The following is a 58,721-nucleotide window of genomic DNA, read 5'->3' on the forward strand; positions in this document are numbered from 1 at the left end:
CGCCTGCTTCTTGCCTGTGCTCACCTGGCCCTTCCTCTGTGCTGCACGTGGAGAGAGAGGGAGGGGTCTCCACGGTCTTGTCTCGTAAGGTCACTGACCCCATCGTGGGGGCCCTACCCTCGTGACCCCATCAAACCCTGATCACCTCCCAAGGGTACCTCCTAATGCCATCCCGTCGGGGCTTAGGACTTCGGTGGGGGGGGCAGGGGGAACACAGTTCAGGCCTTGTTGTCGTTCAGTTGCTAAGTCTTGTCTGACTCTGCGACCCTGTGGACCGCAGCACATTAGGCTTCTCTGTCCTTCACGATCTCCTGGAGTTTGCTCAAAGTCGTGTCCATTGTGTCGATGATGCCATCCAATTCAGGCCTTAGCAGACAAAGTCCCCTGGAAGGACCGTGACCCTTCCCAGCCCCAGGTGTAAGCCCCACAGTCACTCACAGCTCTTCCTCTAGGGCTCCTGTGTCCCGCGTTCAGGTGCTGAGGAGGGTGAGGGAGGGTCTCTGGGACCCCGGCTCTCTGGGGCAGCCAGGGGCATATGTGCTGGCTTAGCCCAGCACTGGGAGGCCAACCTTGAAAGCAACACCACAATGTCTCCAATCCGCAGCGTGTGATTGGTTTAATGCAAAGTTCTTAGGGAAAGCACGCCTCGGTTGCAAAAGGCAGCCACGTGCAGAAGCGCTCAGGCGAGGTGGTGGGCTGTGTCTGAGGATGCTAACACCAGCTCCCACGGATGAGCCAGGCCCCACTTCCCTGCTTGAAGCTGGTGCCCCCACCCCACACCCTCCTCAATCTGCCCCTCCTCCCGGCGGGAGAGGTGCCTGCTCTTGGGACACTGAGACTCACCTGGGCAATTGTCTGTGCTGCCAGGTGGTTGGCACGTACCAGAGGCAACTCTCAGATTTGTGAGATGCACGCTGATTTCAAAGGGAGTAAAACGTCGGGAAGTTTTGCATCTTAGAGCTGATGAAATGAGGTATTGGTGTTCCTGTTTACGGGGCTTCTTCCCAGGGGGCGCTAGTGGTAAAGAACCCACCTGTCAATGCAGGGGACGTTTGATCCCTGAGTCAGGGAGATCCCATGAAGGAGGGCATGGCAACCCACTCCAGTATTCTTGCGTGGAGAATCCCACGGACAGAGGAGCCGGGCTGGCTACAGTCTATGGGGTCGCAGAGTCAGACACGACTGAAGTGACTTAGCACGCACATACATTCTTGTTTACAGAGAGGAAAACTGGGCCTCGGAGGCCCCAGAGCAGTGGTTAAGGACCCATGGAACGTATGTGGCAGAGGGACCCTCCAACCTGGGTGCCTCCAACACCTGTTCTGATGCCCCTAACCGGGACAAAGGCAGAACTCTCGTCCCCACCCGAGTCTCCCCCATGGTGGTCGTCCCGTCATGCCGGCTGGTGTCCAGCTGGGTGGCTGTGAGCCCTGGAGGTCAGGGCCGGCTGTCCCTTTTCTGAGCACCCCTCATAGGGCAGGTTCTGCACAAGGGTGGGGGACGAAGGGGCAGGCGAACTCCACCTTCAGCCCAACCCCGGAGTGGGTGCTGCCTCCACGCCCTTCAGCTGGCATCTGGTTTCAGGCTCAGCTGGTTGAGGACACCAGCCGTTCTCCAGAAAATTTGCGGGAGGATTATTCCTGAGTGCTTGCTACGTGCCGGGGACGGAGCCTGGCGGGGACAGGCCTCTGTGTCCTCACAATGATGCCGTGAAGAGGGCAGGGACTATAGCCATGGAGGCACAGGGGTGGGTGTCCCTGCCACACCCCCAGGGACAGATGGAGCTGGCCCCAGCATTGTTAAATGTCTACGTCACCACCTGAACAGACACGGCCAAGGGGAAGCCCCTTAATCTGCTGCGGGTGAGCAGCAGGACGGGGGGGGGGGCAGGGAGCCCCCGAGGGAAGCCGGGGTGCCAGGTGCCTGTATGCTTCTGCCCTGTCCCGCAGCCTGCAGTCAAGAGTTGCAAACACTTCTACTCCTCGCTGTGGTTGGCGGGTGTTAAGAGACGGGTTTGGGGGCAAGGGGGCCGCTGGGTGGGGCCCAAGGCAGAGGAGCAGTCTGGCAGTTGATGGCTGGGGTGGGTGGGCGGTTAGGACATGGGACGGGGAACAGACGTGGGACTTGCAGACCCTCTGGAGCCTCTTGCTGCAGGGGAGCCAGTGTTAAGATGCCGCTTGTCGAGCACTCACAGGACAGCTTTGTCCCTCAGCTGCAGGCGAACCTGACCCGGTGGCCGCAGCTCCCTCGGAGGGCCAGCCCGCTCACCTCCCATCCTGCGGGAGCCAGGCGCCCCTGTACCTGGGAGGAGGGCAGGGGGGGCACCTTCTAACAGGACCCTCGTGCTCCTGCGGGTGTGCGGGCTCCCCCAGCTGCTGCCGTGGCCTTCATCTGTATTTTATGGAGTGGCCGTTAGGGCTGTGCAGGGCCAGGCATCAGAAGGACTCAGAAAGCTCGTCTGGTGATTGGAATTTAAGGCGCTGGGGGTGAGGTCCTGGGTGTTTGACGCAGGAGGGAACGGCTGAGCGGGGAGGCTGATGGAGACAGATCACAGGAAAATTCCATGTGGGGTTTAACTGAGAAATAATCATTTTCTATGAAAGATAATGGCTTCTCTGGAGGCTGGTATCAAGATTTATTGGCCCAAGAGGTTACAGGGATTGGAGCCAAGGCGAGCACAGTGAGACCTTGGAGGGAGCAATCTTGAAATTGAAGTCTTGCTTCGGGTCAATATATCTGAATGCCACAGCCCTCAGCTCCACACACGTAACGTCGGCGGAGATTAAGCACATCTGACAGCTTCAGTGGACAGTCTTCCTCCTCCGGCCGGTCACTGGGTAACCCCAAGCTCCCTGGATCCAGCTCTCATGGGAAGGCGAAGGCCAGGGTCTTCATATGAGTCCTCCTGGACCAGACTCCCTTCAAGGGCAAGGGGCCACGGGGCCACAAAGTGACGCCAGGGACACACGAGCCTGCTGGGCACCCGGGAGGCCCTGAGTCCAGCTGCGGGCGTGGCCATGCCTGGTGCCCAGCTATCAGCCCCCGCCCGCAGCGGCCAGACCCAAGACTATCGAATCTGAGGCATATCTGCCGGGTTTCGATGTGGGAGATTTATGACTGAACGTGATGTGTGTAAAATACATAATTCCTCTCACACGGTCTCATAAATCCGAAAGGGTCAGCAATAAATAGAAAAAAAATTAAAAATTACAGACTAATTTGCTCAGAAAACTAGAGGGAAATCAATAAGAAAGCTGTAGCTCAAAATTTGTTCCGAAATTGTGTACACGGAGAATTCACACACGTTTTCCCCCAATGGGCCCAAACCTCTTCTGTGTTCTCAGGCGGGCTTGGGAAGATCGGGCGTCAAGTCGACATGGATTGTCGTGACTGCCGCTCCCTGGGACTGTGATCCTGTCCTGCATGAGCTGGGGTGTGATGCAGGCTGGGCCGGGGAGCTGGTCCCTCGGAGTGGCTGCCCCAGAGGCTGGAGCCTGGTGAGGACGGCAGGCGGCTCCTGCCTTGGCCTGCAGGGGTTCTGCGGGGTCTGAGAGGCAGCACCTGGGGGCTTTGCCAGGCCAGCTCTGCAGACGCCTCCCACTCTAAACGACAAGTGTTGGAAAGTCTGGGTCTCTTCCCCCGGGTCTACAAATGGTAAGTGAATGAGTCCCTCCCCTAAAGGGGAGTGAGGGCTGCAGGAGAGGGGTTCCTGTCATTCTGAATTGACGGCCGACTTCCCAGGACCTCACAGGGGTCATATCCTGGACCGGCACCAGGACATCGATGTCCCTTAGGCCAACATGCCAGTTGCTTGATTCTGGACTCCCTGTCAAGCAGATATTTTCCAATTTGAGAACTGGAAGTGGCTGGACGGATGCTATAGTTGATGTAGGTAGACGATTGATAAATGATATAAATGACAGATGGACAAGAGATAAATAGATGATAGGTAGATAAGTGACGTGTGCGTGGTTAGTCATGTCTGACTCTTTCTGACCCCATGGACTGTAGCTTGACAGGCTCCTCTGACCATGGGATCTCTCAGGCAGGAATGCTGGAGTGGGTTGCCATGCCCTCTTCCAGGGGATCTTCCAGGGATTGAACCTGGGTCTCCTGCATTTCCTGCAGTGGCAGGCAGATTCTTTATCACCAGAGCCACCTGGGAAGCCCGTACGGATAACTGATGGGCAGTTTAGATGACAGACGCGGAGCGAGACTGCTGCAGGACATGGAGAGTAACTTCTGAGATCAAGCACAGTGTAAGTGAGCCTTATCTCAAGAAATCCTAACCACGTCAGAAGTTTAGAAGCCGATCTGAAAGCTGCTTCCTTTTATTTATTTAATTTTCAGCCACACTGTGTGATATGTGGGATCTTAGTCCCCAGACCAGAGATTTAACCCACACAGCACCCCCGCCCCCCCCCCCGCCCCACTAGTAGTGGAAGCACGGAGCCCTAACCACTGGACCACCAGGGAAGTCCCTGCTTCCTTTTATGAAAGATCTGATTGTTGGGCTCATTGAAAAGCTACTTTTCCTCCAAGTGCACAGATGACAACAGTCCAGGAGAGAGAGATTGACAATATTGAAATGAGACAGCCCCATGAGAACAGGGACAGAGCAGGGGCATTGGGAAGACATTGCATTGGTTTCCAGTGAATTCCCTGGAGCACCAGCTCAGAGGTGCTCTCGCATTAGAACCAACACACACACACACACACACACACACGTGCGCGTGCACACACGCGCGCACGTGGTGCAGCTTTCTGCTCGTCCTGAAGGAGGTGGGGCGCGGGGCCTCACTGTGGCTGCAGACAACGCTCGAGGAACTGGCGACAGGATGCAGGGGGCGGGCTCAACCGGCCTGTGCCTAGGTGATAGCGCTTTCGCACGGCTGGAGGGGAGGAGGGGGCCGCAGGGACCCCTCAGAGCCCATCAGCAGCTTGTGGGGCGGCTGCTGCGGGGAGAGGTCAGTGCTGCAGTGGCCTGTCCTTCAACGCCTGAAGGTCAGCTGCCCTGGTCTCACCCTGAGGTGGCCCAAGGACTGCCCTGCCCAGTCTACCGAGACCTGTGTCCCTGCGGTCTCGCCCCATCCTCCCGTCTCAGCCTCTCCCCACTTCCTTCCCACGGGAACCCCTCTTCATGCTTGACTCAGCACCAACTTTCTGGACGCCCGCCTGAGTCTGGTGCTGAGTCTGGCCACCTGGGAGGCCATCCCTGCAGGAGCGCCTTGTGCAGGAGCTCACATGCCGCCGCCCCATCTTCTCAGAAGTCCAGTCTTCCCCACGACTGCCCGGTGGCCGCCGTGTGAGCCCGTGTGACACAGCTGGCCCCCGCAGGCCCCTCTGTCGCCAGGCTGACTGCTGGGGCTGCCTCCGAGAGCACAGCCAGGGTGTCCCTCAGGATCCTTCTGCTGAGCTGGGCGGACAGCAGGTCTGCCACCTCGGCTCTCTCCACGCCCGGGAGGGCAGCGTGTGGTCTGGTGCCCAGAGCCGGAGCAGAGTCCCCTTGCCCAGAGCCAGGCAGCCCTGGGTCCCCAGCCGCGAGACTCCCCACAGACACACAGGCCACTCTGGGCAGGGTTGGGGGCTGCGCTGACAGCACTGGGAGCCACCCCGGGGCATCCCCCGCTCCCTCACACAAGGGAGACCCCAAGCTGACCGGTTCAGACAACCAGCTGTCCATGGCCTGGTCCCTCCCAACAGAACCTGATTCACCCACTTCTCCCCCAAGGCTTCTGCCCTGTCCCGCCACCCTGAGGCAGAGCCCGGCCTCCTCCTGGGGCCCCGGGGACGGTAACTCAGACAGACCCTCCCCAGATAAGGAGGACCAGTCTCCCATAATGAGGGAGGTGTCTTCCCCTGGGCTGTCCAGCGAGCCCCCAGGACACACAGCATCTTCGGGCGGGGTAGGGAAGTCTTCTGAGTGGGGGCTGGCAGGGTCGGCCTCCCCGTCCGCTGGGAGGATGGGGGGCAGAGGAGGGAGGTGAGCGTCCCTCTGGGTGGAGGACAGGAGGTCAAAGCTGCTGTGGGACAGCGCCTCGTCCACCTGGGTCAGGGTTTCAGGTAAGACGCCGCCGGCCAGCAGAGTGCAGGCTTCCTCCAGGATGGGGGGTGCTCTGCTCCCCCCATGCCCAGCGGCCCAGCTCTCAGCTGTCTGGGCTGCCTGCCCACCCGGGTCCCCAGGAGGAGCCCCTGGCATCAAGAGGACCTCAGGCTCAGAGGAGGTCCGCAGAGGTTTCCCATCAGTGGATGGATTTGGATGAGCACCCCAGAGCCCCTCTGGGCAGCCACCTGAGGCCTGCGGAGGCCCTGTCTCTCCTCTTTTTCCAAACTCAGAGGCCGAGGTCCCGGAGAGGGAGGAAAGGGTCAAGTGTAAATCACCTGGGGAAGAGGTTTGGGATGGGAGCCTCGCTCCTGCAGCCTCCCGGGACCTCCGCTGGGCTTTGCCTGTGTCTGATCCACTGGTCGGGCTCCCACTGGTTCCAGAATCTTCCCGCCCCTCCCCTGGGCCCAAGAAGGGAGGCAGGGCAAGGGGCACCCCAGCCCATTCCAAGTGGGATGCCCTGCGTCCCACGGGCGAGCAGCGCCCTGGGGCTGGCCCGGCACCGGCGCCAGGGTCCCATGGGCTCTCCCCGTCCCAGACCTCGCTGGACAACTCGGACCACTCCGCCCCCGACCGCAGAGACTGGGCGATGGGGAGACCTCCTGCTGGAGCCAGGCCACCCGCGCCAGTGCCAGAGCCGCGCCTGGAAAGGGCCTCGGTGCCCTCCAGCCCCTCCCAGGTCTCCGGCCCTCCGCCCTGGTGGAGCCCCCCAGCCCAGCTGAAGTCTGTGTCCAGAGTGTCCCCGGCTTCCCCATCTGAGAGGGAGGTGGGGCTCTCAGAAAGCTGGACCAGGATGGCCGATGCTTTCTGAAACTCCTGGAGAGAAGGGCAGGACGGGAGGCTCCCCGAGGAGGCAGCAGTGGACCGTGGAGAAGACGCCCCTGAGCAGGTGCTGGGAGCGGACTCGGGGCCCAGGTCCCAACCGGCCGTGAGCCGGGCCGGGGGACTGCCCTCGTGCGGGGCTGGGGGTGCCGCGACCTCAGCTGCTGAAGCTGCTGCAGAGAAGGGAGAGTTTAGGGGCAATGTCACCACCTTTACGCTGAGGACGTTCCACCAACCCTGGCAAGGATACAGCCCACATCCCAGCCTCTAAGCCGGTGGATCAAAAGCAGAAGACCCCAGGCGGAGACACAGTGCCCAGGCGGTGGGGAGGGCAGGGGCTGTAGGAGTGGGCTGGCTCTGACTGGAGAGCTGGTCCATTACCTGGGGACTGGTCCTCACGCAAGAGGGGAGCCCTTGAAGGGGTGGGGGCATCACCTGGAGACATGGTCGGCGGGGCAGCTTCTGGGCAGGAGAAAGGGACGTGGGGGTTCTCCTGCCGACAGGTCTCTACCCTGCAAGCACAGCGTGAAGTCTTGGGGTGCCCCCAGAGGAGCCCCATCTTCCAGCCTCCCCCCTCGGGCCCAGAGTCTCCGCAGGGGGCCTTCAGCCATTGCAGATGCTTAAAACACCTGCCTGCCAGCTGTCTGTCCTGCAGGGGAAGTGACTGTCAGAGACCAGCGCTCCCCCAGGGCGGTCTGTCTTCAGGGGCTTCTGGCCTCAGTCCCCCCTGGTTCTGGCAGCTGGCAGTCACCATCAGAGAGATGGAGGCAGCGCTCCCTTGAAGGACCCTTACAGCTGCCCCCACCCAGTATCCTGGGCCGACATACCAGGGGGCGTCTTTGTTTCCTAAGAGGGGGTCAGACTCAAGAGGGCACGCGGGTAGACTGGGGTGCATAGCGGCCCCAGCCCAGCATGAAGGGCACCAAGAGGGGGTGAGTATCCCTGCCCAGAAAGAGAGCAGGATGCTCAGGCCAAACTGTCTCCAGGCCCCAGGCCCGCCCCCCACCCTAGCTGCCCTCCAGGCCCCCCACACCTCTCCTCCCCTGAGCAGCTCTGAGCAGCCTCCATGGCGGCAGCCCCCTCCACGGGGCTGCCAGCAAAGTCCAGCCCCGGTTCCGTCCCTGCTGGACTCCCGCCGCTTTCAGCCACCTGCTGGAAACACTTTGGAGAAACGCCACGGTCAGGGTGGGGCCGCCTCTGCTGGACAACAGGCCATGTCCCTTAGCTGTGGACAGAGCCCCTGTGTTCTTGTGACCCCAGTAAGGAACAAAGGCCGTCCCCCAGAGCGGGCCACGAAGACCCACCCATCAGATGTCTCTCCTCCCAGTGGGCTCTGAAGACCTGTCAACAGACAAGATTCCCCTGAGAAGGCTCAGAGGTCCCACCCGTCAACAACCTGCATCTGATGGACGAGGTGGCCCCACACCAAAGCCACACAAGAGGGCCCCCGCCCGGCCCGCAGAGAGCACAGGGCCAGGCCCAGACTCACACGGGCTTCCTGGGGGCCGTGGGGACGCCCTGCGCTCAGGGAGGGTCGACTCTGGCCTTGGAAGCTTGATGCTGGGCTTCCAGTCAGAGCCGGGGCCTTTTCCTCCACCGGCCGGGGGCTGGGGCTGGTCTGGGGGTCTCCTAGGGGGCACAGAGACAATCAGCACTGACGGGCACAGAAGGCAGAGCACGCAGGGGGCACAGGGTTCCGGAACGCTGAAGCCACGTGCACACAGCTTTAGCGTCCAAACAGCCAGCACACCTGCTTGTGTGTGGTTAGAGTGAGGACAGAAAAATACGTGGTTAGCTACTCCTAAAATTACCCTCTTGTTGGATAGCTAATGGATGTGAAGACTCAGGAAAAACTTTAGAGACAGCATTTACAATGTAGATTTAAAATCCCTCTTTATGTTGGTTTTTGGGAGGAGATTGCAGACTGTCTGCACAGCTGCTCTTTTCCTCGGGGTCCACTCTTCGGGGGCTGGGCCGGGGGGCTGGGCCGGGGGAGGGAGGGAGGGAGGAGGTGTGGGGACATGTCAAGGTCACCAACGTACAGCTGCAAGGTTGGCGAAGTGGGGGCGGGGGGCTGCAGTGGGGTCTCTGCCAAGAAGTCCCAGGGACTTACCATCTTCCTACACCTTCACTCTGCCCTGGGACCCGGCAGGGACAGCAAGGCCCGGGGGTGCATGTCGGTCCCAAGGCCACAGGCCCGAGGGGACCAGAGCTCTTTGGCTAAAGCTTCCGTTTGTGGAACCTCCACCAAGGGAGGAAGGACAAAGGGAACGCCTCGCTTTTGCTCCCACAGTGAAGGCCAAGCTTGTTGTTGCTGTTTAGTCACTCAGTAGTGTCTGACTCTTTGCGACCCCATGGACTGTAGCCCGCCAGGCTCCTTTGTCCATGGGATTTCCCAGGCAAGAACACTGGAGTGGGTTGCCATTTCCTACTCCAGGGGATCTTCCCGACCCAGAGATTAAACTTGCGTCTCCTGCTTGGCAGGTGGATTTTTTACCACTGAGCCGCTGGGCAGCTGCAAGGGCAAGGTGCTGTGGGTCAAGCCGAAGGACTATGACAGGGCGTCACCCAGGAAGCCTGGGCAGGCTCAGTGCCAGGTCAGACAGGGTCAGCGCCAGCCCTGGACCCCCGCCACGAGCTCTCCAGGCAGTCCGATGCCCCGGAGCGGTTCCAGCACCCTCCCATCCGCCCTGATCTGTCCTGAGGACGCTCTCCCAGGCCAGACCGCAGGGAGCCCCCAGGCACACACACTGGCTGGTCTGAACAACCTCTCTGCTGCTCCCGAGGGTGGCTGTTGAGAGGGGCTTCTGAGACCGAGGCGTGGACTCAGGCCTGAGAGGTGAGCTCCGAGGTGGCACCTGGGCATTGAGACAAGGCGGGGCCCCGGGACGCCCATCCTGGGCTGTCCAGCCTGCTGTCCCCAACATACCACTGGGGCTCCCCAGAGCTGTGAATGAGTCTGCTCCACCCTGGGAATCGGTGCATGCAAAAAGCTCTCTTTAGCTAAGAAGACCCTTTCGGCACGCCGGTCCCCATGTCACTAAAGGTCTGGACCAGATAAACCAGGTTGGGACTACAATAAACAGAGCGGGCTATGGTTTCCCCTTTCAGCAGAAAAGGGGCCACGTCACCCCAAGAGGCACAGAGAAGGCCAGGCTTCGGGTGGTCTCCCCCGGGCCTCCCTGTCCTTGTCTGGGGGCTGGCACCGCCTTGGGGGGGACACACTGAGTTGGGGGAGCTTCTGGAAGGCTCACGCGTGGGAGGACTTACCTGGGGGCGGCTCCTTCACCGGCAGGAGCCAGATCTGAGCAGCAGGAAGGCTCCCCTCCACGTCGTCGCCTGCCTGCGCCTACAAGGGGGGTGGGAGACAGCCGTCCTGCAGGAGGCACTCGCGGGGAGGGCACTGAGGACCACCCATCAGGACAGGAACTGAGCCTGGGGCCCCACCAAGATCAGGCGCAGGTTGGCAGAACAGGGGAGGGTCCCCCCAAGTGGGCAAACAGGTGAAAGGGCTTTCTGGGGGTGTGCGTACAGGAAAGGCTGGGCCTGGTGGCCATCCTGTGTCCAGGGAGGTCGCCCGCAGAAGGCCCGGCAGAGGGACACCAGGCTGCCCCCTTCGCTCTAAAAGACATACAAACCCGTACACTGTGGCTTCCACCAGCCTCAGGCAGAGCCCTCCAGAGCTGGGGGGCGCCCAAGAACTTGGGGAGAGCCCTCAGTACTCGAGGGAAGCCTCCAGAACCTGGGGAGAAACCTCAGTACTTGAGGAGAGCCCCAGAACCTGTGGAGAGCCCTCCAGAGCGTGGGGGAGCCCCCGGGCCTGCAGAGCAAGCAGAGCTGGTCCCCCAGGAAGGGTCTCACAGACGCTCCAGTCCTCCTGCCCCTCCGTCTTTAGGGACCAGTCCCACAGACACCCAGGCCCCACTGTGTCCCTGGGACCCCAGTGCCACACTCCTAACCCCTCCTCACCTTCCTTTCCTTTGCTTGCCCAGCGGGTCTGTTTGCACAGGCCCCTCAGCACTCCTTCCTGTGCTTCCCAGACTGTGTTCCAGGGCCACCCTGAGGTTTCCCCAGGGTGGCCCTGGGGGGCCGGAGGAGCTCAGTGAGCAGGGTCTCAGAGCCCCTCTGCAATTCGCCCCCTGCCACGCCCCCTCTTGTCTGCTTACAGAACCTCCTCTACATTAGTGTCGCTGCCTGGAGAGTGCTGAGGAACCCGCAAACCTGTGTCAGCAGGGATGCGGTTTTTGCTAAGAGCAGGGCTTTCAGTCACGGGGCTTTTGAGGGGACAGGGTGGAGGGCAGGCTGTCCCTCTAAGAGGCAGGTCCAAGTCTTAACCCTCAGCGCCTGCAAACCCTTATGTGAAACTAGGGTCTTTGCAGATGCAGACATGTCACAAGCCAAGGATGCCTGGAGGCCCCGGGAAGCTGGAAAAGATGGGGGAGCGCCTTCTGCCTACACCTGTATTTCAGGCTTGTGGCCTCCAGAACTGAGAGACAGGAAGTTTCTGTCCTTTTAAGCCACCAATGTTGCGTAATTTGTCAGGGCACAGGCCCCTCACTGAACAGAGGGGCGGGGGAGGAGCCAGATGGGGCACCCTGCCAGGTGGGGGGCCACACCAGCTGCCCTAGGGGCTCCCCGGGGTGTCTGGGGGCTGGGGGGGTACAGCGCAGGAGATGGGGACAGCCTGGGGGCACATCCAGCTCCCTGTCTGGAAAGGTCCCCTGCCTGGAGGCCTGAGTGACCCAAAGGGGCCTGCTCAGCCCTGAGCCCGGGGCAGGGCTGGCAGACCCCTCCTCCCACCCTTGGTGGAGGCAGCATCACGAACATCTGGACTCAGTCGGGCAGCATGTTCTGGGGTGTTCTCGGGCAGGTCTGAGGTTCTGGGGACCAGCCTGGCAACCGTCCGCAGCCCGGCCAGCTGCTCTGAGTAGTCACATCACCAGGAGGAAGAGCAGCCAGTCTGGGCGGCCTCTCCTACCCCGGCCAGCCCCCACCATCTGGAAAGGTTGGCCGAGGTGCATGCTCAGGTGGCTCTCCTGAGCACCTAGACACAGGGACAGGGAGGCCGGGTCGCCCCCAGCACACAGCTCCGGCCAGGCCCAGCAAGACGCAGGTCTGTCCAACCCTGAGGCAACCCCAAGTCCGAAGCGGGCATGAGTTGCCGGGGCCCCCGAGGGGGTGGCGTCTGTCCTCAGCTGCCACCACTGCCGCCCCACCTGCTCACCTTGGCCCGTGCGGCCGTGGCTCTCCGTGGGTTGGCCTCCGGCATCAGGTTGGCCGGCCGCTGCGGCTGTGACCTCGTCCCACGCCAGCCTCGGAGGCTGCGGGTGACCGTCCGCAGCCGGAGCTGCCGGAGAGGGTGTCCCATCCTGCGGCTCGCTGAGTAGGCTGCAAGGCAGTGCAGGGTGGTGTGACGGCTCACCCCGGCTGCCCCCCACTCCCAGGTGGCCAGCCCTGACCAGAACATTCCACCTCACATCCAGGGGACCGCTGCGTTCAGTGGCCAAGCAGTCAGCACTGGGTGAAGGAAGACGGGCCCTGGCCCTCCCTGCCCAGCAGCTTCTCGAGCAGGGCCTGCACCCCTAAATGGGGCCACTGCTGGGGGAGGCAGGGGACATGCGGGGAGGGACTCTGTCTGTGTCCCTGTTCCCTCAGGACCCCCCCAGCCCGAGGGCAACGCTCAACGTGCCAGCTGGTCCCACCTGCGCTCCAGGCACACAGATGGCAGGAAAAGCACCCCCATCGCAGCCCCAAGGTGAGGGGCTGGGAACAGGACTGCCAGGTTTCCTGGTTCCTTCTGGGTTTAAGGTCATTGTTCTAGAACATTCCCCCGCTCTCAGGTGCAGCAGGGCGTTCCTTCTGTTCCCTTCCTTCCCAGGCACTCGCTGCAACTGAGCACAGCCTGCTGCTCCCCCAGGGTGGCCCTGAGCGTCCCCCTCCCCGGGACTGACACCCATGGCAGGATGTGGACTGGGGAGCGGGGTCAGAGGGCCATCTCAGCCGAGAAACCGGGTCTCGGGCTTCCGAAGGAGGAGACGTCTCGGCGGCTGGAGTTCTGACCTGCAGGGCAGGAAGTAGCAGGCACCTGTCTGCACCAGTGTGTCCAGATGCAGGGCCCAGCCAGCCCTGGAGCAAGGATGCAGAGGACAGGGACGCCCGGCCGAGAACCCAGAACCCGGCCAGCCGAACTGAACCAGAATAGGAGGCCCCACCCCCTGCCTCCTTAAAGACGTACCGTCCCTCCCCCAGCCCTCCCCACTGCACACGGGGTCTCAGCCCGGAGCCCCCAGCCAGAGCAGCGAGGGCCCCCACAGGCCCTGGATCAGGGCTGCGCCCCGGCCCTGAGCAGCTCAGAGCTCCGCTGAGCCTCTCTTGAGGGAATGAAAGTACAAAGCGGCCCCTCCACGTGGCAGGACCTCCTGGGGAAGTTCCAGGCCTCTGAAGCCTCTCTCGCAGACACACAGCTCTTCTCTGGTTTCTGACTTGCATCACTGGTGTGATGAGGAGCCACGTGCCCCCCAGGACCTCGACTCCAGGACGGACCCCCAACCCTCGGGGCGAGCAGCCAGCCCCAGTGCCATAAACAAACTCCTGGTACCAAGAGGGTCCGGTCAGCCAGGAAGCCTGTCAGAGATTCCTGGGCTGGGCGATCAGTAGCCATGTGAACTACAGATCAGTGCGTGAAAAACGCTCTCAGAGGGCCCAGAGTGGACCTCGGGCCCGGGGCCGAGTGTGCGATGACTCCCTTTCCTGGGAGAGGTGTGAAAATGTGCCCCGCTGCTGGAAGGGGCCGCTGGACAGCAGTGGTGTCCCCAAGGGCAGGCAGGGGTCCTGAGAAGGCCACTCGTGAGGGGCCAGCCCCTTCCCAGGGTGGGGGTCACCTCTGCAGCCTCACCCCCTAGGTTGCGGCTTTGGGTGGGAGGCGCTCAGGTTAGAGTCTGGTGGGTGGCCAGCCCTCAGGGGGAGGAGCTGGGAGCTCGCTAGGAGGAAAGGGGGCCTCGTGGGCTCTCAAGGGCCATTTTAATGAAGACGGAAGAGAAGGAGGGGTCCCAGGGTGGGGTCATCAGGACACTCTTGATGGGAATAAAGCGGCCCCGCTCCCACCCACAGCCTGGACTCTGCCCCCTGCCCCAGATGACTCGGCCCTGGGGGCCTTCGGCTGCAAGCTGAAGCCAGTGGCCCCGCATCCAGGCTTTCAGAAAAGGCCAAGCCACCCCTGCCGGGGGAACAGCCCACGCCAGCCTCAAAAGGGGGTGCCCAGCAGCTAAGGGGTCCCACGCACACACCACCCACTGTCCTCAGGCCAGGTGGGTCCACCTGCCCTGTGTCACTGCACCCCACAGCAGCCCTGGGGGTGGTGGCACCCCGTCCTCATTCAGCAGACAAGAGGGGAGGACACAGCGGCCCAGCTGGGAATGAGCCGGAATCCCTGTGCTTCTCCCAGCGGGCCAGGGATGTTCTGGCCTCAGCCTCCAGCCCCGTGGGCCAGCCGGTGGGGCAGGAGCCCCCTCCCAGTCCCCCAGCATCCCCGCCCCTCCCCCTTGTGGCCAGGTGCGCAGGCCCAGCGGCTGTGACACCAGGGCCACCCAGCAGGCAAGGCTTTTAATGGCAAGAACCAGGGCCAGGGGCACCTGTGACGACTCACTGCGGGACTGGCGGGCTCTCGCTCCTCTGCGGGCACTGGCCGAGGGGGCTGCCAGGCTGGTGCAGAGTCGGCGGGTGTGAGGAGCCCTGGGCCGGCCCCTCTGGCTGCTGGCTGGTCTCCAGGCCCTCCTCCCGCGTGGCCTTGACTTCGGGGCTGGAACTCTAAGAGAAACAGCACAGGGCGAGCTGGTCCGTCTCCTCTTAGGAAAAGCGGGGGCGGCTTCAGGCAGCGGCCCGGCGGGCAGCTTGCTCCCATGAGGAGGCAGCAGGCTGGCTGAAACAGGGGTCCTCAACCTGCAGGAGTCCCACGGTCTGTTGCTAACAGTCCCGACAGGTGCAGACATGAGGCCCAGAGCTGGGGAGGCCCTTGCCTGAGGCTGCCCGCGTCACCGGGCTGGAACCCACAGAGGTGGGGGCTGTGGAATCCGGCAGCCCTGGGCCCCCTCTCCTGCAGGCTGGCCTGGGATGACTGGTGGTCATCCCACAGGGCAACTGCTAAACTACCCCAGCTGCTCCACAGAACCCAGCCTACCACCCTCCACCTCCCGCCCGGTGAGACAGTCACCATCCCCAACCAGTGGGAGAGATGCTTGGCCTGGGGACAGGCGCCCGACCGTGTCCTCACCGCCTCTTCCCTGTGATGGTGGGGACAGGCTGCAGGAGCAAGGACACACCGCCACTCAGCTCCCGAGGGGCTGACCTCTCTAAGGGGCCGGGGCCACTCTCTCCTTCCTGCCTCACCCCCACCGGCCCCGCCAGCCCCCTCCACACTGCCCCAACCCTCACCCTCCTGCTCACTAAGCTCCCCACCTCCGGGCCAGAGCACTTTCCAACCCCGGGGTGTCTGGTTCCTCCTCCAGGCCCAGCCGGGGAGTCTGGTTCCTCCTCCAGGCCCAGCCAGGCAGCCTAGTCCAGGAAACCCCCTTGGCCCCCGCAGCAGCTGCCCCCCCAACTGACCCTTCCAAATCCCTTCCCACCCTGGGTCATGGGTGTTTTACACAGGATTTGCATGTGCCCAGGAAGCAGCCAGTGAGCAGTGTTTCTGGCCATGAGCCAAACCCCCAGGCCAGGTGAGAACGCCCACCTGAGGCAGCAGGGTCCCAGCCTGAAGCTCTTGCTGCAAGAGGGCCACAGACCTCTGCACGGAGACGATGTCCTTCTGCTGCTGCAGGAGCAGCTTCCTCTCTCGGTGGGAGGACAGCTGAAGGGTCCGTAGGTGCCGGATGCCCCTCTGAACCAGAGGAGCACATGTCGGCACCCGGAGACAGGGCGGGGCGGATCTGGCGCTGAGGGCCCCTGGCCCCTCAGATGTCCCTGCCCTTCTCATCCTGCTCAGTCAGGAGATCCCCTCCACACCCCGCACTTTGGCCTTCCCCCCTTGGTTTTGGCCATCAGTGGGCTCCGGTGGGAGGCAGGAGGGAAGTTGCAGTGCTCATTCCTTGGGCACCTCCAAGCAAGGCTGGCACAGGCTGGCCGTGCCCCTGCCAGTCCCCACCACCCTCCCTCTCGCCAGGTCCTGGGCTCTGTCCCTGAATGTCCCCCGTCTCCTGCTGCGTCTCTGATGGCCACCCTTTGGCAGGACCACCTTGCTGGGACCGCGCCCCCCCAGGGGAGGCGACAGCCTTTCCAGGTCAGAGGAGGAAACTGAGGCTCGGCGAGCTGGGTCCCTCCCCGCAGTGGTCAGGGCCCCAACCCAGAATCCACCGATGTCTCCACCCACAGCAAGGGACCCTGCCTCATTTGATAACTGGAACCCTTCCATTTCTTCCTCATGGTTCCCTGGCCTCCTCTCTTTTGCCTGGAAAGCCCCACACCTGCCACCCCACCTCCCTGGTCCACCCAGGTCCTCTAGGATGGAGGTCAAGTCCACCACCACCCCTCCCTTCGCAGCTGAGGGTCCCCAGGCAAGACCAGCCCCAGCCCCCAGCCTCAGTTTCTTCATCCAGATGAAGAGAGGGACCACCAGCTCCCACACCCCATACAGGGGTGTCTGGAGACCAAAACAGAAGGACACCAGCACAGTGGCCCCAGACCCCAGATGAGGAAACTGCTCTCAGAGAAGCTGAAAGTCCCCTCTGAGATCGGGGGTCAGTGCTAGCTGGGCTAAGCCCTCCAACAACCCCATGGAAACACACACGGCTGCAGTTTTCCCGTAATGAGGCTCAGAGAGGCCCAGCTGCTGTACAGAGGCTGCAGGGGTCAGAGCACCACGCAGCCGCCACCAGCTCTGGATGCTCCCCATGCAGCCCTGAGCAGCCCTGGAGGGTGCCGAGCACCCAGGAGTTCTGTGGTGCGGGTGCTCACGTTCCCAGCCCCAGGAGGGCAGCAGGAGCCCCTTGGGGTCAGCCCGCCAGGAGCCCGCCCTTACCAGCTCCTGCTCAAGGTGGCTGAGGGCCTGGTGCTGCTTCTCCGCCAAGGCCACCAGCGCTGCGTAGCTGCCAATGCTGTTCAGATACCTGGCAGAGGAGATGGGTTGACTGGATTGACTGCTGACCTTGGGGTCTGCCCGTGGGTGTGGAAAACCGCAGTCCTGGCCAGCCTGAGCCATCCAGGTGGACCTGGTATGCCCGGTTCCCATGGCAGGGCCATCGGGAGGAGATGGCCATGCGTGGGCAGGCGGGGGAGCCCTGAAGGATCCAACGGCCCCAGCCCACACTGTCACTCTTCCCATCCCCTCATGACCCACCTCTGGGCCTGAGAGAGGAAGGGAGGACAGCATATCTCCCATGCTGGCACCCCAGCCCAGCCAGTGGGTCCTTTTGGGGAGGTGGGAGTCATCATGGAATAGAAGACCCCCAGCCTGGCATGACTGTAAACCGCCAGTGATCTTAACTGGAATGAGCCATTCAGAGACCAATATGGGAATAACAAGAAGCTGTAAAAAATGTGTCCTCATTGACATTAATTCCACTTCCAGAAATTTACCTGAAGGAATTCATCTCTGGGATGTTCACGACTCAGGACACAGAGCTGGAGACACCCCAGAGGTCCAGTTAGAGGGGCTGGCTAAGGGGACTGTTGTCTCTGCGTTGGGTGCGCTGGGTGTCGTAGCGCTCACGCAGGGACAGGGAGAGGGTTTCTTGATTTTTAAACGAAAACTCAAGTTATAATAGCGTGTCAGTTCAGTTGCTCAGTCATGTCTGACTCTTTGCGACCCCGTGGACTGCAGCACGCCAGGCCTCCCTGTCCATCACCAACTCCCTGAGCTTGCTCAAACTCGTCCATCAAGTCGGTGATGCCATCCAACCATCTCATCCTCTGTCACCCCCTTCTCCTCCAACCTTCAATCTTTCCCAGCATCAGGGTCTTTTCCAGTGAGTCAGTTCTTCACATCACGTGGCCAAAGGATTGGAGTTTCAGCTTCAGCATCAGTCCTTCCAATGAATATTCAGGACTGATTTCCTTTAGAATGGACTAGTCTATTCCAAATGCTGTTTAAATAGATATGTGTGTATCTCCCTTAACAAGACCTGCCAAGACAGCCTGGGAAACGGGCAGAGATATCTCGCAGACGTGGGGCTAGGGGAGGTTTTAATGCCACTGTATTCACCTTTTGGTACTTTCGGTCACATCAAACTTTCTCCAAACGCCCATTACCCTAGGAAGTAGCACTCTGCCCTGAGGGTACCAAGTGGGGGCGGGGCGGAGCTGCACGGCGCGCATGCGCTCACCCTCGCTGATGCTCCAGCAAGGCCAGCTCGGCGCGAGTCTTCTCCTCCAGGGCCTTCTCGCGCAGGCGCAGCAGCGCGGCCTGGTGCCGAGCGCGCAGGTCCTCTTCCCGCAGGCTCTGCTCCAGCATCTGGATCGTGAAGCGGCTGAAGGGTACCGGCGCCGCGCTCCAGGGCCTCGTCTGGCTCCCCTGGGGTGGGGCAGGCCGACGGGGCCATGTCACCACCACTGAGTATCTCCGAGTGGGAGCAGCACCCAACTCCCCGGGGAGGAGGCTGCCGCCTCCCTCCAGGGCCTCGTCTGGCTCCCCTGGGGTGGGGCAGGCCAACGGGGCCATGTCACCACCACTGAGTATCTCCGAGTGGGAGCAGCACCCAACTCCCCGGGGAGGAGGCCGCCGCCTCCAGGGAGCCTTCCCGGACTGGCCGCCCCATTGTTCTCCATGTCCTGCCCCTCTTCCCTGGGACACGTTACTATCCTCCTCCCAACTGGTGGCACCCAAGAAGGCAGCGTGGGGTCCTTGTCATGTTGGCCCTGTGCTCAAGCTGACCACCTGTTTGTGTTCTGGATGGGTTAGGAAGGACTGGGCCCCCCTCCCTGAGATATTCTAGCCCTGAGGAAGGGGCTAGAGCAGATGCAAGCTGGAAGGGTGGGTGGTACCCATGGCAGGGAGAGCCTCCCTCTGCACAGGACCTGCAGCAGAGGCCCCCTGGGTGCAGGCTGTGGAGAGGTGGGTCCCCAGGGACAAAGAACTGGGTCCCCTACCCCCTGCCAGTGCCTCCCCTGGGGCCCACTTGTGAGCCCCTTCCCCGGGGTTCTGTACCTGGAACCTGCATTCCTCCCAGGGGTAGAGCCTGGCTGGGGGCAGCTGGGAGGGGGGCTGGGCTGGTCTCCCTTCCTGCACGGGCTCTGAGGACAAAAAACAGGCATGGCTGGTCATATAAGGGTCCAGGGGCCTTTTTTACAGGAAGTCTTCACTGAGCTAGGGTGTCTGAGCAACTTAATCTACCACCACCGCCACAGAGCACCTCCCCCCAGACACACAGCTTCAGCCAAATCTTCAAGAGGCCATGAAACGGGGCAGGACTGCATGGTTCTTTCCCCCCGCTCCACACCCCAATCCCAGACACGTTCTTGACCTGCCTTTACCTAAACAAGACTTTAATCAAAGAATAAATTTAATCAGAGAAGAAAATGCAAAAATTAGTCCTGAATATTCATTGGGAGGACTGATGCTGAAGCTGAAACTCCAATACTTTGGCCACCTGATGAGAAGAACCAACTCATTGTTAAAGACCCTGACGCTGGAAAAGATTGAAGGCGGGAGGAGAAGGGGACAACATAGGATGAGATGGTTGGATGGCATCACCGACTCAATGGACCTGAGTTTGAGCAAGCTCCAGGAGTTGGTGATGGACAGGGAAGCTTGGCGTGCTGCAGTCCGTGGGGTCGCAAAGAGTCAGACGCGATTGAGCAACTGAACTGAACTGATGTATACATACATACATATATACACATATGAGTATTCATACATCTGTATGTATGTATATATACATAAATATAAAAATTTTAAAAGTGTGTTGAATGTTTTAAAAAAATAACTATATTGTGGAGTTATAAAATAAAGTGCATGACTACCATAGCCTAAAGTCCAGAAAAGAAGAAATGGAGAGCTGTAAGGGCCTCCTACTCTGGGTGAGCCAGTGGACTGTCACGTGAAGATACACCACAGGTATCATTGTAAATCCTAAATCAACCACTAAAGTCAGTTACAGCTCATAAGCCAACAACAGAGAGAAAATTGAATGATAAAAAAATACTTGTTTGACCCAAAAGAAGGCAGGAAAAAAGGACAGTTGAGACAAAAGAAAATAGCAGGATGATCGATTCAAAACCTAACAACATTGGGACTTCCCTGGCGGTCCAGTGGTTAAGATTTTGCCTTCCAAAAAAAAAAAAAAAAAAAAAACTAAACCAGAAAAGAAGAGAAAGAAACAAAACAGAACAACCAAAAAAGACTTTTCCTTCCAAGCAGGGCATGCGATTTCGATCCCTGGTTGGGGAACTAAGATCCCACATGCCTTTGTGACCAAAACTCCAAAAACAAAGGAGAAACAATATTGCAACAAATTCAATAGACTTTAAAAAATGGCCCACATAAAAAAAAATCTTTAAAAACTCTAACAATAATGATAATTCTGTTAAATGGAAATAGCTAAGCACTCCAGGTGAAAGGCAGAGATTGCTGGATTGTATAATAAGACAAAAGAGCAAGATCCACCTACAGGCTGCCTCCAAGAAACACACTTGAAATATGAAAACACACATCCATTACAAGTGGGAGGATGGAAAGGACAGACCAGCTGGACCATCTGATGCTAGCTGTGGGGAAGCGGGAGTGGCTGGATCAGACACAGCAGGCCGTGGAGCAGAGTGGGTTGCTGGGGACAGAGGGCTGACCCGTGAGGGCAGAGTTTTAAAGGGGTCGGTCCACCAAGAACACACGATAATCCTAAACAGTGATGTCCTCAACACCAGGGTTTCTTTTCAAGAGCTCACGGAACATCCACGAAGATAGACCCACATCTCTACATAGTTGGGCTCGGGTCCGTCTAGTCAAAGCTGTGGTTTTTCCAGTAGTCATATATGGATGTGAGAGTTGGACGGTGAAGAAAGCTGAGCACCGAAGAATTGATGCTTCTGAACTGTGGTGTTGGAGAAGACTCTTGAGAGTCCCTTGGACTGCAAGGAGATCCAACCAGTCCATCCTAAAGGAGATCAGTCCTGGGTGTTCATTGGAAGGACTGATGCTGAGGCTGAAACTACAATCCTTTGGCCACCTGATGCGAAGAGCTGATGCATTTGAAAAGACTCTGATGCTGGGAAAGATTGAAGGCAGGAGGAGAAGGGGACGACAGAGGATGAGATGGTTGGATGGCATCACCGACTCAATGGACATGAGACTGAGTAAACTCTGGGAGTTGGTGATGGACAGGGGGGCCTGGCGTGCTGCAGTCCATGGGGTCGAAAAGAGTCGGACATGACTGAGTGACTGAACTGACCATGTGGAAAGTAAACCACAAGTCCATCACAGGAGCAGACAAGTCTGTCACATGCCACCAGGAAGCACGCTCAGTCTGCCCCCACCAACCCAGCCGCAGCTCAAACTCCCGGACGTTGTGCTGGGCTGTCCCTGCAGTCTGCACACAGGGAACTCTATTTGCCAACACAGGATCCAGTATCCAATTGGATATTCACGGAGCCAGCACCGGAGAGGCCTCAAGGAATGACTGCTCAGAGGGACTGAGGTGGGTATATTGGCAGACCTGGGAAGAGTGTGGGCTTCCCTGTTCCCCAAGGGACAGAGATGGGCTGTTTTCAGGATTTCAGCGGGAAGGTGACGGTCACCCTGAAGATCTGCCCAAGCAGGATAGACAGGGCTGGACGACCCACCCACCACGCCTCCTTACTTGGGCCACGGCCCGTGCTGTTGGGCTGTTTCGCTAGGCATCGAACCGAAAGCTTTCTTGTTGTAATCTGGGCTCACTGCACCCAGGTTTGGGTGGGTGGGGGTGGTGCATCTACTAACTGGCTCACTGGCTCCCTGCTTGCCGTAACGAGCAAGAGGCAGCGATGCTCGATGGTCAACCACGGGCTTGTGGCATCTGTCAGTTCAGTTCAGTTCAGTCGCTCAGTCGTGTCCGACTCTTTGCGACCCCATGGACCACAGCACGCCAGGCCTCCCTGTCCATCCAACTCCCGGAGCTTTCTCAAACTCGTCCATCAAGTCGGTGATGCCATCCAACCATCTCATCCTCTGTCATCCCCTTCTCCTCCCGCCTTCAATCTTTCCCAGCATCAGGGTCTTTTCCAATGAGTCAGCTCTTTGCATCAGGTGGCCAAAGTATTGGAGTTTCAGCTTCAGCATCGGTCCTTCCAATGAATATTCAGGACTGACTTCCTTTAGGATGGACTGGTTGGATCTCCTTGCAGTCCAAGGGACTCTCAAGAGCCTTCTCCGACACCACAGTTCAGAAGCATCAATTCTTCAGCGCTCAGCTTTCTTTATAGCCCAACTCTCACACCCATACATGACGACTGGAACACTTTCAAATCCCAGTCCCACCCGCCCCGTGAGGCCGTGGGCGGATCGTCCCCTCCCGGGCCCCTCTGTTGGGCACCTGACCCCGCCGCCCCATCGGGGCCCACCGGGGCGCGAGCTGTGCTATCCGGTGGCTGGCGGGTCAGTTCTGAGACCACTTACCCGGGTGAGCTGACGCGTCCGCCCAACTCTTCTTTCCGTCCTGGGGACTTGGGGGAAGCGCGGCCACGTCTCGGCCTGGGAGTATGTGTGAGCTGCCAGGTGAGAAAAGGCTGCAGACGTGACCCACGTGGCCTGAGACCCCCACTCGGCCCCATTGTACGTTGGGAGGGGGGCCACACCTGGGTCTGGCCGCCGCGGCGCTCCGAGAGGTCCTAGGCTCCAGGTCCACACGCGCCTGCGGCTGCTCCAGTTCCAAGGCTGTCCCTGGCCTGGCCTGGGTCGAGTGCTCCTCCCTCAGCCACTGGGAGGACAGGAAGGCAGCGTGTGTTGTGGAGGGTGGACCAGGCGGGGTCCCAGGGAGGAGCCCAAGGCCGCGCGAGTCTCCGACCTCAGAGCCTACCCTCCAGCCTCTGCGGGCAGCTGCACTCGCAGGCCCTCGGCCTGGGCGGGATCCACGGCTCCCTCCCCGGGCTGACCTGACCCACGCTCCCCACCAGCCTCCCACAGGCTCGGCCGGGCCACAGTGGGTGGGCCGGCTGGCTGACCTCCAGCGTGGGTCTGGAGAGCAGCTCCCCCAGGGCCTTCTGCGTCTCCCGGACCTCCAGCTCCGCCTGCCGCCGAAGGAGGGCCAGTGCCTGCCCCCGCTCCCACCGGTCCAGCTGCAGGGAGGAGAGGACAAGCCTCAGGACTCCCCGGGGCCCCCGCCTGCTGCCCCTGCCCCCCCACCACTCCCTGGGAAGGCCCGCGCCTCAGAGGGCAGGCGGTGTCACCTCCAAGGACGGGACCCTTACAGAGCCTCCCCCCGGGAGGACCGCTCCGTCCAGCCCACACCCTGCTCCCCAGGCCACAGCCTCCCCGCCTCGGCCGGGCAGAGCCCTGGGCTTCCTTCCTGCTCCAGGCTCTCCTCCTCCCTCTCAACTCTGGGGCCCCTGCCACTCAGCCTCAGGGGGTGACAGCTGTTCCCGGTCGACCCCCAAACAGAAGCGGCCTAAAGGTGACACACCTTCAGGGACTCCAGGAAGCTCAGCGACTTCTGCTGGACGTCAGACAGTGGACCTGCAGAAACCACAAGAAGGGGTGGCTGGGTGGCCTCCCCTCGCTCAGCCTCAGTGCTGGGCTGGGCCTGCAGGACACGTGCTGGGAGAGGACCCCTTCCCTGCACATCCAGGGAGGGTGGGCAGGGCCCCCAGCCTGTAGGGCAAGGAGAGAGGCTGCTGCCTTACTGTACCCTGCCCCGGGGGGTGGGGGGGCTCTCCCTGCCTGACCCTCAGCCACCCTCCCCTGGGAGCGATGACCCCAGGCTGCAGACACATGGCCGGGGCCAAGAACACAGGCTTTGCTGCCAGACAGGCCTTGGCTCACCGCTCACTCGCCAGGTGCCCTGGAACAAAGCGCTAGTCCATGAGAGCCTCCGTGGGCACATCCCCGTGGTAAGATGCTCTGATACCCAGTGGCTACCCTAATAAGGGTCACAGCCCTGTGGGTGTGTGGTGACCCAGGCCGAAGGGCACAGCCCCGCGGCCTCCCTGGGACTATCCAGAGTGCAGGCTCGAAAACCTCAGGCTCCCCAGGCAGCCAAGGGTTTCTGGTTCCTGGTGGTGGCCCCAAGGACCCAGCCTGGCCCTTCGGAGGCTGCCTGGGGGTGGCGGGGGATGACTGAAATCAGAGGCAGGGGCGGCGAGCGTTGCTTCCTCTGGCCCCGCCCTCCATCTTCTCAGCTGGACCCCCATGAGAGCCGGCAGAGGAGGGCACAGAGGATGGGGTGCCCCCATCCCAGGAGAGGCCTCGGGTCTGTGGACGGCAAGCCCTCCTGGTGGCTCTTGGATGAGCTCCTGGGTCATCCCTGGTATCTGTGCAGAAAGGAGGATGGCGCCCTGCTTCCCAGAAACAGGGCAGCTCGGCTTCCCTCGTTAGAGCGGCCAAAGGGCTGTGAACAACAGCCAGCCGGCTCCTGGGCACTTCCACGCCGTTGAGGACACTCTGCAGCACGGAGCCCAGGGGAGGGGCGGGGGCTCTGGCCAGCTGATGTGCGGGGCACTTGGGGGATGCCTGGCGTGCTCCCCCGTGCTCCCAGCTGCCCGGCAGTTCCCTGGAGAAGGGGCCTCTCCTCCCTTGCTTTTGCTTGTGGCTTGAAAAGAAGGTGCCCCGGTCCTTCACTGAGTTTCTGCTGATCCTCTTCCAGGGGCCTGGAAGCTTCAGAGAGCTGAGGCCCCGAGAGCTGCAGCTCCAAGAGGTGCAGACCTCTCATGGCCATCCCTGGCCAGGCCAGCACCCCTGACAGGTCACCAGGGAGACCTGGGCTGCGGGTCCCTGAGCTCTGAGGTGCGATCCGGAAGAAAGCAAGTGTTCCCCGAGACAGATGCGGCCCCGGCCGACGGAGCAGCTGGCCTTGCTGAGCAGAGGACGGCAGCACTGGCCTCGCTCCTCAACTCCTGATGACCATCAGGGAGGGGCCCCAAGAATCCAGCACGACCTGCCACCCCAGAGGGCCTGGTGGCCTTGTGGCTCCAGCGGGATGATTAAACACATACGTGGCAACTGTTACTGTTGCCAACGGCAACAGGGACGCTGAGGACCAGGTGTGCTCTCCCTGACTGTGCTGCGGCTGGGGGCCCACGGCCGCAAACTGAAACAAAGCCCATGAGGCCTCGCCTGGGCGAGAGGCTGCTGTGTCTGAGGGCCGGAGCCTCGCTGTCCGATGGCCAGCCGCCCTTGCTGCTCACGTTTAAACTCAGAGGAAACAAAAATGTCAAACTTCACTCTTCAGTAGCACTGGCCACATCCCAGAGGGCCCCACAGCCACACATGGCTGCTGGGCACCATATCAGATGGCCCAGAATTTAGAACATCTCTGTCACTGCAGAAAGTTCTGTTAGGCCGGTGTTGCTGCCAGTGGGAAAGGCTGGGCCCCTGTCCCCGCTCTGCCGTTCACTGTTCGGCGTTGGGGGTTATGCCTCTCTCAGCGCTGGCTTTCTCTTCCCTGAACAGGTGCGTGAGCTTGGGACCTGCCTGGAGGCAGAGTGACACCAGTGAGCTGCCATGTGTGACACATGGCAGGCCCAGGGGCCTCAGGGCCTTTAGGAGGTCATTCATGCATTCAGCAAATATTCCCCAAGCACCTGGCCAGGCAGGAGCCGGGGCTGCAAGGAGAGCCAGACCCTCAGGTTCTCCTGGCCCACAGAGACAGAGGCACACACGCGAGTTTCACTCCCACCAAGCACGCTGAGACGGGTGAGCAGAGCACCTGACCCAGCCCAAGTGTCATCCGGGAGACTTCCTGGAGGAGGCGTCTGGTGGGAGTGGCCAGCGCCGGCACTCTGGGTTGTGCTCGCTGCTTGGTGGCAGGCTTCCAAGATCCTGCTTGGCTCCCAGCCTCCCAGCAAGGCCACCTGCAGGCAGAGCTGGGAGAGGAGCGGGTTTTTCTGGAAGACCCAGCACTTGGCCTGGCACCTGGCCTGCTGGGGTTCAGCCGAGTGGGGGATGGGGGCCTGGCCCACAGCTCTGCCCACACAGACCTCAGAGGCTCCAGGAGGCCGTCTTTGTGGGAGGGGGTGGGGTGGGGAGGAGCACTCTGCCTCGGCTCTGTTACTTGGGGGGCACAGCGGGGGAGCGGGGGCCCCCTGGTGGGCTGCAGCCAGGCACCCTCAAGGCAGGCCCCTCCTCCCTTGGGAGGTCTGTGGCCCAGCCCCTTGCCCGCCGAGAGGCACCCCTGGGGAAGAGGCAGCTCAGCACGGAGGAGTTGCTGATCTGTTTTCCTTTGCCTTCCCCTGGCACCCCCCCCAGGCTACCCACTTGAGGGGTGACTCGTGGGAGAGCTGGCACTGCCCCCACCCCTGACATGTGGTCCACCGTCCAGGCATGTCGTCCTGTCCACCAGCAGTGGACGGCCCTTCCCTTGGGGATGCTGAGAGGAGGATGCCCTTGTCTGCCCTCACTGTGGGATCCGGGTGGGTCTGCCCATCCCCAGAGACACTGTACCACCTCCCTGCCACCACCCTGGGCATTGCCCGCCCTGCATGGGCAGACACAAGTACAGGGCACACGTGGGCTGTGCAGCCCGAGAGGACGAAGTGGGAGCGTTGCGGACTAGCAGGAGTGGAGGCCGAGGGCACTGCTGTTGCCCGGCCCACCTGCTTTCTGTCTTGGCCCCTGAGTCCCAGTGTGACCCCATTTGACAGACCGGGCACAGCTGATGGTCCCAACGAGCCAAGGCTGCCCGAGTCAAAGGTGCCCCAGCTCCCAGGTCCTGCTCAACCAAGACAACAGAGAGGGGTGGACAAAGAGCTGGCATCCAAGCCCAAGTCCTGGTCCTGGCTCGTCCTGGGCACCCTGGGGTAACTCATGCCCCTCACTGGGCCACACTTCCTGGAAACTGGTGCTGGAAGCATCCACCCACTTCCGGGCAGACTCTCCCTCTGGGCGCTGGTTGCCCAGGATCTGACAGCTGCTGGTGGTCATTGGGGCATCTTTTGATTGCCCACCACCTCCTAAAAGGCAGGCTGCTTGAGGGCAGGGCTGGTGCCCAGTCCATGCCAGACTCAGCAGGTGCTCAGCGAGCTGGTGCTGAGTGAGCAGAGGGAGGGTGAGCCAAGAGACCAGCGGGCTCCCCGGCAGTCCCCTCCCCAGGCCGGGGGGTCTCCCAGACCTTGGGGCAGTGGAGGGGGGGCGTTGACTGCAGGATGGACTGACACAGAACCCTCCTCCTCAGAGGGCCCGGGACCCCCTTCTACACACACACACACGTGTGTGTGTGTGTGTCCGACAGCTCATACATGCCCACCTCTGGTCCGCAGCGGGCTTTGTTCCCCACCTCTCGCTCAGCCTGGCTTGAGGGGCCCTCTGTCTTCCAGGGAGGGGCAAGTGTCTCTTGGGGGCACCGCTGCGGGCAATCTCTTGGGACGCTGCTCATCCACGAGGGGTCCCCCACACCCCCTGAGCTCTGAACCCAGGACTGTAGGACGCCAGCGTGCAAGGCTGAAATTCTTCCCTCCCACCTCTCCTGCAGGCACCAGGGGGATCTGGGGGCTGCTAACTGCCCCCTCAGGCCTTTCACAGGCCACCAGACCCCACAGGCCTCACCGCCCTCCTTGTGAGACGGGCAGCTCCGCCTGGGCCCATATGGAGGGGCAGGTTTTATCTGGGGCTGCTCCCGAGCAGGGCAGGGTCTGGGGGTTCACTCTGAATGCATCTGCAAGTGCCCAGTTCTCCTACCGACAGACGTGAACATGTCTCATTCTTATTTTGGAGAAAACCAACTGAAAAATGAGGACGAAACGGACGCGCATCCCAGACCTCTCAGGACCGCGCTCAGTCCGCAGCGCCAGGCCAGAGCCCCGCAGCTGCACCCCTCCCTGAGTCCCCACTGGGCAGAGCATCCCACAGTCCCCCAGTTCATGTCCCACTCTGCACGCTGCCAGGACGAAGGCCTGAACCCAGGAGGGTACCCGGCGGGCACCCCACCCCCACGGCCCCAGCTATGCACCAGCTCTGGGGTTCTGGGCAAGCGTCCTCAGCTCTAATCGGAAATAAAATCCCTCCGGCAGCAGAAAAGAAGGCAGGAGGCTGGGCCCCAGGAGCAGAGCTGTGGATGAAGCAAGCCTTCGACCCTCGTGAGGGTAAGGGTCAAGTCAGGACAGAGGCATGGCAGGAGCGCAGAGCAAGTGGCTGGGCCCCGAAAGCCTCCAAAAAGCTTTAATACCGATGCATGGATACGCTCCACGTAAGAAAGCATCTCTCTATACCCAGAGCCTCGCTGAGCGTCAGGCAGTGGAGGGGGTCCCCAGAGGACCTCCCTGGCCACCTGACCAGCCAGCCCAGGGCCTATCCACAGGCTCGCCCTTACCACAGCTCCGGAGAGTCCAGGGCGTGACCAAACCTGCCCCTCTGGCGGAGCGCATCTCTTCCAGCCGCAGGGAGCCGCTGCGGGGGTCTGGCGTGGCCGGCACCCTGAGTGAGCTGGAGACACACAAACACCTGTGTGAGCAGTGAACACCCCCGAGGCAGGAGACAGCTGGGGGGCCAGGGGAAGGGGCAGGAGGCTGGGCTCCTGCAGGCCCGGCGCCCAGGGAGACCCAAGGGCCAAAGGGGCTGGGCCTGTGAGCAGAGGCCCGGGGGGTGGCTGCACCCGCAGGATCTCCTGGCTCGTCAGGGCCTGAGCTGTGAGCCGTGACTTGGGGCGCTGTGCTCGTTCCTGGGGGGACCAGCTCCCGCTCCCGCCAGGAGCGCTCGGCGCCCCCGGTCCCTGTCCAGTGCTGGGGCCTGCGTGAGAATGCCCTTTGCTCGAAAGCCCTCTCCTGTCCTCTGTCTGCTCGCTCAAAGCACCCACTCTGGGGTGACGGGCACAGTCCTTCATCTGCTTCATGACGGGCATGTCCTTCATCTCCGCCCCCTCGGCCATCGGCTAGGGGGCACTGTCCACCAGGCCCACAGTGGAGCGGGGCCCATGGCTGAGCTCTAACCTCACCACGGTCTTCTTATGCCCTGCACTGCCACCCTGGCCGGAGAGGAGCCTCAACAGGCTGGGTGACCAAGAAGGCTGGAGTCAAACTGGTCTGGTTGGTGTCAGAGACCTGCCCTCCATTAGGGTGAGCTGCCTGGCATGTCTGCCCACGGGAAGAGGAGGAAGGCATGGCCTTGGGCCCCTCCCGAGAGGGTAGCAGCCCAGGTAGGGCAGGCGAGCCCCTGAGCATGGGTGGGTGGCAGCTGCCCAGGTTAGGGGCCTGAGCCCCAGAGGCGTGTGCTGGGCTCGGACGAGCGGTGCTGACAGCCCACCTCACTTCACGTCTCATCAGCGTATGCGGCTCTCCCTCCTGCAACCCAGAAACCCAGGACCCCCTCAAGTGACTAAAGACTCGGCCACACCTGTGGGCCATGGAGATGCAGCCTCCTCCAGCCCCGCCGGATCCACAGTCACAGGTGTTTGCTGAGCACCTGCCATGCTTAGCCCCCGACCCCGCAGGGGAAATGGCGTGAAAAGACTGTTCCACAAAGAGGCAGCAGGCCTGGGACTGAGACAAGGGATGCTGAGGAGGTGAGGGGCTGGCCCAGGGGCTGATCCCGGGATGGCCCCAGGGGTGCTGGGGCGGGAGCACTGACCACGGGCTCCAACGGTCAGGGGAGGAGAGTTCCCAGAGGCAGTAGCGACAGGGGCTGCTCCAGGAATGCTTGGGCATGGAGGCACAGGGGGCAAGGTCGCTGCAGGGTCATTTCCAGACTCTCTCGCTCCCTCCTTCCCAACCCAGAACCTGGGGGGCGCTGTAACCCCCACCTGGGATCAGCAAAAGGCAGGAAGGAGCCGCGTCCTCCAGGGCCATCAGTCCCCAAGGTAGTCCCCCTCCATTATCTAGATCAAGGGTTGCAGAATTCCCGCAGAGAGACAGATCAGCCATGTTCAGGCTCCGTGGGCCCCAGGGTCTCTCTCTCCACGGAAACCACTCAGCTCTGCCTTTGTGGCAGGAAAGCAGCCATACTCACTGTGTAAATGTGATGAGTGTGGCTGCGTGCCAATAAAACTTTATTTACAAAGACTGTTGGTGGGTCCTAGGGGCGGTGGCTTGCTGACCGCAGGTCTAGATTTTTTCTAGGGCAGTGGTTCTCACCAGAATCGCCTGATCATGGGGCCCACCCCCAGCATATCAGATTCAGGAGGGCTGGGATGGGGGCGTTCGGTGGGGAGGACACTGCATTTTCTAACGAGTTCCAGGGGAACAATTTGAGAACCACTGGCCAGGGAGGGGGTGTAGCGGAAAAACCATGGGCTCTGGAGTCCAAGCCCTGGGTCTGAACCTTGGTTTGTCCTCCCCCTAAGCAGGTCACTTCTCCTCCGCCAGTCTCAGCTTCCCCATCTGTAAAATAGGGATGAGCACACACCCCTCAGGGTGCTGAAAGCACTGCCTGAGGTTCAGGGAGGCCTGCGGGGTGACAGCGGGCACACAACTGGGCCACACACTCTCTATCCTTCCTTCCAGACGGGCTGGGGGTGGATGGGCATCAGGGGCCCAAGCTCTGTTGGGGGTGCGGGGGCAGGGCGGGAAGCCCTAGTGTCCCCACCACGTGATGCAGGTAACAAGCTCCGTCCCCCCCCCAGCCGCTGAGCACTGCGGTCCCAGCAAGGAAAGGACTTGGTGCAGGAGACCCACCCCGACTCAGGAACTGGCGTGAGCGGAGGCAGGATGGGCCAGGCCCTGGGGAGCGGAGCTGTAACCTGCAGCCTAGGACTCACGGGGCACTGAGGGAGGTCGCCAGAGGCACGGCCACAAAGCAACCCCTGGGAAGCAGTGAGTGGTGACTGCTAGTTTAGAAGGGGGGGCCGGGCCAGGGGACTTCCTGGGGGCCCCGATCCTGGGCTCCAAGGGCGCTGGGCCGTCCAGGGCATGGCTCTGAACGACTTCCACCTCTGCGGTCTCTCCGTGCCTGGGCAGGCTGCGGGAGGGGTGGGGAGGGGGACACCGTGCCCCTGGTGGGAAGGCTCTATGACTTGGGGGCCCCTCAGGTGGGACAGTCCCCAGGCTCCCCAGCTCTGAGACCTTTGAGGTATGAGCCCACAGGACCTTGCTGGCCATCCAGCGGCGGGACGTGCAGATGTAGGCTGTCCACCCTGGAGCCTCCCATTCCCCCCTCCCCTTCTCGAGTCTAGACCAGGAGCAGGAGGGAAGTGCAGGGGCTGAAGACGGCCAAGTCTGGCCCAATGCTGACCCCTACTGGTGGCAACAATTCCATTCCAGCTTCCCAGGTGGCGCTAGTGGTAAAGAACCCGCCTGCCAATGCAGGAGACATAAGAGACAAAGGTTCAATCCCTGGGTCGGGAAGACCCCCTGGAGGAGGACATGGCAACCCAACTCCAGTCTTCTTGCCTGGAAAATCCCATGGACAGAGGAGCCTGACGGGCTACAGCCCATGGGGTCACAAAGAGTCGGACACAACTGAGCGCACACACAGAGGATCCACAACCTGACTGAGGCTGGGCCGGGGAGGGGAAGGGAGGAGGGTGAAGCAGCCCTGGGAGAATCAGGGTGATACGGGCAACCCTCACCTCCTAGGTGGGGCGCAGGCTGGGGGTGGGGCCTGTGCTTTCAGCACAGGCCTGGGATCTGCGCTGACCACCCCCCTACCCCGTGCGAGGGCCTTGGGCTCCCTCCCCCGCCCCACTTGGATTCCTGGCTCTCTGACCACAGCCAGTCTCCACCCTCCACTGTCCTCTCTGTTCATGAGCACTACACCCCCCAGCCGGCCCTCTGAGGCCCCAACCCGGGCAGCGAGCCCAGGACAGACCTGGCGAAGTGGGTGGTGAGGATTCCCTCCCAGTGTCTCTGGCCAGCCCCCTGGGGGCCTCCCCCGACTGGCCTGACCCCCTCTGGAGCCCCCCTCCCCCTTGGCTCTGAGCTGTGGAGCCTGAAGTCGCAGAGGACCTGTGTCTGCACGAGGTAAGGGGGCAGCCTGCGAGGGGCTGTCCAGGGGAGTGGGGGTGGAGGGGCAGCTGCCCCAGGACAGAGAGGGGAGGGGCCGGGGTGTCTGAGACCCTCCTGGTGCAGCACTGGGAAGGAGGCCGGTGGGGCTGGGGGCCAGGAGGGCACTGCTGGCCAAGGAGGAGGGCTGGACAGGGACCCATGCCTGCGGGAGCCACCAGGCAGAGGGGCAGGCAGATGGGCTGAAGGAATGGTCCTTGGGGTGGGAGCGGGCAGTCCTTACAGGAGGAGATGGGGCCACAGCTGCTCGGTGAAGTCCAGGGGCCGACAAGGGCCCCAGGGGCTGAGGGCACTGGGCAGCAACATGGCTGTGGGGGCCATGAGCTGGAGGACAGAGAGGCCAGGATGGCCACAGCTGAACGGCCGGGGGGCCTGGTGTGAGGCTGCACCCGGCAGAGCGTCCCCAGGAAAGTGACTGCTAAGGCGGCCTCGCGGGCCCGGGCTGGGCTGGCCGGGGTGACAGTGGGGCTGCTGAGGGCACCCGGTGTCCCTGCCCCAGGCCAGTCATCCATTTGTAACCACTGATGAAAAGGGACCCGTGTGAAGTGGCCTCAGAGAAGGTCAGGGCTGGAGACAGGCCTGTTCAAGGGCTTGTGGCAGGTGGTCCTGAGGACCTGACACTGGCAAGAGACCTGGATGGAGGACTCCCTGCCTCCACACGCCCAGGACATGACCAGCCTGCCAACCACCCAGGGACGCCTGGGCGACTGGAGCCCCACGTGGCCCACTGCGCGCAGCCCAGCCAGAGGCGTCCGAGGCCCGCGTCTCTGCCGGGACAGGCCAGGAGCTGTGTCACCCTGCCGGCCTGGCTGTGCCCGCCCCAGGGGGCATGAGGGCGCTCGAGGGCGGTGCCCAGCCTTACCTCCCTGCGAAGGGGCTGAGGGCCTGAAAAGAAGCCACGTTTCTTGCCAGCCTCCTGTCCGGCTTGGAGCATCCATCGTACGTGAAACCTTTCGAGAGAGGAGCCCCGGGACTTCACTTCCTACAGGCCGGCGGCGTGGGGAGGGGCTGCCGCTTTGCAGGGAGTGAGGCGGTCCCCCCATCCCCACGGCAGGAGGCACAGGGGTCCGCGCTCTCGCCCCTCTGCAGAGGCAGGGCGGGGAGGGGGCGGGATGTCAACCTCAGGACCGGGGCCCACCCCTCCCCCGCAAGGCAAGGTGGTGATAGCAGGCGCAGAGGGACAATGGCTGGGGTCTTGTCATCGTCCCCCCTCGAGGGGAGGAGACCCAGGGGCAAGGAGAAAGTGGAGGTCCCCTGGCTGCTGGCGGGGCCTGGGGGTAGCCCTACCTATGGGCTCGCTGGCATGGCGGGCCCTGGGGTTCGCAATCTGCAGCCGCTCCCAGCCAGGGCTCCAGCGCACCGGCTCCTCATCCGGGAAGCTGGTGGTGGAGAGAAACGGCCTGGCCGGCAGCCCTGCCCAGTCCCAGGGGGCCCCTTGGCCCACGTTGGGCACCAGGGCTCCAGGGCAGGCCGGTGTGCTGGAGCTGGAGGGCAGCGGCCCTGGGCCAGGCCCCACCAGCGCGTCCATTGCCTCGGAGCGGCGCAGCTTGTCCGTCAGGACGTCTATCCGCTGCTTCAGGATGTTGGCCATGGTCTCCAGGGCCTGCAGCCGGGCCTGCTTGTACCGGAAGTGCAGGGGGCCCGGCATGCCCAGGCGCTCCGACTCCTCAGGGTCCAGGTAGATGCAGAGCCCCGGGCTCGGGTAGTGTGTCCTCAGGTCCTGGAACTTCAGGGTGTGCAGGGAGGAGCCGGCCGGCATCAGCAGGGGCGCGCCCTCCCAGCCATCGTAGGGACCTCCCACCTCCAGAGTCTTGGTGGGGTTCAAAGCTCTGTTCAAACACAGGCAGAAGCTGCAGGGAGAGAAGGGATAGGGGTCAGCCTGGGGGGGCGGGGGAGTGGCAACCATCTCCATGCGCGTGGGAGACACACGTGTGCAGGGATGCACGTGGAAGCAGCTTCCGGGCCTGGCCCAGTGTCTATTCACTGCGTCCATTTGTGACCGCAGTGATCACGACGGACCACGTGCACCAGTTAGGAGGAAGGAGGCCGGTTGGCAATGATTTCTTGGATGTGACTCCAGAAGCACTGGTAACAAACCAACAAATAGGCAACTTGGGTTACTTCAGAATTAAAAACATGTATGTGTCAAAAGACCCACTCAACAGAATGAAAACACAGCCTTCTTGACTTCCTACTTTTGCATTCCAATCTCCTTTGATGAAAGGACATCGTTTTATACTGTTAGTTCTAGAAGGTCTTGTAGGTCTTCATAGAACCAGTCAACTTCAGCTTCTTCGACATCAGTGGTCGGGGCATAGACTTGGATTACTGTGATGTTGAATGGTTTGTCTTGGAAACAAACCAAGATCTTTCTGTTGTTTTTGAGGTTGCCTCCAAGTACTGCAATTCCGACTCTTTTGTTGACTATGAGGGCTACTCCATTTCTTCTAGGGGATTCTTGCCCACAGTAGTAGATATAATGGTCATCTGAACTAAATTCTTCCATTCCTGTCCATTTTAGTTCACTGATGCCTAAGATTTTGATATTCACTCTTGCCATCTCCTGCTTGACCATGTCCAGTTTACCTTGATGCGTGGACCTAACATTCCAGATTCCTATGCAATATTATTCTTTACAGAATCAGACTTTTTACTTTCAGCAACCAGACACACCCACAGCTGAGCGTCATTTGCGCTTTGGACACTTCATTCTTTGTGGAGCTGTTAGTAATTGCCCTCTGCTCCTTCCCAGTAGCACACTGGACACCTTCTGACCTGGGGGAGCTCATCTTCCGGTACCATAACTTTTTGCCTTTTCATGCCGTCCATGGTGTCCTCGAGGCAAGAACACTGGAGTGGTTTGCCATTCCCTTCTCCAGTGGACCACGTTTTTTCAGAACTCTTCAGTATGACCCGTCCATCTCGGGTGGCTCTGCATGGCATGGCTCATAGCTTCACTGAGTTTTGCAAGCCTCTTCACCATGACAAGGCTGTGATCCATGAAGGGGACATTATGTGTATTTTAAGTTAAATGTTTGTAAGTGAAAAAAAAGGACACAGTGAAGCAAGACGAAGGACCTGCAGCCGCGCCGCCCATGGAGATGAACATCCCCCAGTGCCATGTCCAGCCGAAGGGGCCGGACAGTCAGAACCCCTGCAGCCTTTCTGATGGGGGGCTGCCCTTGGGGTGGGATGGGTTTCTCGGCCCCGGGGCAGGTGACACGTGCGCTCAGTGTGCGCACGTTCACTTTGGACCCGTGTCCTCATCTGGATGTGACCAGACACCAACACTGAGAAGTTAAAAAGAGATGCAGACCCCTGGGCTGCCCTGTGGACCCCGAATCTTGGCAAGTGGCCCAGGTAGGTGCACTTTTAAGACAAAAAAAAAGGAGCCAGAGAGAGAAACTTCCAGGAGCCAGGGTTCAGGGGAGGGTGTCCAATCCACCAAGGCGAGCGGCTGCAAAGAGGGGTGGGTGCTGAGCTCCAAGGGCGTCAGCCCAAAGCCCCCTCCCAGAACACTGGCTGCCAAAGGCGCAGCCAGGACGCAGGTTCAGAGCAAGCCCAGGGCAGGCAGCTCCGGTGGGGCGGTGCCTTGCGGGGACCCCTGTCCTCAGCCCCCCTGGTTCCGCCCCTCTCCCCGGCCACAAGTGGGTAACGCTCTCGGAACCCGGCTGTGAGCTCCTTGTCGCATTGCCCTCCCCTCATCGTCAGGCAGGTGGCCAGGAAGGGGCTGGCCCTGGCCTGAAGCCCACAGAGCACTGCCCACAGCCCTTCGCCATGGGGATGAGCACTGAGAAGGGCAGTCTCTGGGGAGCCTGGACGCTCAGTCCCCCAGAAAGGCAGCAGAAGGTCTCCCACCCTGCACTTCCCATGCTGCCGGGGGAGGTGCCGCCGGCACTGCTGCCCCCACGAAATGAAAACACACAGCAGTGACAGCGAAGAGAAAATGAAAGCAAGGGGGAAAGCACAGATACGGTGTGCGGGCGAGCACAGGGAGAAACTGGATTTCTGCTGCACTGCTGCTGGGAATGCAAAGCGGTGTGGTCACAGCCGAGAACAGCCCAGCAGTTCCTCCGTGAGTTAGACACAGAGTTACCACATGACTGGACAGCTCTCCTCCTGGGTGCGTGCACAAGAGAGCTGAAAACAGGGGCTCAGATGTTTCAATCAGAGCGGCCAAAAGGGGGAAACAGCCCACAAGTCCATGAGCTGACCATGGGTGTGCAAAATGTGGGAGATGCCCCAGTGGAATATTACTCAGCCATAAAAAGGAAAGAAATCCTGACGCAGGCTGCAACACATGAACCTGGAAAACACACTCAGAGGAAGAAATCAGGCACAGAGGCCCCGTGCTGTCTCAATTGACATGAGACACCAGAACAGGTGAATCCATCCAGCCAGAATGGCCATCATCAAAAAAAATCCACCAACAATAAATGCTGGAGAGGTTGTGGAGAGAAGGGAACCCTCCTCCACTGTTGGTTGGAACCTAAATCAGTACAGCCCCTACAGAGTACAGTATGGAGGTTCCTCAAAAAACTAAAAACAGAGGTACCATATGACCCTGCAATCCTAGTCCTGGGCATATATCTGGAGAAAAACGTGATCCAAAAGGATGCATGCAACCCCGTGTTCATTGCAGCACAGTTTACAACAGTCAAGACATGGAAGCAACCTAAATGCCCATCGACAGAGGAATGGGTAAAGAAGATGTGGTTCGTATATATGATGGAATATTACTCGGCCATAAAAAAGCATGAGATAATACCACTTGCAGCAACATGGATGGACCTCGAGATTGTCATACTGAGTGAAATAAGTCAGACAGAGAAGGAGAAAAATCATATGACATCCCTTAAATGTGGAATCTAAAAAGAAATGACACAAAGGAACTTACTTATAAAACAGAAAGAGACTCACAGACTCAGAGAATGAACTTCTGGTTGCCCGGAGGAAGGATGAGAGGAGGAGATAGTTAGGAAGTTTGGGATGGACATGTACATGCTGCTGTATTTAAAATGGATAACCAACAAGGACATCCTGTATAGTACACGGAAAAAAAAAGGACTTGTGAATCCATAAGGACAAACAGCAGACTGGGGTTGCCTCGGGGCTCAGGGGAGGAATGGCGGGGGTGACTGCGAATGGGAACTGGGCTTCCTTTTGGGTGATGAAATGTTTTGGGACTAGACGGAGGTGGTGGTTGGTTTCACAATATTGTGAACGTGCTAAAGGCCCCTGAATGGTTCAATTTATAAAGGTTAATTTTACGTGACATCAATCTCACCTCAATGGAAACCAGCGCAGCCCTCATCACCAGCTCTGTGTGGCTCTGGGCAGAGCGAGCCAACCCCTGCCCGGGAGAGCCCCCCCAAGGAAGTCCAGCCCCGGCCCCTGCACACCCACCTGCCCGGGGCCTCCTGGTCCCCCAGCACCATGCCGGAAGTCACTTTGTTCCACTGCAGCACTGGCGCCCCTGGCCCCGCGGCGGCTTCCAGATCCTAAAGCAGAGAAGGATGCTGTCAGCCCCAGCCCAGCCACGAAACCCCAGACCCTGTCTCAGTCTCATTCCTCCATGGGAATCACAGGCTGGTCCCTTCCGGGAGGGAGGGTGGGTAGAGACGGAGGCAATGGGGTCCCCACAAAGCCCCATGGAGGCCAGGGAGGCAGGGGACCCCGGGCAGCTAGGTGTCCGAGCTGCCGCATACCTTGGATTGTGCCACGTGTGGGACGAAGGTCACGATGCCGGGGGTCGTCTGGGAGACCACGGGGATGGCTCTGCCCAGCACGGCCTCCCTCTGCTTCCTGTAGGCGCCCTGCAGCCTCTGGTTCCTGAGCTCCAGCGAGCGCATGGCCGAGGCCTTCTCTTCCAGGGCCTGCCGCCGCCAGGCTGCAGTCTTCTGGCGCATGAATTCGCGCAGGGACTCGGAGCCGTGGAGGGGGCCCAGGGCTCCCCGGGGCTTGGGGCAGGGCCGAGGTGGCCGCACCTCATTCTCCTTCTCAGGCGCGTTCTGAAGGGCACCCTGGCTGGGCCTCGGCCAGGCGAGCTTCGCCCCCGAGGGGGTCAGCGGGGGACCCCTGCCCTGATACAGGGGGCTGGGCCCCTGCGTGAAGGAGGTGCTCCAGGGCCGCCAGGTGGGTTGGCTCGGCCTTTCCAGAGGGCTCCATGGCCTCAGGGCGGGGGCCGCCAGGTCTTCACACGTGGTCCAGGCCCTCTGTGGACCCCAGGCCTGCCCGGCCGAGGTGCTCCAGGACCGCTGCAGGAAGGGGACCCACCTTTCGGGGGGGCTCCTGGACCTCTTGAAGGAGGGGCCTCGTCCTGGGAACACCCAGGTCTTCGATGGGCAGGAGACCTGTCTGGCCGAGGCACTCCAGGGCCGCTGGGGGAAGGAGTTCAGCCCTTCGGTGGGGCTCACGCATCTCTGGAAAGAGGTGTCCTGTCCTGGGGCTGCCCAGGTCCTGTGTGGATAGGACTCCCACCTGGCCACAGGGCTCCAGCGCTGTGCGGTAGGGAGGCTCCCAGCCCTCTCGGAGGTGGGCAGCCCGTCCATCATGGCCCCAGGGCTCTTCCAGAAGGAGCCCCGGACGTCTGGGGGTTTCCAGGGGCCTGGCCGCCTCCTCCCTGCCAGGTCGTGCAGCCCCAGTCCTCGCCTCTGGTGGCGGGCCCGGGCCAGCTCCAGCCTGGCCTGGATCTGCTGGCGGAGGTCTCGAAGGACGGCCATAGCAGCCTGGACGTTCACGGGTGGATCGTGGGAAGCCAGGGTGGGCACGTTGGCTGACTTCTGCGGGTCACTGAGGACAGAGGCTAGACTTGGCGTCCGGGGGTGGACAGGGGAGCTCTCAGCAGCTCCAACCTTCTTGCTGTGATCTGCAAAGACAGGCAGTCACGGAGTCGCCAGGAGCAGCGGGCCACCAGGAGGAGCAGAGCCCCCCCAGAGACCCCCCTCTTGGCTCTGCACTCGTCATCCACTCGCAGAAGCCCTCTGGAGGCAGATGCCACGTCTGGGTGATTCATGACTGTGCCCAGGCGTCTGGCACAGAGCCACCCTCTCTGAACATGTTGAAAACTGAGTGTGTGTGTGTGGGGGGGGTCGGGTGACAGACGTCTCCTGGGAGCCACTGTGGCTGCAGGCCTGCATTCTCTAAGTCAGGACAGCCTGGTGGTCGTGCCCTGCCTTCCAGGAGCAGAAATTTGCTTCTCAGGGACAGAAAACCTTTTCATGTTGTTTTCTTTTAAACGCAGGGACTCCCTGAAGCCCCTGTCTGCTGGTGGGTTTGGTGGGTGTTTGACAGGTCTCTGGGGGAATAGGTGCTGCGCCCGCACCCCGATGCCATTGCTGCCTGGGTGTCTCTCCCCTGGCGCCCACCCCCCGCCAAGATGCCACACAGAGCAGAGCAGAGTCGAGGCGGAGGCACAAGGTACCTAATTCTGCGCCGGGGGCCTGGTCTCTCGAGGGGGCCTTGCTCTGGAGCCTGAGGGGGGCAGGCGGGGGCCCCAGCAGCACCCTCACCAGAGCTTGTCCTTTCCTCCAGGCACGAACACCAACCAACTCAGAATCTTAAAGAGAAACACATATACAGCCAGGTGCCCGGGGCCCTCCGAGTGCTGGCCCAGAGGGGAAGGCTGGCAGCTCCTCACAGAGCCAGGAGACCAGGTCACATGCTCCCAGAGGGGACAGGGTGAAAACCCTTGGGTCCAGGCCAATCTGGCACTGGGCCATACCCCAGCCACTAGCCAGCATCCTGGCAAAGTTGAGTCTCAGGATGACCTGCAAGTGTGACCTGATTTCTCTGACCCTCAAGGGTGATAAAACGTACTCCCCATGGATTTCTCTGTAAAACATGCAGCGCAGGCCCTGGAGCACCGCACACACGCAGTAAAGGCTCGTCAGTAGCGCAGACAATCACTACCTCACACAGAGCTCACGGGGTGGGGGGCTGGGGGGGGGGTGACACTGTCGCTAATCACTTGCCCTGAACCAGAGGAAACTAATTTGTTTTTAAACTGGTGAGAGCGGGGATAAGGGTAGGAATCAAGGAAAAGGGGAAACAGAAGGCTGAATTTCTCTTTTCTTTCCTGAGAACAAAGAAGATGAAGATACCAGTGAGCAGGCATGGTCACTCCTCGTTCCTGACCGTTCCTAGTCTGTAGTCTGTAACTAAGTTCGCTTTTCTGCCCTCTAACTCTGCAGGAGCTCATTCTGAACCCACTATCCTTTAGTGTCAGCCACTCAGTCGTGTCCGACTCTGTGACCCCATGGACTACAGCCCACCAGGCTCCTCTGTCCATGGGATTCCCCAGGCAAGACTACTGGAGGGAGTTGCCATTCCCTTCTCCAGGGGATCTTCCTGATCCAGGGATCGAACTCAGGTCCCTTGCGCGGCAGGCAAATTCTTCCCTGTCTGAGCCACCGGGGAAGCCCTACTGTCCTTTAACTCTATGCTGACAACCTCCTGTACTCGGTGCTCACCTTTACAGCACTCTTCTGCAGACCACCTCTTGGAGGCCTCTTTTTGCATTACAGGAAGGAGGTCACAGTACGATAGATGAAAGACAATGGACCCAGCTACTGGACTGCCTGACGCCAGCCTATGACTGTTTTTGAAACAGTGCAAGAGGAACAAGAAGAAGACCGCAGGAACCACACGTCTCTGTTCTTTAGCACCAACCCCTGACTGCGAGCCCTCCTCTGTACGGTCCCCAGATTCCTCATGGAAGTGGGGCACAATTCTCAAGGCATGGACCTACTGTGTTCTCCGCCTCCTCTCGCTGAGGATTAAAGCCACCCTTCCATTTCCTCCAAACAAACTGGCTCCCTATGTTTTTATTTGGCTTTGTTGGGCAAAGAAAGCTAAGATTTTGGCGGCAGCAAAGCCACCCAGGGTGGCAAGACAAGGGGTCCGGACAGTGTGTGGAAACAAACAGCCGCCACATCCCAAACATAAACACTTTCTTTAATAAATGCTATCGCGTCATAAACATCATTTATCAAGGTCTCACTTCATAATCCCAAATCACCCTCACCAAATGCCATTAGCAGCCCCACCACCATTACAAACCCAACCACAAGGGCCCTGGCAGAGGCAGAGGCAGAGGCAGGAAGCAGTGGCCGACCCTGAGGACTCGCAAGCACACATACATGGCAGGGAGCCACAGCCCAGGCAGCGCCCCAGGAAAACAAAGCTACCCAGGCCAAGATTTGTCCTGGGAGCGTTTCTGCTCAACGAGGGCGCCTTACAGCAGAGATCACCCACCTAGACTCGGCGCCCCCTAGACTCCTTCCCCAGCCCTCCCCAGCCCAGACCGAGACGTGGGGCACGGGCCTCAGGATGCAGCTCCATGAAAGGAAAGGGCGACGCAGAGGCACGCCCCCAGAGGCCACGCCTTCTAGAGTCCAAGCTCCAGGAAGGCGAGAGGCCGTGCCCACGCCCTCCGCAAAAGCCACGCCCCTGGAAGAGCCCTCCAGGACACGCCCCTCTCTGCGACCACGCCCTCCGTCCCAGGCTCCTGGAGTAGCGGAGGAGAGCGCGGTGTCCGCAGACCCAGGAGAGTGAAAGTGTTAGTCACTCAGTCGTGTCTGATTCTCAGCGACCCCGTGGACTGTAGCCTGCCAGGCTCCTCTGTCCATGGGGTTTCCTAGGCAAGAATCCTGGAGTGGGTTGCCATTCCCTTCTTCAAGGGATCTTCCCGACCCAGGGATCGAACCAGCGTCTTCTGCATTGGCAGATGGGTTCTCTACCAACATCATCGCTACTGGGAAGCCCCTGTCCAACCAGTGAAAAAGTGAAAGTCACTCAGTCGTGTCCGACTCTTTGTGACCCCATGGACATACAGTCCATGGAATTCTCTAGGCCAGAATACTGGAGTGGGTAGCCTATCTCTTCTCCAGGGGATCTTCCCGACCCAGGGATCGAACTCAGGTCTCCTGCATTGCAGGCAGATTCTTTACCAGCTGAGCCACATGGATTTAAGACATGGATTTAAATCCCCGCTCCTCCGTTCTCCAGCCACAGGCCTTGAGCAAGTGACCATTCCCCGTGCCTCAATTTCCCCATATGTACGCATCTCTCCACAAGGATGAAAAAGCAAAGCAGTCACCCCCACTTCAGGAGTTTCCCAGAAAGGTCAGGCTTCTGCTGACCAGGGCTGAGCCCGGGATTGCCCAACTGCCTGCCACGTTTGACCTACGAGTGGGACCTGGGGGGCGGGCTCCCCAGCGAGGGTCCTGCATCCTGGATCCCAAAGCTGCTGCACTGCACAAAAATGGCCACACTTGCTGGGTGGGGCACTGAGCAGGGACCACGCTGGGTGAAGAGGGGCCGCGGGCCCCGCTGGGCACCCCCATCCACAGGCCCTGACATCACCGGCTTCCCCGTTAGCCGGCCAGAGGGGTCCAGGTCAATAAATGGGCCCTGGTGGGCACGTTTTTCCTTCCGCAGAGCAGTTTAATGGCAATTAATTTTTTTACGAGAGGATTTTTAATCTGTGGAAATGGATGAAGTCCCCAAGTGCCCTGTCAAAGTTCCAGGGCCAACCTAATCTATGATAAAAAATGCAAAGTGAGGTGCTATAATCTGAAATTAAATATCGGGCTTCATTTTCCCTCAGCCCGGATGGATGAATATTTTATAACTATTGTGATTTAATTTTTTGTTAACTACAGCAAATTTCTAATTCATCCAATTCCCAAGTCCTGTGGCTCTGACCTCTGAACCCAAACTCATCTCTTCTTAGCCCAGCTGTGACTTCGTCACTGACAGAAACTAATGGTCAGCTCCGTCAGGGCGACACGGCGGTTACAGTGATGAATGCAACCCGTGGCACGCCCTTTTGACCCAGTGTCAGGCAGAAGGCAGGTCATTTTTCAAAGGAGCCATTAAAATAGAACAAACCCGAAGGTCCAGGAGCAGGGGGAAACATGATGCAGAAAATTGTTATATTTTGTGCTTTTTCAGTGGCCTTCTGGAATCTTCTCTGTGTCTCCTGGCATCCCTCACTCTCTCCAGTGGAGGCTTTCCCACCAGGCCCCCGCATTGCTCAGGGCCCACCCCCGTTGAGGCACAGAGGAGGAGGACAGTCACTCAGCCCGCTGGAACTGTGGGTTTGCCCACGGGCAGAGGAGGCAGGTATCTGAAGACGTGGGCAGACCTCACACTGGCACTCGCGTCTAGGACTGCGATATCGTGCCCGGGGGAAGCTGAGGCACAGAGATGCTGAAAAACAGGTCAAACATCAATGTTGCTTACTCCCAGCAAGACCAGGGGTCCCCACAGAGCTGACCTCAGCCCCCCAGGGCTCCTCCCCACCTGGGGGGGCTCTCACTGGTGCCCCCAAAGTCTGTGGTACAGTGGTCCTAGGGCCCAGGCCCTGAAGGTGGGCCTGGAGAAAGTCTCCAGGAGTGGGTCAAAGTGTGCACAGCTGGGCTCTCTCAGGCGGGGACCACAGGGCTGGAGCCAATCCTGGCTGGCCTGTGAACCTGGGCAGGCTGGTGAACCTCTCTGAGCCTCAATTTCCTCATCTACAAAATGGGAGCGAGCCCGTCTGCCTCCGCGGAGAGCTGTGAGGAGTTACGTGAGCCACTGTTGCCCGCGTGGTTGGCACACACGGGCAGAGGGAGCCCAGCCCTGAGCATGACACCCCATCCCACCCAGGATGTTCTGAAGGAAGGCCCAGAGGAAGGCTGCCCGCTCCGCTCCCCACAGCCCACATCCAGCTCATTCACCCCACAAGCTCCATGAACCGGCCAGGATGGGCAGCTGGGTCTTCGCCGGACACAACCTCGTGACCCATCCTCCGGGGAGAGACTCCTGAGTTAGGAATTTCTCTGCCACCCAGCGGCCCAGCACCACCAAGACCCCTGCACAGAACTCTCAGGCAGCTAACGTGTCCTCCCTGAGGGGCGTGGGAAGTGGGCACTGCCCAGCCTTTCCCCCCACCAGGCACCACAAGGGAAGCCGGCCTCCTGGGCTCGCTGCCTCGTGTCTACATGCCAAAGCAGGTGACAGGGAGGCTCATCCCTCAGTCATACTTCCCGCTGCTAACAGCAGGAAAACGGCCATGGCTTGTCGGGCTATTGCCGAGTCACGAGAAAGCAAGCACGTCCATCAACCAGCAACTCGCGTGCCCCCAGCTTCACGCCCGCCTTTCCAAGTCGCAGCCAGTGCAGCACCCGCCGTCCGGGGTCCAGAAACAAGCCACGCGCCCGCCTCCTATGCCTGGACCGTAACGTCCTGTCCCCACGCCCTGCCGAACCCCACCTGGGCCAACCCTACCTGTGTCTTTGGCAGCTCTCCTAGGGGCAGGCGGCTTGGGGGCCTTCTCTGTTTTGCAAGAAATACTTTTCATCCTTTTGGATTTTTCCTGTGCAACTTCAGCGAGAGAAGAGGGAAGCAAGGGAGAGAAGGTTGAGTAGCAACACAACACACTGGTCAGCCTGCTCTCCAGCCCCTGACTGTCCCCGCCTGCCGCCCCCACCCCGGGGAAGTCCCCTGCAGGGCTGGGCTCGCCTCGCCCTCCCTCACAGCCTTGGCTGTGCACAAATCCCCAGAGCCCCTGAGCACAGCACCCAGCTCGAGCCGGCCCACAGCACTCGTGTTTGTTGAATGAATAAATGACTGGATAGGCCCACAAGCAAAGCCATGGCAGGCAGCTAGCCAGATGGGACATCAGCTCATCAGGAAGAGGTTGTTGTTGTTCATTTGCTCAGTCACGTCCAACTCTTTGCGACCCCATGAACTGCAGCATGGCAGGCTCCTCTGTCCTCCACTATCCCCCAGAGTTTGCTCAAATTCATGCCCTTTGAGTCAGTGATGCTATCTAACCATCTCAACCTCTGTCGCTTCCTTCTCCTCCTGCCCTCAGTATCAGGGTCTTTTCCAATGAGTCAACTCTTCGCATCAGGTGGCCAAAATATTGGAGCTTCAGCTTCAGCATCAGTCCTTCCAGTGAATATTCAAGGTTGATTTCCTTTAGGATTGATTGGTTTGATCTTCTCGCAGCCCAAGAGACTCTGAAGAGTCTTTTCCAGCATCACAATTCGAAAGCATCAATTTTTCGGCACTCAGCCTTCTTTAAGGGCCAACTCTCACATCCGTACATGACTACTGGAAAAACCATAGCTTTAACTATATGGACCTTTGTTGGCAAAGTGACGTCTCTGCTTTTTAATACGCTGTCTAGGTTTGTCATAGACAAACTTTCCAAGGAGCAAGTGTCTTTTAATTTCATGACTGCAGTCACCATCTGCAGTCATTTTAGAGCCCAAGAAAATAAAATCTGTCTTGCTTCCACTTTTCCCCCTTCTATTTGCCATGAAATGATGGAATTGGAAGCCACGGTCTTAGTTTCCTGAATGTTCAGGGAAAGCAGTGTGCACCAGACCCGGAGAGGCCTTGGCACAGCGGGGCTGCCCCAACTTGATGAGCAGGGACAGGAGAACCAAGTCCCGCAGCAGGCACAGGGGCTGACTGCCCAAAGGCCAGTGTTCGGCCTGGCCTCGCTCTGTTTGGCCTCATTCGTCTCTGTCCCCTGCTGGGTGGGGGCTACATCTGGGAAACACCAGCCACCCAGCTGGCGACCCTTGAGAGCTGGGCCAGCCCAGCGCGTCCCCAGGAGGCCCGGGGAGCATACAAAGAGAAGAGTCAGGCCCCAGGGACTCCCAGGCCTCTACAGAACAGCGGGGTCCCGGCCTCAGCCTGTCCTTCTGGCCTTGGCACCCCACCCCCCGGCAGGAGCAGCCTCAAGCCCCAGGTTCACACAAAAGGGCAAACCCAGTAGGATTTCACTCATATGAAGTCCCTAGAGGGATCAAACCCCTGGAAACAAAGTAACTTTGTACATAAACATAGTAAAAATGGTCAACTCTGTGTGTGTGTGTGTGTGCGCGCGAGTGTGCAGTTGTGTCCGACTCTAAGACTCCATGCACTGTAGCCCGCCAGGCTCCTCTGTCCATGGGATTTCCCAGGCAAAGATACTGGAGTGGGTTACCATTTCCTACTTTCAGAGGGATCTTCCCAATCCAGTGATCCAACCTGCATCTCTAAACTTTATGTGTATTTTGCCACAATTAAAAAAGACCCAGGCCCTGACCCATACCCTGCTTCCAGAGGACTCTGAGACTAGAAGGAGCTGGTGACCAAGGACACTGGGCACCAAGGTCCCTGAGAGACCAATGGCCGGCTTGTGATTTTAGCCAATGGGCCCCAGCGGCCTCCAAGTGGGGGACGGGTACAATGGCCTGCTGGACGAGCCAAGGCCTCTGTCCCCAAGGGGAGAGACCAGGGAGTTCTCGAGAGCCACCGCCACTTCCAGGGAGCTGCCAGGGTCCACAATCAGGCCAGAGCTGGGCTCAGAGAGAGGCTCTGCCTCTTGGCTTCACACGGCCGGCGCCTCTCACTCTACCTGGGGCCGCTCTTGGCTCGCACCTCTGGCTGGACAGACCGGAAGCAAGTCGGTGGCTGCCAGCCAGAGGATGTAGATTCAAGTGTCGACCAACCCTCATCCCACCCTACTCATCACAGCGCCGCTAGGATAGGTGACGGACCCCCGAGAGCCTGACTCTTGAAAACCCTGGCCAGAGACCCCCAAAGCTTCGGGCCTGCAGGGCAGCCTGACCTCGGCTCCTGAGGCCTCTCCCTGCCCCTTTCTGGGGTCTCCAGAATCCTTCTGGACTATAGAGACAGCCTTCCACCCGGTGCCCACCCCACAAACTGAGCAAGCAGTCAATGCCCAGACCTGCCAAGATCTCCCTGCCCAGAACCTTCCAACTGTCCTAGGGCGGCGATGCCAAGCTTCCTTAGCCCTGGAAGCAGCTCCAGTCTGCCCCCCCCTCCAGACTCACCCCTCCTACCTGCTGAGTGAGCCAGAGTCTACTGGGTCTCTGGGCCCCTGGAGCCTTACCCCACCATCTGGAAGTCTGCCAGCCCACTGTCGACACTTCAGCTTCTCCCAGGCTGGGCAAGGTCATCTGTGGGGCAGGTCGGCATTGCCTCCTGCCTACAGAACGGACCAGCAAGCCTAGGAGCTAATGGGAGCTGAACGGCCTCAAGCCCAGACTGTGGCCGGCCCGTGACCATGCTGTGCAGCACAGCTCAGCCAGCAGATATCCCTGCCCAGGGCCCCTGTTCTTTGAGCCCCAGCCCACCCTGCAAAGCCCGTCTGGTGACTGGAAAGCAGGCTCCAGAGAATGGTGGGCTGAGAGCAAATCCTTGCTTGGCCCCTTCACAGCTGGGGTCCTCTCTGACCCTCAGTATCCTCCTCGGTGAGTGGGGCGGTAACAGAGCCAGTCCCACAGAGTGAGAGAGAAGCTGCCTGGAGAGTGCTGGCTCCAAAACCAGGGGGTGGGGGGTGTTGGGATGGCTGCCCACAGGGCCACTCACCTGAGACCTGGCGCTGGGAGACCCTGGAGGCCTCGCGCCCCCGGCCGGGGGTTGCCTTCTCTTCGACTCCACTTTCAGTCCCACTCAGGATGCCTGAAGTGAAAGTAAAAGTGAAAGTCGCTCATTTGTGTCTGACTCTTTGCAACCCCATGAAATGTGTAGTCCATGTCCAAGGCCTTGGCTTCCCTGGTGGCTCAGCTGGTGAAAAATCTGCCTGCAATGTGGGAGACCAAGGTTCAATCCCTGGGTTGGGAAGATCCCCTGGTGGAGGGCATGGCAACCCACTCCAGTATTCTTGCCTGGAGAATTCCTATGGACAGAGGAGCCTGAAGGGCTGCAGTCTATGCGGTCACAAAGAGCCGGACACAACTGAGCGACTAGGCACAGCACAAACAGGATGCCTGAGCCTGATGCAGCTAAGAAGGGGCTTCGTGAGGACTGTGAGTCCGTGAAGAAATGTCTAAAGAAAGGTCCCCATTTGGCTGCCGCTCAAAAGCCCCTGGTTTGAGGGCGCAGTCTCCCCTCGGAGGCCTTCTGCAGGCCTTCCTCCCATCCATGCCCCTCGCACACCCTCCAGCCTCCGTGTACCTGCCCTTGCATCCACCCTCCCTCTTGTTTCCACCAACCGGTCTCCATCTCCTGGATGAGTCAAAGCTTCCTCGTGCTTAAACCCAGCTCGAATGCAGCCCCGGGAGGGCTCTATCTCCACTCAGCTTCCCAGGCTCCAAGACCCTCTAGGACGGTGGGGCACACTGCCGCAGCCTCCCAGGGGGCCACCAGCCCAGGCGGGGCCGCCCAGTGTCCCGCAGGGCCCGGTCTGCAGCCGCCCAATCTCATCGCTCTCTCCTCTCTCCCCGTCTGTCCCTCTCCGGGGAAAGCTGCCCCACTGACCTGGGTAGGCCGGGGCTGGAGGGGGGTTCGGCAGCTTTCGGGCCTTCCTCCGGGGTGCTGGCGTGGGGGCTTTGTAGAGGTGTGAGGCGCTTGAGGGTGGCGAGACGCCCAGCGAGGCACAGCTCGCCTGCCGCTGGGCCTGGGCCCGGATCTTGTCCCTCAGCTGCTCCAGCCGAGGGTTGCTCTCTCTCGGCTGCCGCGGGGGCCTCAGCACCTGGGGGGCTCTCTCGGTCCAAGTCCCGTGGGGAGGGGTGCAAGACTCGTGGCCCCCCGAGGAGCCAGAGAGGCGGCCCGATGACACAGAGCTGTCCCCATCCTTGGCCTCCTCATCAGTCAGCCACATGGGGATGCTGCAGGCCTTCCTCCGGCAGCCAGGCTCCTCACTGTAGTCAGACCAGGCAGTGGGGGGAGATCCCCGCAGGGCACCTGCCTGCCGGGGGGGCTCGGGCCACCTCACGGCCGCCATGGCATCCTCTTCGGCCGCCAGTGGGCAGAGCCTGTCTTCCCTTGGGGGAGAGAGGCAGACACAACCTGTCAGGTGCAGAGACACAGTGGTGCTGAGCGAAATGTCTCACGTGCACCCCAGCTCCGCACTGTCTCCAGCACCCTCCTGGCCCCTGGGATGCAGGGGCCAATAAAACGCAGCCCCCTCCGTGGGTGGCAGTACAGCGATGCTCTCTCGTGGATCCCAACCACACCCCTTTCAGGTGGGCACCACCATCGGCCCAATTTACAGACTCAGGGAGAAGCCACACAGAAGCAGCCTGGCCCATGAGCTCGCTCCACACACCACCTCGGCTGCCCTCCAGGGAAGGCGTGGCCACCTCCCTGACGGCACCTCAACATCCGCCAGCTGACATGCGCACCTAAGTCGGCACAAACACGGCCTGGACTCGGCGCTGGCCCTCCGGAGCGCCGGTCTCCCTGGGGCTCCGAGGGAGATGGGACACTGCCTCTGGCTCTGTTTGGGGTGGGGCTGGATCATGTCCCCCCGGGAGGTGGGCAGCATCGCCATGACCGAGGCAGACATGGCAGGAGGGCTAGGAGTGAAGGCGGAGCCTGTGAGCCTCTGTCACAGCCTGCCCTGGGGCCAGAAGGTGCTTTCACGGGGCAGCCCCGGGTCCACAGCCCCACGCTCAGCCCAGTGGCATCCTCCCCAACTCAAGGTGAGCTGGCCGCTGCCTGGCTCCGGGTGCTGGCCTGTCCCGGTTCCCTGGCCCATGCTGGAAACTCTCAGGACAGTCACAGAAACAGGATGGGCACAGTGGGCTGCCAGGCCCTGGACTGGCAAAAGCCGGGGGGGGGGGGGCTTCCCAATGCACTGATCCTCAGTGGAAGGTGAGAATTCCAGGCGACCCCATGACAGCATAATAACCCCGTGTCACGCAGCAACAGAGAGCGGGCCTGCATCTCCTGCTGGGGCCCCAGGCAGCACGCCCACCCCAGTCCTCCTAGGGTGCTGGGGCCGGCGGATGCCAGATGTGGTGAGCTGGCCTGGGCTGCGGTCAGGCTCGGCTTGGGCCAGTGAGGGGATGACGTCAGGGGCTGGGACCGGGGGTGGGCGGGGGCAGGTGTGGGCTCAGCCGCACGCTGGTGTCGGGCTCAAGGGTCAGCTCCGGGTTGGGGTCAGCCTGAGGGTCCAGGCACAGGAGAGGAGCCAGCCCGGGGCACGTCGCCAGCAGCCGGACGAGGGGCTGAGAGTTCCGGCCCTGATGCTCCAGCTTCTGGGAACTGGTCTAGGGAAGCGGGCCTGGTATCCCGCTGTCTGGCACGGGCTCGGTGCACTGCTTTGACCACAGAAATGGTCGCTGCGGAGGCCTGAGCGTCCCCACCTGGCCACCTCCAGAGGGCTTCCCGTCACCTGCTTGACGAGCCCGGCAGGGTGGCGCGGTGGGGAGGACGGGGGCTCTGCGGTCCGCTGGCCCTGGGCTTGGCATGGTTCCCCAGGAGGAGAGCTGGTTCAAATCCAGCTCCGCCCTAGCCGGCAGGGTAACCTTGGGCGACCAGCGACCCCACCCCCGCCCCTGGGTATTGTGAGCTCTGGTGAGTTCACCCCACAGCAGGGCCCTGCAGAGAGGCCAGCACTCACCAGCGGTCTGTCTGGGAGTGGCTGAGGGGCTACGATATTTATCAGTGTTAGCAATAGCCCTGAAGGCACTCCTTCCAGAATGGTCCCTAAGAAAGGGGGGAGGTCTGCATCAAAAGACCCAAGACCCCTTAATTCCAGGCAGGCATGGAGAATGGAGAGCCGTCCTAGAGGTTCCGGCTAAGGGACCTGCCCTGGGCAACCAGGGACACCTGGAGACGCTGCCATCTGGACAGGACGCAGGGCGGGGCTCTGGTCACTGGGGACAAAGCCCCAGGTTGCGCTGCCAGTCGGAGCGGGAGTGGCCCGGGATGGGCCTTGCCTGATGCCCCCACTCCACTCCGACTCAACCTCCCCTGCCTTTGGCAGCGGGTCAGGGCAGGTACAGAGCCCTCTGGACCCCAGATCCAGCCTCCGGCCCTGGGGCCCTCAAGCACACTAGCGGCCCAGAAAGATGGCGTCCCTCTGCGGTCAGGTTCCCCAGCCGGCAGCCCCGTGGGGTCAGCTCTGCCCCGTCCCCCTGGCCCGGAGTCCCGCCCTGCCCAGGCTGGCCCGCTCCATGAGGGACGTCGCCTAGTGAAGCTGAAATAGATTCAGGATGTTTGCAAGTGGCTGGGGCCCCGGGACACTGACCCGGGTCTGCACAGGACAGCAGGCCCTTCCAGGAGGGCTGCAGGCTGCAGTGTGCCATTGCATGGTGCCTGGCATACAGGAGGGGCGGCAAGTCTTAGGATGTGGCCTCAAGTTCGGGTGGCAGGGGGACATCATCAGGAATGACCATGGTGTCCCCCACACAGACCCTAGAGCCTGGACAGCTGAGAGGATCCCCAGATAGCTCCACCTCCTTCTCCTTCATTCTCAAAGAGCCCCCTCCCCCCAGAAAATCCCCCTGCGACCTTGGCGAGAATGAAAGCCCTTCCCGGCCCCACTTCTCTCTGGCCGCAGGATCACGCACCCGAGCAGAGGCCTGACCCCATCGCTGAACGACTTCCCGCCATCAGGCACTCAGGCTTCCCCATCAATTGGGGTCCTTGGGGCGGGGGGCATCCTCCCAGGGTCCTCCAGACTCCCAGCCCCCTCTGGAGGGCAGAGAGAAAGGGTCATTGTGAGGGGAAGTGGCAGGAGCCCGAACACAAGAAGTTTCTCCTAACAGATGAGCCTGGTGACCCTTTGTTCCCATCAGCAGGGACTAAGCTGCCCCCAGCGGTCAGCGGAGACCGACTTCTCCAGGAAGAAACTGGGTCATAAACATGGTGGGGCAGTCACTTCAAACCCTCCGTGTGCATACTACACGCGTGTGCGTGCTCAGTCGTGTCCAACTCTGTGCAACCCCACAGACTGTAGCCCGCCAGGCTCCTCTGTCCCTGGGATTCTCCAGGCAGGAACACTGGAGTGGGTTGCCATTTCCTTTCCCAGGGTAATCTTCTCAACCCAGGGATCGAAACTCCTGCATCTCCTGCCTTGCAGGCAGGTTCTTTACCAATCGAGCCACTGGGGCTACTGGCGATAAAAGCACAATCCTGGACACGAATGCGGGGCGAACTTGGAATCAAACCCAATGGCCTCTGTCGCCCTGTGAGCTGTGACAAGCCCCGAGCAGGTTCCCTCTCCTCCTGCCCAGCCAGCTGCGGAGCCCCTTCCAGACGCAGCCGCTCACCCGGGGAGACAGGCCGCTCCCTGCCCAGGGACCCCGCTCCTGTCACCCCTGCACGCCACATCACTCGTCCCCACAGGGGTGACCACCGGGCTCCGCGCTGGGCTGCAGCTGGATGGCCGCAAGTGGCAGGGGCAGGTTCCCCCCGGGGTCATGTTCTGCGTGGCTCCAGGAAGGCCGCTAGGCAGAGGTTGCGGTGGGGGGCGGACAGCCGCCCTCCCCGCGCAGGCATGCCCCGCAGCATCTCAGCTGAGCCCCTCCAGCGGGTGTGGTGCCAGCAGCCTGCCCTCCTGACCCCTCCCCGGCTCCTGCCGGCCTGATGCACTCTCCGAGGAAGATTCCCTCCCCTTCCTGGGAGTGGGGGCCCCTGTCTGTCTGCTTCCCCTCCCCCGGGTCGGGGATGACTAAGGGGTGGGGGTGGCCTGAATGCAGATGCTCATGGCTGTGGGAGCCCCCAGCCCGGCTGGGCCCCATGTGGAGGTGTGGGGGTCCCATCTCAGCGGTCCCACTGAGGGTCCCGTGGGAGGAGCCCTGCTTGTGGCTCAGACAGGCTCAGCCGCAGTCTCGTGTCCTGGCCCCGGCAGGACCAGAAGCGGGACAGGAGTCTCTACAACCGGCTGCTCCCCCGGAGCTGGGAGAGACAGCACTCGTGGGTCCCCAGGGCCACACTGAGTCTGATCAGAGCTGGGTGGGCTCATGAGGGATGGGGTTCTCCGCTGGGAGGGGCTGGTGCAAAGAGCAAGCCCATCGGCCCCGGGTCCCCCGGCCCGGCTCCTGGTGGGTGCGGTCGTGGGGCCTGACTCCAGACTCACCAGGTACCCGCTGGTGACCTTGGGCACGGCGTTCAGTTTGCTCATCAGGAAAGCGGGCACAACAGCAACTTCATTTGGTGGGGCTCTCATGAGTGTCAGAAAACACCTGGTACTCAGTGCCCCCCCAGGCCGGGCATCCGCTGAGAAACGAGAGCCTGATGCCTCTGTCCACACTCGGCCCAGCCCAGGCCCCCTGCTGTGCCTGACCCCTGCAGCCAGGCCAGAAAGCGGGGACCTACCTGAGCAGCTAGTTCTGTCCCTTGCTGCCACCAGAGGCTGTCCCTGGCCGGGGGTCACCGGCACGCCCCCCCACCGCACCCGCAGCCCACTGTAGCGTGAGAAGCGGCCCCGCCAGCTGGCAGAGGGTGGGAAGGGGCTGTCTCCTGGAAGCTGGCCTGGCTCTGCTCTGAACAGCCGCGCTGTTTACCTGTCCCCACCTCGTCCCCAGGACAGCCGGCCTGAGCGAGCCCGATCCGGCTGCGGCCCTCAGTCCCCCACGCCCACAGCCCCCGGAGCCCCTGGGCAGAGACCCCAGAGGAGGCGCAGCAGCAGCAGGGGACAGGGGCCTGCACGTCGCCATGGCACCCGACGGCCGCCTGCCGGCCCATCCCCGGGGACCATGGCACCCGACGGCCACCTGCCGGCCCATCCCCGGGGACCAGGGGCCCTGAGAGTCTCCACCGAGCGGGCGGAGAGGCCGAGGGCCGAGGGGCCCAGAGGCTGCAGGAGGCTGAGCCAGGCCCCGAGCCATCAGGAAGTGACCCAGAGATAGCCTGCCCTGAGGCTCAGAGACACACGTGTCCCCTCAGACAACCGCCATACACACGGACACACAGCACACACACACAGCACACACAGACACACAACACACGTACCTGACATACAGACAGACAATACACACACCTCACACAGACACACGCCACACACATGGACACACAACAGACACACCTCACACACAGAAACACAATACACAGCACACACACAGACACACAATATATAGACCTCACATACGGACACACAATACATACACCTCACACACGGACACACAGCACACACCACACATGGACACACAACACACACCCCACACCCAGACACACAATATGCACACTTCACACACGGACACACAGCACACACAGACACACACCACACACCACACATGGACACACAACAGACACACCTCACACGCAGAAACACAATACACAGCACACACACAGACACACAATATATACACTTCACACACGGACACACAGCACATACCACACACACCACACACCTCACACACAGAAACACAGTGCACACCACACATGGACACACAACACACACCCCACACCCCACACACAGACACACAATACACACACCTCACATACAGACACACAGCACACACACCACACACACACACCTCACACAGAAATACAATACACAGCACATACACAGACACACAATATACACACCTCACATACACATAATACATACACCTCACACACAGATACACAGTACACACCACACACACCTCACACACAGACACATCACACATGGACACACCACACACACACACCAAACACAGACACACAAGAGACACAGACACACACAAGCAACATAACACACACAGACAACACATTATACACACACAGACACACCACACAAACACAGACAGACACCCAACAGACACCCAACACACCCTGCACGGCACACACCCTACACACACAGGCCCAGTGTGTCCCCCCAGTGACCTGGCGCTGTCACCTTGCCCACAGTCACACAGCCAGAGACCTGCCCTGGGCACCACCTCCCTCTCAGACTAGGAGCACCCAGCAACCCCGGACAGGAGGCTGTGGACGTGACGCGCCCAGCCTGGCTCGGCTCCCAGGAGGCCCCCAGTCCTCAGGGGGTGCTGCAGGCACGAAGACCCCTCCTGGGGGGCAGGGCGGAGGAGGGGAGGCTGGTCTGCACTCGGCCCAGCCCAGGGAGAAGGGCCTGGGGAGGCTGGGCGGGACTCAGGCGGAGCCCCCAAGGACTCACCCGCTGGAAGGCTGGGAGGGCACCGGGCAGCGGCCGTAGCCCAGAGGCGGGCGGCAAGCGGAGTGCAGGGACCAGGGCACCCAGGCCTCCAGGCCCACAGGAGGCCGGGTGCCAGGCTGGGAGGGAAGCCGCCCTGATGTTGCCAGAGAAACCCTGGCGTCTCTCTGATACTGAGACTCCTCCTCCAGGCGCGGAGCCTGGGGACCCGTGCCAGGCTCCAGGGATCACCTGGGCCAGAGCCCCGCCTGGGCAGAGGCACGCAGGCCTGCAGGACACCCTCCCCACGGCCCCGGAACTGCCCGAGCCCCGCCTCCGCGGCTGCGGGCCCATCCAGCCGGCTGTCTCCCTCCTCCCCAGAGCCCCCACCCCCCACGCGGGGCTCGGGGAGCAGGGGCCCTGGAGGTGGACGTGCACCATCCCTTCTGACCCAGGACACCAGGCATGGGTCCCTGGGCAGCTCATGCCTCCAGAGCAGCCCTCCAGGCCTGGAGACCAGGTGGGCGGGGGCAGGGGGGTGGCGGGGGGAGGTCCCAACAAACCACACTCACAGCCCACAAAGCCCCTCACGGCCTTGGGGTCACCATGGCAGCTCCACCGGAATGGCGGGAGGTGGTGGGGGGTGTTGGGCAACTGTACCAAATGGATCCACGTGCGGATGGGTCTTGGGGTCTGGGTGGCTGGGCTGGGATCTGGCGCTTTCCTGTGGCCCTTATGCTGGTTTTCCAACTAGGGGGGTTGGTGAGTGGAGGGGGAGGTGTGTCCATCCCCCCATCCCCACCTTGTGCAGCTCCAATCGAGGGCCTGTGGGGGCAGGATGGTGCCCAAGGGTCCTGGGGGCTGCCCGGTGAACGTCCAAGTCTTCCCTGCCGACAGCTCAGCTGGCTATGGGGCCGTGCCAGCAGGTGGCACCCTCTCCCCATCATAGTGGGGGTGTGTGGGGGTGTCCCACAGGGCTTTGCTGTTCCTGCCACATCCCACCCCCACAGTTATGTTTCTCCCCACCCAGAAAACTCTAGAAAACAGTCTTTTGCCAAGAAAGCCTCTTGGTGTTCGGGAAACTTGGATTCAGGGGACAGAAAGTTGGAGCAGCCTGGCCTCTTATACACTCAGGGGCGTGTGTGCCCCCTTCCCACCCCTGGAGGTGGCAGAGGGGAGCAGCCGCCACCCAGCCCCTGGGGAATTGCTGGCCCCTGTCCCCGGAGAGCTGGGCACTGGGGAAGACCAGCTCGGACTGGAGCCAGACCCTCCAGGAAAGACCTCCCTGGAGGTGGCCGTGTCCCTGGGCCACAGGGTCCAAAAGGGCTGACCCTGCGGTTGGTGGGTGTGGAGCGAGGGCCCCGCGGCCGTGCCCGGGCCTCCTCGGCCCCCAGGAGCCCAGCACCAGACGATGGATGGGCTCAGGTGTGTACACACAGGTGGGCTCTGTCCATCAGTGTCGGAGAGACAGGGAGAAGCCATCCGGCCCGGGGGCTGGACGTGGGGTCTGGAGCCTTCGAGGAGCCAAAGTCTCTCCTTCAGAGTTTCTAGAGCATTCCCCCCTGATCCCAAGTTAAGCAAAATAGACCCCGACACTCCCTGGGGGGGTGGACTGCAGCGCACCCGCTGTCCGGACTCTGCCCCGGGCGTCTGGCACCGCCTGGGGATGCCCAGTCCAGTCGCTGCCCTGAGGGCCACACCAGCCTGTGCAGAGCGCCTTCCACTGGGGTTCTGAGACGCAGACCTCAGATCACCATGGAAAACAAATCATTTTTTTCCCTTATTGAAAGGAAATGCTCTAGTTCCTATGCTGAGACAGGTCTCCTGGCCACCAGGCCACCTCTTCAGTGCATGGATTCCAGGCCTGAAACCTGGCTCAGGGCCTTAACCCCTGCCAGCGACTGTGGCTTTTTTTTTTTTTTTTTTTAATCAGGGCAGCCACCCTGGGCCTCCCAGTCATCCATCTGCATTGGCTCTGACCCATGAGCGGCCTTCCCCAGAGGCACCTGCAGTGAGTGCAGTGGGCAGGGAGATGAGAGCCACTGTCAGGACGTCGGGACACAGGGCCGGGTCGACACTGATGCCCACAGACGCCCGTCAGGCCGTTACCAGGGTGCTGCCCGAGGCCCAGCTGACAGCGGGTTTGCGGGGTCACAGATCCCCGTGATCGGCCCCCTCCCCAGTCTGTGTAGGTAGAGCTGGACACCCCCACATTGGATCCATGTACAATGGGCTAGGAGCTATTGTTGTGATCGCGGTGGGAAGGTCAAGGGTATGAAAAATCTCCCTTCTGTGGTCTAGAGAGTGAAACAAAACCAGCATCGCCTCCCGGTGCCCTCCTGGAGGGTCTGAAGGATGCAGACTGGTCCCCATACCTCCATTTCACTCGCTAGTCCAGTCCCTGCTGAAATGCAGTGGACCCAGGACATAGACCACAGTCTCCGGGACGGGGTGACGCAGCCCCAGGGACACAGGGCTCTGCGGTGTGGGGCAGTCTCTGTCACCATAAGAGGCAGACTGCGTTGTCTACGTGGGAGGCACACAGCGCCCGCTGCAGGTCTGCCCAGGGCTGTCTGACTCCTCTGCCCTGAGTCACACGCGTCACATCCACCTGTCCTCTCGGGGGCGTGATGCTGCTGGGCTGGCCGATCAGACACAGCGCGACATGTACACCCTAGAGGTGGGCCTCGGGCAGAAGTGGGTACGACAGCCAGGACTCAGGAAGACGGCAAGACGGCTGCACCATGAACATCCCAGGGGTCCAGGGAAGGGGGGCGTTCCCGGGCGTCCCTCCAAACCCAGGATCAGCGGTTACATCTACCTCCTGCTGCCAGCCTCTCGGCTTCTGGAGAAAGCAGGGCACACCTCAGGGGTGCACTCTGGCCCTTTTCCAGGTGGCACGGAAGGCCGCTGGCCTGGAGGCCGGTCTGGAACGGGAAAGGGGCCCCAGCTGGTGGGCTGGTGTTGCCCGAGTCCATGATGGGCAAGGCTCGTGGGGTGAGGATGCAGCCAGTAGGAGAGCCATGGCCCAGCCCGGGGCTCCGCACACTGGCATGCCATCGGAGGAGGGGCTCCACCTGCCTGGGCCTGAAGGTCTGCGTCCTCCCCGGGGCCCTGGGTGCTGTGTCTGGATAAGGAAGGAATCAAGGTTAAGTGAGGTCGTGGGGAAGCAGAGGCTGGTCCTACAGGAGCCAGCGTCCTTACAAGAGGAGACCCCAGGGCTCCCACTCTCTCCTCACCCCCACGCCCAGAGGAAAGGTCGCGTGAGGACACAGCGAGAGGGTCCTCACCACGAGCCAAATCTGCCTGGGCCTCGATCTTAGACTTGGTGATGTTTCACTACACGGCTCGAGCTGGCTAAGAGACACGCTTACTGGGTCCTGACACAGACGCTCGGCCAGGCTCCAAGCATGGTCCCTGTGGTTGGTCCCCTCCCCTCAGGGGCTGGGCCCAGTGAGCTCCCCCAGTCAGGCCCAAGAGGGCTTTTTTTCTTTTAATATTTTTCTTTTAATGTTTTGTTTTTTGGCTGTGCTCAGTCTTCATCGTTGCACAGGTTTCTCTAGTAGCAGCGAGCAGGGGCTACTCTTGGCCCAGTTCTTTGGCCACCTGATGCAAGAGCTGATTCACTGGAAAAGACCCTGATGCTGGGAAAGATCGAGGACAGGAGGAGAAGGGGACAACAGAGGATGAGATAGTGGGATGGCATCTCTGACTCAATGGACTCAATGAGTTTGAGCAAGATCTGGGAGATGGTGAAGGACATGGTGAAGGACTGCCTGCTGCAGTCCATGGGGTCGCAAAGAGTCGGACATGACTGAGCGACTGAACAACAGGCTTCTCAGCGCGGTGGTTCTCTTGTTGTGGAGCACAGGCTCGAGGCCCATGGGCTTCAGTAGCTGCAGTGCCCAGGCTCTGAGGCACAGGCCCAGTGGTTGTGGC

General features: G+C 60.9%; 1 protein-coding gene across 2 annotated transcripts; it reads right to left on the bottom strand.

Annotated features, from left to right (window-relative positions):
* Positions 1-4,315: 4,315 nt before the first annotated feature.
* CCDC187 (coiled-coil domain containing 187) lies at positions 4,316-50,203 on the bottom strand. 2 transcript variants are annotated; one of them, XM_081590652.1, is made up of 27 exons: positions 49,102-49,558; positions 48,236-48,741; positions 47,345-47,437; positions 44,240-44,335; positions 39,390-39,524; positions 37,675-38,834; positions 37,373-37,467; positions 33,254-33,816; positions 32,829-32,916; positions 28,345-28,457; positions 23,506-23,558; positions 23,048-23,161; positions 22,682-22,803; positions 22,503-22,594; positions 19,062-19,147; positions 18,241-18,428; positions 16,938-17,025; positions 15,654-15,800; positions 14,571-14,731; positions 12,150-12,313; positions 10,458-10,546; positions 10,196-10,274; positions 8,415-8,554; positions 7,959-8,086; positions 7,307-7,437; positions 5,245-7,098; positions 4,316-4,952 (listed from the first exon to the last, which is right to left on the bottom strand). In XM_081590652.1, exons 1-26 carry the CDS (start codon positions 49,263-49,265, stop codon positions 5,264-5,266), a joined length of 6,630 nt encoding a protein of 2,209 aa, XP_081446778.1. In that variant the 5' UTR covers positions 49,266-49,558; the 3' UTR covers positions 4,316-4,952; positions 5,245-5,263. The 2 variants fall into 2 exon arrangements, with proteins under 2 accessions (XP_081446778.1, XP_081446779.1); XM_081590653.1 differs by lacking the exons at positions 4,316-4,952; positions 5,245-7,098; positions 7,307-7,437; ... (2 more) ...; positions 39,390-39,524; positions 49,102-49,558 and adding exons at positions 8,793-9,894; positions 50,097-50,203.
* Positions 50,204-58,721: the final 8,518 nt, after the last annotated feature.

This window comes from Giraffa tippelskirchi, chromosome 4, assembly GCF_054371585.1.
Source record: "Giraffa tippelskirchi isolate mGirTip1 chromosome 4, T2T-mGirTip1v1.2.pri, whole genome shotgun sequence".
In the NCBI taxonomy this organism is placed as follows: domain Eukaryota; kingdom Metazoa; phylum Chordata; class Mammalia; order Artiodactyla; family Giraffidae; genus Giraffa; species Giraffa tippelskirchi.

Excerpts from the sequence above, each read along its gene's own strand:
- CCDC187 (XM_081590652.1), bottom strand. The coding sequence starts at position 49,265 with ATGTCTGCCTCGGTCATGGCGATGCTGCCCACCTCCCGGGGGGACATG. Across the intron at positions 48,742-49,101 it reads CCGTGTTTGTGCCGACTTAG|GGAAGACAGGCTCTGCCCAC; the intron begins GTGCGCATGTCA and ends CTCTCCCCCAAG. Across the intron at positions 8,087-8,414 it reads ACGGCCCCCAGGAAGCCCGT|TGTTTCCAGCAGGTGGCTGA; the intron begins GTGAGTCTGGGC and ends GTTTCTCCAAAG.